The sequence below is a fragment of the Gossypium hirsutum genome, chromosome D01, assembly GCF_007990345.1.
Source record: "Gossypium hirsutum isolate 1008001.06 chromosome D01, Gossypium_hirsutum_v2.1, whole genome shotgun sequence".
Classification (NCBI taxonomy): Eukaryota; Viridiplantae; Streptophyta; class Magnoliopsida; order Malvales; family Malvaceae; genus Gossypium; species Gossypium hirsutum.
The window spans coordinates 9486527-9558615 of NC_053437.1; the positions used below are offsets into that span (position 1 = coordinate 9486527).

Below are 72089 nucleotides of genomic sequence, written 5' to 3' on the forward strand. Positions count from 1 at the left end.
TGATTTTCAGAATCTGTATTGTAAGGCCTTGAATTTGCAAAGAACTCTCTCCCACTTATCTTCTTTCTCATATACAAACATGTATATTTTTATCATCATTATCGTCACTCACTATATACTCTCAAAATGTCTTTGTTAAGAAGCTCTAATATGACATCCCTTTATGAACTTATCCGAGAAATCGATGTACTTAGCCCACAATGGTCGGAGTTGAGGGAAGGCTATGTCGAGCCAAGGCTTTGCTCTGCCATTGAAATGGATGACCCCAGCTGTCTCAGCATCAGCTAATGTTGTATTATCTTGGTACCCCAATCCCAACATGTGCCAAAATGGATCAATCACATGAACATGCCCATAGAATGCTATTAAACCAGGGGGTAACGTTCCTAGTTGCCACAAACTGAGGTCTGATTTGAAATTCTGCAGGTACAATTGAAATTAATCCCTATTTTATCTGATATATACTAAAATCAAAGTGTATATATGTATATATATTACCTCTTCAAGCCAGTGATAGTACGTGAGGCTAATATTTGTCTTCCTCCAGGCCTCGAGATCGAAAATGTTCATGCCATATGCCCATGCACATTCGTTAGGGTCAAAATTCTTTGCGATCAAAGGATGGGAGAAGTTGAGATAGCTTTTGAACCGCTTCGACATGACGAATGAGTCTTCACCCCTACATGTCTCCACTGCTCCATTAACTTTTCCATTCATATCGATGTCCCACAGAGGTGAAAGATCGGTTTGAATCACGATGTCATCGTCTAGGAAGACTACCTTGTTAAGGCTCGGAAACAACTGCAAAGAAAACGGAGCTGAGTAAAGGCCATTTACTACTTGTCACTATATCTTCCCTTTCCATCTACTTAAACTAACAAAAGTAGTTCATTTATTACCTCTGGTAAATGTATCCGAATGTGATTCATCAAGGAGTTGTACTTAGGACTGAGTGCTTGTAGTTTCGCGGCGATAACTTGAGGCTTCTCAGTGTTATTCGCTACGATTGCAGATGATCCCCTCTGAACTGTGACCTTACTCTTTGATCTTTTTCCATTGCTTCCAAAACAGGAACCTTCCCTTTTGAAAGCCAATCGAATTGATGCAAAGCCTTGACCTCAATTATAGCAGGGTCTAAAGGATGCAATGAGAACCAGGCCTGCATAGGGGAGTAAGTTTTCCTATCTGTTATAATGTGGAGCACGAATTTTTCGGGGCGTAACGCGTTTTTAACAAGGGATGCCGCGACGACCGAGGCTGCAAGCACATTATCTGAGGCAAGGACAAAGTGGAAGTAAGAGTTATCGACAAGGGCCGGGACGAGTTCGGCTGAAGGGAGTTGGAGGCGAGCGGCTGCATTGTTGGAGTGTTCATTGGCTAGCTTTAGTGCTAAGCAATGAAGCTGTTTCGGTATGCTGCTCGATGCTACATGGCGATACAAATATTCTTGGATTTTGGCTGTTCTGGTTCTTTGTTCAAGTAGAACTATCTGAAAAACAAATGCCAAATTGTACATTAGCTCCAATGATATCTTCATTAATTAACTACAATATATGTATTCAATTGAATAATACCATTTCTCTAAGCCTTAGAGCAAAGGCTTTTGCATCTGATCTGCTTTGTTTCATTTCAGACATAAACTCTTGTAATGTCTGAGGAACATCAGCTTTTCCTAGTACTTCATCTTTGCTTACTGGTTCTTCTAGGATTCGGTATATCACCTCTGGGACCTATTGCAATAAACCTCAACCTCATTACTTAAGCAAAGAACAACAATAATAAAAACAATTATTCGAAAAGAAAAGCAAATATTTTAATGAAAATAAGTTGTTAATAACTAGAATGAGAGTAGGAATTTACATTTGATTCTATCCTTCTTCCCAAGATCCTTGGTCCTATTCTTTTTCCCAAGCAACCTACCATAAATAAATAAAAAATCAGCAATTAATTAAAAAAAAAACCAAATATCTTGTCATTATTATTGCTTTACTATACTTGTATGAAGTGTTTATGTATTGGTTTTTTTCTTCTAAGGATTAGGTGGCGAAAACAAAAACTGTTAATTAACCGACAATCTACAGGAAGAAATAATATCTAAAGTACTTTCACATGCTTAATGGTGATCTATAGGAAGTGAGCATAGGCATGCATACATACATTGATATATAATATATATATATCATACACAAAGATATCCTAAATAAATATGATGGCAAATCAAGGGCACTTTTTTAAATGCAGCTATATCACTTTGTATATTGTCAACTAAGATTTTCCATCTACATCTCTCAAAATTTTTTTTCTTTCTCTCTCTCTTTGGCTATGGATAATCATAGAAATCACAATGCCGGCTTCGGCATTTTCAAAGCACATCAGATAACAAATTTTATGTTAAAAAACTCATACATCGGAGTTGCTTTAAAAGAATATTGTTTTCAAGTTTAGTGATATATTGTACATATATATATTTAAGTATAAAATTGTTGAACATGGACTGTAAAGCAACAAAGGAGCAACTTGGTGCATTTTGTTTATTTTGTTTATTTTGTTTATTTTTAATATTTGTAATCTTTTGTAATTGAAACAAGTTGGTGTGCAACTTGGTTTCATAATGATAGCTATAATTGAAACAACATAATGATAGCTAATATGCTTTCATCTTTTTAATTATTAATTGGCAAGTTGCCAAATTTAGTGGAAATTGTTAGGTAAACATTCCACTTTTGTAACTCTATATTTTGAAATGAAATGAAAATGGTATTATCATTCGGTTTCAATCAAACATATTTTTTTTTCCTTTTGCTTGTTAACCGAGAGCTTATGCTCTTGATGCTTTGTGTTTTTCTGCTTGCTGTTTGAAGAGCTTATGCTCTTAGTGTTTCATTGTTTGGTTGTTGCTGCCATTTTATCCAACAAATGGTAATCAGAGCATCCTATCTTTGAGGACCTTTGTGGTTTTGTTTTAGTTTTCAAAACAAAGTCAGTTTTGCTTCTGCAAAATCAGTTTCAGCAACATGAGCTTTGCACCTCCTCCACCACCAATTTTTGCTGGAGAAAACTACCACATTTGGATAGTTAAAATGAAAACTTACCTCCAAGCACTTGATCTGTGGAGTGCAGTTGAAAATGATGTCGAGCCACTACCATTGAGAGCAAATCCAACCATTGCTCAGATCAAGCAACATGGTGAGGAGCGAGCCAAGAAGCATAAAGCCATGGCCTGCCTACAGAATGGAGTGTCTGATGTAATTTTTACTCGCATCATGGCCTGTGACTCACCCAAACAAGCTTGGGACAAGCTGAAAGAGGAGTTCATGGGATCAGACAAGACAAGGCAGCAACAAGTAATTAATCTTAGAAGGGAGTTTGCAAATTTGAAGATGAATGAGTCAGAAACTATCAAGCAATATTCTGATAGGATTATGGCTACTGTCAATAATATTAGACTCCTTGGAGAAGATTTCAGTGACAGCAGGGTTGTTGAGAAGGTTATTACCACCTTACCTGAAAGATTTAAGTCAAAAATCTCCTCATTGGAGGACTCGAGAGATCTCACAACCATTTCTTTGTCTGAGTTGGTTAACTCACTTTATGCACTTGAGCAGAGAAGAGCAAGTAGGCAGGAGGAAAGTCCTGAAGGTGCTTTTCAAGCAAAGGTCAGAGAAGGCTCCAGCTCAAGTCAGAAAGCTAAGAAGCCTTGGTTTGAAAAGAGGGAAAGATCAAAGAAAGATGTCGGTAGAAGGAGGTTTCCACCATGCGTTCACTGCAAGAAGACTAACCATTTGGAGAAGTATTGCTGGAACAAACCAGACATCCAATGCAAGAGCTGCAAGCAGTATGGTCATCATGAAAAGATTTGTAGAAATCAAGAAAAGTCACAAACTCTGCCAGTACAAGCCAAAACTACTGAAGATCTTCAAGCTCAGGAGGAGCATGTCTTCACTGCCTCATGTTCTACAACCACAAGCAAATCCAAATGCAGTTGGCTTGTGGATAGTGGCTGCTCACATCACATGGCATCAAATGAGAGCCTGTTCAAGGATCTTGACAGGAGTTTTGCTTCAAAGGTCAGAATAGGCAATGGGAATCTGATTGAAGCTAAAGGCAGAGGTGATGTTGTGATCAACACTAGTTTAGGTAACAAGGTTATTTCAGATGTGCTTTATGTACCTGAAATAGATCAAAATCAACTTAGTGTAGGTCAGCTGGTTAAGAAAGGCTACTCTCTAGTTTTCAAGAATGATTCTTGTGTTATTAATGATATTCTTGGTAGAGAAGTTGTTTCAGCACCCATGGCAGATAGGTGTTTTATGTTGGATGTGAGCCAACTTGAGAGAAGAGCCTATACAAGTTCAGTTGACAATGCTGATCTGTGGCATAGAAGATTTGGCCATGTCAATTTCAGGTCACTCAATTTGCTGCACAAGATGAGTTTGACAGAGGACATGATTAAAGTTGATGCAAATGAGTCTGTTTGTGAAGTATGTCAGCTTGGTAAACAGGCCAGGTTGCCTTTTCCAGTAAACCAAGCATGGAGGGCTCGAGAAAGACTTGAATTGGTGCACTCAGATGTCTGTGGACCAATGAAGACTCCTTCACTGAATGGCAGTAAGTATTTTATACTGTTTATTGATGATCTGACCAGATTTTGCTGGGTTTATTTCATGAAACAAAAGTCAGAAGTGTTTGAAGTTTTTAGAAAGTTCAAGGCATTGGCAGAAAATCAAATAGGCTGCAGGATTAAGGCCTTGAGGACAGACAATGGTTCTGAATACTTGTCTGAAAGATTTCAGAAGCTATGTGAGCAGGCTGGGATTCATCATCAATTGACCACAGTGTATACTCCTCAGCAAAATGGAGTATGTGAAAGGAAGAACAGAACAGTGATGAACATGACCAGGTGTTTGTTGTTTCAAAGCAAGCTTCCAAACATTTTTTGGGCTGAAGGTGTCAACACCTCAGTGTACCTGCTCAATAGGCTGCCAACACATGCTTTAAATGATAAAACTCCTTTTGAAGCATGGTATGATATTAAACCAACAGTTTCCCATTTAAAAGTGTTTGGTTGCATGTGTTTTGTACTTGTCCCTGCAGAAAGAAGAACCAAGCTTGAGAAGAGATCAGTTCCTGGTATATTTGTTGGCTACAGTAGCTGCAAGAAGGGCTACAGAGTATTTGATCCTTCAACCAAGAAGATTTTGGTAAGCAGGGATGTCAAATTCGATGAAGGAAGGTTTTGGAGTCTAGATGGCTCTAACACAAGTCAGTTTGAAGAAGAGCAGATTGACAACAATCTGGAATTGGCAGAAAATGAAGTCAGTAATGCCAATGTAGATGATACTCCTGTGAGAGGGACCAGGTCTATTGCTGATATCTACCAAAGATGCAATGTGTCCATTGTTGAGCCTTCAAGCTATGAAGAAGCTGCAAGAAGCAAGAGCTGGAAGAAGGCTATGGAGGCTGAAATCGACATGATCCCTAAGAATGACACTTGGGATCTGGTAGACAGACCTGATCAGAAGAAGGTCATAGGTGTCAAATGGGTTTTCAGGACCAAATTCAATGCTGATGGCTCTTTGAACAAGCACAAGGCAAGGCTTGTGGTGAAATGGTACAATCAACAGTTTGGCATTGATTTTGAGGAGACATTTGCTCCAGTAGCAAGGCTGGACACCATAAAGCTCCTGTTTGCTTTGGCTGCACAGAAACAGTGGAAGGTCCATCAGCTTGATGTCAAGTCAGCTTTCCTGAATGGCTTCCTTAAAGAGGAGATTTATGTTGAACAGCCTGATGGATTTAAAGTCCAAGGAAAGGAGGACAAGGTTTACAAGCTGAAGAAGGCACTCTATGGACTAAAACAGGCTCCTCGAGCCTGGTATGACAGGATAGATGCTTACCTGTCTAAGCTCAATTTCGAGAAAAGTTTGAGTGAGCCAACTTTGTTTATAAAGAAGTCCAAAGATGAGACTTTGCTGATTGTCTCAATATATGTAGATGATCTATTAGTGACTGGAAGTAGGGTCGATTTGATTCAGGAGTTCAAGAAGAATATGCAAGACATGTTTGACATGACAGACTTGGGAATCATGACTTACTTCCTTGGTATGGAAGTAGACCAGTCTGATCAAGGCATTTTTATCAGCCAGCATGCATTTGCCTTGAAAATTCTCACTAAGTTTCATATGGAAAACAGCAAACCAGTGAGCACACCATTAGCTGTGGGAGAGAAACTAAGCAGCTTTGGAAATGAAGAAAATGTAGATGAAAAGGAGTATAGAAGCCTGATTGGATGTTTACTTTACTTGACAGCAACCAGACCTGACCTTATGCATTCAGTTCGTCTACTGTCTAGATTCATGCACAGCTGCAATACAACTCATTTGAAAGCAGCAAAGAGAATACTCAGGTATGTCAAAGGTACTTTGAAGTTTGGTGTAATGTTCAAGAAAGGAAGTGAGCTGAAATTAACTGGCTACTCAGATAGTGACTGGGGTGGATCAGTTGATGATATGAGAAGTACTTCAGGCTACTTCTTTACACTTGGTTCGGGAGTTTTCAGTTGGAGTTCAAAGAAGCAACAAACTGTTGCTCAGTCTACTGCTGAAGCCGAATACATAGCAGCAGCTGCAGCAGTTAATCAAGCCATTTGGCTTAGGAAGTTGCTATGTGATTTGAATGAAGAACAGCTCGAGCCTACTGAAATTTTGGTGGATAACCAGTCAGCAGTTGCCATCTCTAAAAATCCTGTTTTTCATGGCAAAACCAAACATTTTAAGCTCAAGTTTTACTTTGTTCGAGAAGTTGTCCAATCCAAAGAAGTGAGTCTAATACATTGCAGCTCACAAGATCAATTGGCTGACATTTTGACAAAGCCTCTTGGCACAATCAGGTTTGAATTTCTAAGGAAATCAATTGGTGTTTGTTGCCTACAGTCCAAGGAGGAGTGTTGAACATGGACTGTAAAGCAACAAAGGAGCAACTTGGTGCATTTTGTTTATTTTGTTTATTTTGTTTATTTTTAATATTTGTAATCTTTTGTAATTGAAACAAGTTGGTGTGCAACTTGGTTTCATAATGATAGCTATAATTGAAACAACATAATGATAGCTAATATGCTTTCATAATGATAACTAATATGCTTTCATCTTTTTAATTATTAATTGGCAAGTTGCCAAATTTAGTGGAAATTGTTAGGTAAACATTCCACTTTTGTAACTCTATATTTTGAAATGAAATGAAAATGGTATTATCATTCGGTTTCAATCAAACATTTTTTTTTCCCTTTTGCTTGTTAACCGAGAGCTTATGCTCTTGATGCTTTGTGTTTTTCTGCTTGCTGTTTGAAGAGCTTATGCTCTTAGTGTTTCATTGTTTGGTTGTTGCTGCCATTTTATCCAACAAAAATTCATGTTACTAGTAACATAATCCTATATGAAATTTTTTCCAGGTTTTTTTGTTTATTTATCTGATATCTGCAACATTGGAACTTGAATTTTAATAGAAGACAAGGAAAGCTTACCAATGGTGGAACACTTGGGATGATCTCCATCAATGCTATCAATAGTTGACAAAACGAAGACAAAGCGGAGAAGGAATGTGAAGAAGAGAAGTGAGTAGAAAAGCATCCGATAAGAAACCTTTCTGGAACCAACCTTCACTTTGATGAATTCTCTAACACCTTTCCCTGGAAGTACTGTTACATGTCTCAAACTTGGCGAGATATGAAGCTGCATGGTTTAATATCTTGTGTTAAAAAAAAAACCCAAAGAACCAAAACACCAAACAAAAAGAAGCCTGTGGGATGATCCTCTAACAGTTGATTAGGGAAATGGTATGGAGACGGAGGTGAAGAAGGAGGAGGGATGAAAAGAGGCAAGTAAGGAAATGGTGTAAAAAGGAAGCATTTGAAAGGGGTGTGTTTTAAATTGTAGCTGTCAGTTACCTAACCTTGCTTAACATAGAGGCTAAATATATAATATACACAAAGCCATGGGAGTAGTAAGTTTAAGAAGAAGGGGGGGGGGGTTGTTAAAAGAGAAAAAGACATGGGACTTTGTTCTTGTTGAAGTTTGGAGGTTTGGCTTGGTTTTCAAGTAGGGGAGTTGAGAGATCATCAAAAATAGAAACTTCAAAGAAAAAAAATTTTCTTTTGTTTGGTGTTACTTAGCTTTGCCTGCACATGAAGGTTTACGTTATTACTGGTTACATCCATAAATAAATGGTCAATTTCTACTATTAGTCCCTGTTTTATTAGTAAGATATGAATTTAGTTCTTGTATTATAATTTGGTCATTTTAATTCTTACACTTTTCAATTTTAAAATTTTAGTAATAACAGTTAAATTCGTTATGCCAAATTATCCTATTAGTCCCCTACTATGTGTAAGTTATGGATTTAGTTTGTATTCTCCATTTTGATCATTTTTAATTTTTACACTTTTTCGAATTTTGAAATTTCATTCATTTCTCAAACGTTGGTCATTGAATTAATTAACTAAAATAGTGTGACTTTTTTGGGTATTTTGTGGAAATAACAACTTCACATTGCATTACATATGTGATCATATGTTTTCGATATAAGATTCTAAAAATAGAATAATTTAACTTAATGAATTAATTGCTACTATATGGGTCAATATTAAATTTTCAAATTTTAAAAAAGTGTAATAACTAAAAATAATTAAATTAAGTATAAAAACGTAATTCACAACGGACTAATAATAAAATTTGACCTAAATAAATCAATTTATTAAAAAAAGGCAAAATACATTAGATTATTCTATTTTAGGTGAATAATGTGCAGGGCATGGCATCATTGCTCTTTCTACGCCAATTGGGAAATAGAGTTGCTCATTATCAGGCTAATATAAATTTAAGAAGAGATAATTTATTAATGTTTGATATGATTGTTAATATTCAATAAAGAGTTATGATATTTTGATAAAAATTTAGATTAATTTTATATTTTAAAACTTAAAACTTAAAACTTAAAATTATTTTATTTTCTGATTTAGTTTATATTTTTAGTTAAAATTTGTCAACAACATATTCATTTTGTCAAAATAATTTAATCAAAATGCCAAAAAAAAAACCTTGACGGAAAATACTGTTAATGCTAATAATTAAAATAAAATTAATTGAATTAGCTTTAAAATTTAAGATGCAATGATTAAATTTCAAATTCGACCAAACGTACAAGGATTGACAACATATTTAAGCTTTTTTTTTTTGACAGTACAGAATTTCTGAAAGGAAAATGACATTCTCTAACACCTGGGGGTATGAATCAAAGGGAGTTTGGTTGTTGGAATGAAAACTCAGCAACATCTACTTCATTTTTATTTTTTTTGGTATTAAAACATTCACTGGCCAAAATCTTGACTGAGTTTTAGTTTAGTCAGGATTTCAATGTTTTAATATTTTGGTATTTAATGTATTTTAGGAGATAAAAATAGTAAGATTTTCAAAATGAATTGGCTTGAAGGTGTGTATATTATTAATTATGGAAATGTGAGAATTAATTAAGTAGATGTATAATTAGTATGGTATTAACTTAAGTAAATGAGGTGATGATAGGAAAACGTTAATGTTTCCTTGTAACAAAACTTTGTTAATATGATGCATGAAAACTATAACATCACCTAATATCATAAGAAGAATGCTATAAATTTACATCAGCTGGTCAAACACCACCTACCACACTTTCAACTTTTATTCAACTTGTGTAGGCAGAATTTCATGAGGAAGGAAAGAAAGTTAATTATTTAATTATAAATATGAATTTAGAGTTATAATTAAATGATTATTATAAATATCAAACTTATTTTATTTAATTATAAATATATAAACAATTTAAGAATATATGATGTTTTATTTATTTATTTAAATCAACTCACGAAATAAATTTAAGCACAAATCATTCTCTAATTTGGATCACTCTGTAAAACAAAATATAAAATAGTTACACTTATGTTAAAGATAATACAAATATATCATCCTTCTTTCCTTCCTTTCTTATGAATTTATGAAATGGTAAAATGTACACTACTACTTTTGAATCATATAACTCTGTGTGTTTCTCAATAGTCATAACCATTGTCAATGTTATATTATTTTATGAAAACCATCACACGATAATAAGTTTTTTTTTTATATTATTTTCATGTAATTTAATATTTTGATTATTTTTCTCATTTAATTTGTATTATATAATTATGATGGGTTCTAATTAATCACATTCAAACAAATTTAAATTATATCATAATAGAATTACTAAATATTTTACTTATATTATTTCATTTTTTAAATTTATTATAACTTAATAATCTAAATCTAATAACACCAACATTTATCTAGTTATAATGTTTATAAACATAGAATAATTACACTATGTAAAATATGATACAAACATATACATATTTCAATATGTAACATGAAAAAAATTTACATAAATATTTAGATAGAGAATAATTTTCTATTGCTATTTCGGTAAAAAAAAAAAAAGATGTTGAATGGTTGGGACAGCTTGGAAAACTTTATCAAGAAAGAAAATGTTGCAAAGAGGGAACTCTAATTCTTGTTTGTATCCATGATACATGATTTTATAGACCGAGTAAAAATAATAATTGTTGTTAACTAATTGCCAATAACAATTGTAAACTAATTGTACTCAATTCATAAATTAATTGTCAACAAACCTTTAATAGCTATTAAGTTAGCATAGCTAACTCTATTATTTCCTTTTGCACTGGCCGAGTGTAGTAGAGACCCAAGGGGGTCATGCCTCCTCCTACTATGGTAAATTTTTAAATTAGGCCTTTTATAATTTATAAAATGTTAAATTAGTAATAGTAAAATTACACTTTAACCCCCCAAATGATAAAAATTTGAATTAACCCTTTAAAATTTATAAAAATATATGCTATTAAAATGATGAAATTGTATTTTTACTATCTTAAAAATATGCAATTTAATTCCCGCCCCTCCAAAAAAAATCTCTGGCTCCACTACTATCCTTTTGGTCCTTAAGATACTACTCATTTTCCTTCAGCTAAATCACTGACAGAATACACCCCAAGCTTCTTCCTAAAATAAGTAAATAATCCAACTGTTAAAGGTTTTGTTAAGATGCCTACTACTTGCTCAATTGTAGGATTATGATTGACTTCCAGTTTATTATCAGCAACATGTTCTCTAACAAAGTGCATTTGGAGCTCTACATATTTTCATTTGGTCTGCAACATAGGATTACCAGACATAGCAATGACACTTTTATTATCACGCCATATTATTGGTATACATGACAATTCAACAAGTTCATCAAATAAGGACTTAAGCCATATCAATTTTGAAACTATGCTAGCAACACTATTGTATTATGCTTTGGATAAGGCAACTCCAAGTTGCATCTTGGAGCTCAAGGAGGATTACCTCCTAAGAAAACAACATACCTTGATGTTGGTTGCTTGTCCTCTTAGCTACTTCCCTAGATAGCATTTATAACACCTTAAAATCTGGCCCAGAAGTTTCGACCGGATTTCGGAGGTCACATTGGCCACCAAAATGGCCCAAAGCAGAACGACGGTCAACTTATGAAAAAAAATTTCAAAGATATTTTTCCTTGGCAATTTACAAACATTAAATTTTTTTTATCAAACATTAAACATTTTTATCACTTCAAACAAGTTTAAAATCAAGTTACTAATTATATATTAATTTTTTAATCAAATCAGAGTTGTAATTCGAGAAAAACTGAAACCCCAAAATAAAATTACAGCGAAAATTTTGGTGTCTTCTTTTAATCGAAAAACCCCATAGATTATTACCTTAAAAATTGTATGCTTACAAAAAGAACAATAAGGATTTGGTGAAATTAAACCCACGCATGGCATCCAAAATTGTTAAACCAAGACCAAATAACCATAACCCATACCATAGTTTATATAATCACCTTACAAATTGATTAAAATCACCATACTAAACTTATGAACAACTTATTTATACCAAACCAACACAAAACATTCTGAGACCTTCAATGTGTCGTGTCCGAGATCAAGCTACACTGTAACAGCCCGATTCTGGGCCTAGTCGGAACAGTGGTTTCGGGACCACAAATCCGACAAGGGAAAATATGATTATTATTATATTTTTATGATCTAAAATTTCACAGAAAAATTTCGTAAAAATTTCGTTCGAAAATTTCGACGTTTGGGCACTCAATTTAGTCAAAAGGACTAAATTGTAAAAAGTACAAAAGTTGAGTTCTACATGTTAGAAGTGTCTAATTGTTATGAAATTATAAATTGGGGGTCCTTATATGGTAATTAAACCATTAGTTAATTGATGGACAAAAATAGACATAAGAAATGGGTGAAATAGATTTTTTATGGGGCATTTTAGTCATTTGGTAATAAAAAGAATAAAATGGGAAAAAGATGACAAAAATCATCATCTTCTCCATAAGTTGCTGTCAAATTTGAAGAGTCACCATAGCTAGGGTTTCTTCACTTTCTCAAGCTCATAGTAAGTGCATCCTAGCCCCGTTTTTAATGTTCTTCGCATTTTTGGAATCCTCGTAGCTCGATTTAGCTTATTCTATCAATAATTCATGTTAGGGTTCATATTTGGAAAAATACCCATAGGTGAAATGTGTTTATTTTTCTGTTTTATGGTGGAATATGAAGCTAGAAATTATGTTAAACAACTTTTGCTAAGTGATTTTAAGCAAAAACGAGTAAATCGACATAATCGGTAAAAATATTTATTGTTCATAAGTGTATGTTAGAGTGAGAATTTGATGTTTCCATAGAAGGGAAAAGTGTTCCGCATGTTGTAAAACATAAGAATAAAGTGTGAAATTTAATTTTCGAGCTTCGGACAAAAAATGTAATTATGTAAAAGTTTAGGGGCAAAATCGTAATTTTATAAAAGTTGAGACGAAGCTTGGTTTAATAAATTTGAATATTAAATAACCTCAATTTACTGTTATAGATCAAGAAAGACGAGAAATCAACCTTAATCGGGGAAAAAAGAAGATTGAGGATTAAATTGCAAAATCTTTACATTTTGCATCGAGGTAAGTTGTATGTAATTAATATATTATTATAATTATTTTCGTTATACTTTGTGACAATATACGTAAAAAGGTTGATATTATAATGTGTTTTGAACGAATTGCAAATATATTTGGAAAATAAGAATCTTTGTGAAAATGTTGTAATGCTAAAGATTTGAGTAAGTATCGATGAACACGTGTGTAGTACTGTGTGAAGGCTACTACGTGTATCAATAAGTAATGGTCACATGTGTGGCACTAAGTGAAGGCTACTATGTACACCAAGAAGCTTTGAGCACGTGTGTAGTACTGTGTGAATGCTACCACGTGTCTCGGTAAACTACGGTTATATGTGTAGTACTAAGTGAAGGCTACTATGTGAACTAAGAAGCTTGAGCACGTGTGTAGTACTGAGTGAAGGCTACTACGTGAGTCGTAAAACTTGTTCACGTGTGTAGTACTATGTGAAGGCTACTACGTGAATTGTAAAACTGATCACGTGTGTAGTACTATGTGAAGGCTACTACGTGTATCGAATGATAAAAAAATAATATGAGTAGTACTATGTAAAAAGCTCCGAATATTATTTTATATATACCGTCATGATGATGAAATACGAGGAAGTGATCGGAATGTAATAAGTTGTGAAAAGTGATTGAAGTGATGAAATTTGTGTTGTGTTATAAAATAAATGGTTATAGTGCTATGTGAACAAGAGATGTTGGAATAGAATGGATTTGGATAATAACGGTGACGTTAGTTTGAAAAATCACAAAAAATTGTAGAAATTGAGTTAGTGGTTGAATGAGATATGAAATTAAAGATTATTGAGTCTAATTTCATATAAAAGAAACAGAGCAAGCAAAAGAGTTGTATATTTTGAGATATTTGAACTTTAGTGAGACAAGGTCGGAATGATTTTGGAATCCCTTGTTCTGACTTTGGAAAATCACTAAAAATTGTAAAAGAATAATTATGAGTTATAATTTATATTATTAGAATCCTTGATGAGTCTATTTTCAAATGAAATAAACTAAATTATCATCCAAATTCTGTACAGTGAGATAATTCATTTTTAGTGAAGAGAGGTCAGAAATGTCAAGCAGTGAAACAGGGGAACCTTTAGAGAATAAACTGTACTAATTGGCTGAACCAAAAAATTATGAAACTTTTATGGTAAGAAGATATATGAGTCTAGTTTCAGGAAAAATTTACGGATCTTAATTTGGAGTTCTGTATCTCCAGATAAAAATAATTTACCGACTGTGACGCAGAAAAACAGTTTGCTGGAAGTTGACTAGATGATAGATTTATGTGTGATAGAGATTATATAATATACGATATTACCTTAGAAATTTATTTATTGATTACATACATACTTACTAAGCTGTAAGCTTACTCCTCTTTGTTTTTCCTTTGTTTTATAGTGATATTAATCAACTAGGGAAGTGGACGGAGTCAGAACATCATCCTCACTATCATCATCATCTTTTGGGTATTTTGCAACCAATACTTTGAAAAAAATGGCATGTATAGATAACTTTATGTAATGTAGTATAAATATATATAGTATTGTTCGGTTAAATATGTTGGAGTTTATTAATGGATAAATTATGTCTGAATATATATAACTGTTATTGGTTGGAAATATTGAAGTTGGTTGAAATTATTTTTTTAAAATCTGCAGGAGGTCTTATGTAAAAATAAGCAGAAATGCTGCCGAAATTTTTATAAAAAAATTAAGCATTTGAATTCTAGTAATACCTCATACTCTGTTTCGGTAAGGAACACGGGTAAGGGGTGTTACATACACGAATTACCTAAAAAGGCAAACTAAAGGGGTAAGCTACATGAGCTCAGTCCAGAACAAAAGCAAATGGTAAATGACGAAGAACTAAACAAAAGAAAATACAAAAGCGTATTTACAGACAACACACAAGAATCTCGAACTGACAGTCGGATATATGAATAATTTGCATTAACATACAAAACACAAACACAATAAACCAAACACACATGTTACTTAACACATCATATTATTCAAATTATTTCACATACATTCCAACGTTCGCACAAACAAATATATACTCAGATGCGAAATGAATGAAATAAGTAAAAGTATTCCTACCCAACCAACCAAAACACCACTCCAACCACCCTGCACACCACAATTGGGATATGGTAAGCCCATCCACTCTACATACCACAAAGGTTATGGTAGGCTCATCCACTCTACACACCACGATAGTGGATTTAAGCCACCCAAATAATAGGAATATGTATCTGAGCTGACATATATAAATATATTGTGATAATACCGCTATAATAAAATATTACAGTTAAATTACCGAATTAGACTTCCTTCTCTTCAAACATATCCTAAACCCAAATGCAGACGTAAATAATTTACAGAAACGTATAAACTTAATTTCTAATTTCCTTAACCATCATCCTTAATAAAAAACAGCTCAGACTAACCGAATCAAATCAAACATGTTCGTGAACAGTTACAACATCATGAACCACATTCTACATACCCAATTAACAAACACCACATTTAAGCATTTATGTAACTAACATAACTAAATCGAACGGACTCACATACAAAACTAAAATCATACAGTAATACTCTCTTACTAGACCTCTCTCAAAAAGTAACGGTGTCCCAAACACATTTACAAAAGCTTAAATGAGCGTTGGATTTCACAGAAACCAAAACGAGTCAATTACGAACAAAGAATAAAAATTGAAAAAACAGGGCCACACAACTGTGTGAAAGGATCCAGACCATGTGACAGGGATACATGGCCGTGTGGCTGTAACACACACCTATGTGACTGAGTTACATTGCCGTGTGGCTAGACGTGTAACTCGCTATACCGTGTGGCTAGACCGTGTAACTCACTGTGGCGTGTGACAAAATTAACATATTTAGGAAGTAAGGAACACACGATCGTGTGACTAAAACACACACCCGTGTGGCTGAGATATACGGTCATGTGGCTGAAACACATGTCCATGCGCGATTGACAAAATCCCCAAACAAAGGTCACACGACAGTATTGTCAGCCCGTGTGGCTCACCCTAGACCGCGTGACTCGAAAATAAACTTATTTCTACAATGGCACATGACTGTGTGGACCACTTATGTGGCCCCAAAAACACACCAAAATCAACTGAAATTCGTAAAATTCATCAACGATTTGATCCCTAACTATATTAGTTTTAGAAACACACTTGATTACGCGATTCCAAGCACCCAAAAATGATCAATACCCATCGTTACGTTGATCTGAATCTCAGTTACACAAAAACACCAAAAACTAAGAAAGTTTTCGATCACAATAGCATGGAAATCTTCGAAATCAAATGATCAAAACTCAAACAACCAAACTTACTCAATTCAACACTTAATTGAACGAAAAACGAAAGGCAACCGAACCTCCTAACAGATAGCAATCAACCAAAATATAAAAGTCTCAAGAAAAGAACTTGACGATCCAAATGAGAACGAAGAAAGAATGAAAACCACTTAAAAAAATCAAAATGAAAAATTTGAAGAAGAGGATAGACGTCAGAGAGATAGAAACATGAAAGAAAGAAAGTGAGTAGGGGAAAATGTGAAAACAATTTTGGGATTATTTTCCCTTTTTGTTTTTTTTCAAAATTCAACATTAAAGCAAATAAAATCTAATTAAAATAAAATTAACAACTTTGACTCATTCAGATTTTTTTAAAAAAATGGATCTAAAAATTAAAACAAAAATTCTCATTTTACACACATGAGGGTTCAAACACAAGACCCAAAGTAAATTGACTCTTTACCACTAGTCCAACAAACTCATTCTTATCTCTCAAATGCAAAAAAAATAAAAAAATAAAAAAAATAAATGTCTAACGAAATCCACATGACTCACCCTACAAACTTAAAAACTTCTAACCCCAATTTCAGGGTGTTACAACATATGAGTAAGCAACTAGGCTCATACTCTTTACTAGTCGAAATAAGATGCCATAGTTACAAGTACCCTTCAAATACCTATATGTTCTCTTTAATGCACCCACCTCCAAGTAGGTTGATTCATATACTAACTAGCTATGCTTACACCTAATATTCATAATCTTCGTGGTTTTTTTGTGCAAATAATCTTAGTGGTTGATTTGTAAGAATAGAGATTATGAATTGCATCCCAAATTGCTCAGGCAATATCACATATCACCAAATTAGGTAATATGTCTGAACTAACAACAAATAACAACTAGGATGTCGATGAATTATCTTCATTATCTTATGCAATTCTCTCAAGATTTTTGGTTCTTTGACAAGACTCATTGATTACAAACTTAGCAAGAATTGACTAAGTCCCTTCAAGATATATAACTTTAATCTACAACTTTTTACGATAAGATATACCTTTTTTTTTACAAAGGAAAGTTTGTCTGATCCAATTAAATATTGATTTGTTTATTTGTAAAGTTATAACGTCATCTAATAACACTATTGTCCTGCAATTGTTATTTGCAATTTCAAAAAACGTTTTGTTTACATAACACGATCATCTACATCATTTGATATGCAGGCTCTGATACCATATTAGAAAATCTTATTTAACATTGAAGAAATCATTTGGTTGAAAAGAAATGAAGGAAAAGGAAGTGTTGAAGAGAGGAAAAACTTTGATTCTTGTTATTCTTTGTTTATATCGAAAATACATGAGTTTATAAATGGAGTAAAATAAATCAATGTTGGTAACTAATTACAAATAACAATTGTAAAGTAACTAATTAAAATTGACAAATTAGCTTCCAATAGACTTTTAATAGCTTATTAGTTACCATAGTTGACTCTATCAGGCCAAGCGGAAAAAAAGAAAGAAAGTTGTTTGGTCCAACTTAAATGTAACTCAAACAAAGAGATGCATTGAAAGTTGTAGGCTTGTTTTGGAGGTAGCTTTTATCAAATACTAATATTCATGGAGGTTTGATTTGGGAAAATAGAATCAATGGACATAAATGTTGGATGTTAGAATAATTTGTTTTCCAATACAAAAATTGATGGTGTTGTTCTCAATATCATGTTCAGGGTTTAAGATTGCCTCATAATCTCATACTATGAAATGGAATGTTATAGTGCAATGCTTACACATTACTAGATATCATTACTATGTTTAAAAACTAGACAAGACTTGTTTCTTTTGTTTTTGATACATTACATTACAATTTTAAGGTAAAAAATGTCATTGTCAAAACTTGAACTCCAGCATTTGAGGTCGAGAGCTTCAATATCCATGGAGCCATCTACACTACTAAGCGGCTTTTTCTTCTTTTTCTTTACTTTTCTTTTCTGGCATTATTAACATACAGTTAAATTTCAATTTGGATCCTTTTATATTTTTAGATTATATAAAATGATCAATTTTCAGTTTTGGTCCCTATGTTACCTTTTTAGATTATATAAAAATTATCAAACTTTAATTTTGGTCTCTATACTACACTTAAATTTAATCTTTATAATTTAATTCTTTTACATACTTTGATGCCTCAACATTTATTTTGTCATTAATTAGTCTAAATATCTCTTCCTAATTAAAATGTTGACATTAATTTTAAGAATTCTTAACCCCTTTAAAATTTTGTGTGTGGCTACTAAGTTTTTTTTTAATTTAGTATGTGATACCAATAATTTTAATAAAATAATTTTAACAATATTGAACCTAAATTTTTAAATTAAAAAATTAAAAAATTTTAAAAATAAAAATATAAAATTAAATTCCAAATATATAGAGAATATTAAATCTTTAAAATAATTGTTTTTTAACTCTATATTTTAGCCCAAAAATATTAGCAACGCGAAGCATGAATCAAAATCGATGCTAGTTAAAAGTAAAAACCAAACCAATATATCAGATTCAAAGGCACTCAATTCCTTGTTTCTGCAGTCATTGGTTAATATGTAAGAACATCATTTTGGTGCAACATTTACATCATTTTGGTGCAACATTTCAGGTGGATGGCCAAACAATGCACTACTTAAAAATGATTCAGGTGTGCTTCCGTAGGTAAAAAATAAAGGAATGTGAGGAGAGAGTGAAAAGTAAAAAGAAAATTAGTTTCGAGTATGTTTTATAGAAAACAATAGTGAGAGGAAAGAAATTAAGAAAGGTTGACCATTTTCTATCTTAATTCATAAAAATCAATTCTTTTAAATTAAAATGATAAGAGAAAAAGTTGAGAGAGAAATACTTCTTAATACAAATTATGCATTTTTCAATTTTTTTTTTACAACTCTACCAAATAATAAAAGGAAAAAGTATTTATTTTTTTCATCTTTCCTATCAAGCACATCTATGAATATATATATATATATATTCTCCATCATTTTATTTTCTCACCCCTTCAATTTTCCATCATTCTAATTTTCTTTCCACTCTATCAAACAAAGCAGCATTCTCTCTTTTGCTAAGCTATACAGCGAAAACAAGTTGCTGAAACAATAAAATGTACAACAATTACTATTTACTGCTGGAAAAAGAAGAAAGAAAATAGGGGAAACAAAGTGAAAGAAACTTGTATTTATGATGTTGCTATAATCTCGTTCTTCATATAAATACAACTCCGAATGGTAACAAATAAACATTTTAAATTAATAGAACAGAAATGGGTTTGGGGCTATAAAGTAATGCTATCACTTACATTACATATCACCACTAAATATTGGGGATTTCATTCTGTTATTTACAAATTTAACATATAAGAAACCTAACAACATAGTATCCACAATTCAGCTTTACCCCTTGTTCTCTTTACAACCCAGAGTAATTACCAGCCTCTGTGTAGAATCAAAAGGATATATGCATACCTGAAATTAGACAGAAATGTCAAATTCAGTTCATAATCATAATAGAGACAGAGCTTCTTATCAAGTCAACACTAGAAGCATAACAAGAAACTAGGAAAGGATAGGTATAACTAATCAATATTTAGCCGAAGGAACCCCTAAGAACTGCTCCATCTCAGTTTACACAATGCTAAAACCTAAGGAACTCCCTAAACATAATTACTAACATACAACAGATGATTTAAGCTGGAAATAAAGAGATTACCTTTAAACAAGTTCATTGCCTTCATCTCCAAAATGATTGTCCATTTTGGGGCCTTCAGTTCACTGATACTATTTACAAACTTGATTTGAGCTTCCATCTTAAGCTCTCTCTATATTACAATCTCAAGCTGTGTTTCGGTGTCAGGGCTACAACTGTTATTTACAAAGCCCCTGGCTCCTATAGAGGCATATTAGGACCATTCAAACCAGTTTCTTTGATGCCAGTGTGAAGTTCAGCAACCGCAGCACCATTTTCAGTCATGAAGTCAAGAGAACCAGAGCTGCTTCTACATGAAAGCCGGCCATTTTCAGGCAGCTCAGACCTCTGATGCAACAGGCATCCATTGTTATTGCTATATACAGTTGGAATACCGTAGTCAGAGGACGAGACTTGATGAGTTATACATAAATGTCAACAAAAGCAAATTGAACAGTTGTAAGGAATGTCATTTGGTAATAAAGCATAGAAAAACAAGGGCTAAAGAAACCAAAAGCATGATACACATTAAGGAATTAATTAAATATTCCTCACGTAGATGTTAAATAAATGCATTATCTGAAAATGATGCTATGAACCAAAAAGCTCAAACATCTGGACATGAGAGCAGTGCAGGAAACAAAAGATTTGACAAGCATCATGGGAATCAGTACATAGACATAAATTGCATTCAGCACACCTTGTCTGCTGGAACTTAGGAGTTTGAACATAGTCAAAAACCGGAACCAAGTTTTTAGACCGTGCTTCAATCGTTTGGGCTGAGAAGTTTTCAATTTCTATTTCCCCACCAAAAGCATTTTCTTCAGCCATTTTGATGCCATCCATCGCCATTGACTGAAAGTATATCTGGAAAGAAAAAGAACAAGAAGAAAGTTAAATATGTTTACAAAAATGCAGTATTTAATATGCATTAGCTGGATTTACAGAACAGGAAAATCCCCCTTCCTTTCTATTTCTCACAATAACCTCTTCAACACCCAAGTATGCACAGATATAAACGGCATTAGTAGTGAAGGTGAGAAGCAATAACAAGTCCTTGAGATAGCCACCAAAGAACTATACCAAGTAAGTTACCTGGCACCTTTACACATGGGCATATCTCCACAAACAAACATCAAAGAAATTCCTAATCAAGTTTAATACCTCTGGTTTTGCCCACAGTGGCATCCGAGCTTCATGCATCTGCAGTTCAGCTTCTGAAATATACAAATTATGTTTTTCCTTGGCGTTTGCATTTGCTTTCTTTACAGTATAGGAGGGATCAAGGTATGTACTTCCCTCTTTCACTTCTTCAGGATATACTTTACCGTTATCTGTAGTCCCGTTCTCACCATATATGTCTACATTATCTTCTCGCTCCCTTCGCGTGTGTTTCTGACATATATTCCATTTCTGAATTGCGTCGACTACCAACCTTCCATCAGAATCTGCAGTTGACTCATGTGTTGTGTTTAATCCAGTAACAACAGGTGTTGAATCATGTTCAGCTGCTAGCCGTAAAGCATACTGTATCAAACATCCAGAAGGAGAGAAAACCAGAAGGTGGTATTTTGCCTTTGAAGAGCTGCTTTCAGAAAACAAAAATTTATTGTTCTTGCAGTTATGAAAAGAGGAAGCAATGGCCCCTGAAAGGGGACTCGTCCTGCCAGTTGCAGCTGCTGCAGCACCACTTACAGTGCCTCTCCAGCCATTGTTCCCATTCTTTATTCTGCTAACAACAGAAAGTGTCAGAGGGGGTCCAGATGCACAAAGACTTGTTTGAGTAGGTGTTTGTACTCCTAAATTAGGCAGCCATGGAACTTGTGGCTTAGTCATAACACCCAAACTGCTATTCTTATGGGCAAAATCAGCATCGCCAGACTGGGAACTTACAGAACCTCCCATTGGATTGATAGCAAAGAGATGGCTTGTCCCTCTCGAAGAACTAATCATAATCCAGTTGCTATCATCACTGAAACTAATATCCTGTATTACCTGAAATCTCAAAAGAAAGTAAAAAAAATTAAGAAAAACTCCAATTGCCAACAACAGATACGACTTATACTCAACATTAATGCTAGTCTTACAGCATTTGTAATACCACGCTGCAGCCGGTATAGATGTGCGTAAGATGCTGGTGCATTACATGCAGAAGAGCTTCCTTGAAGCCCAGGCATAATCTTGAACACATTGATACTGTGACCCTGAACTGAAGCTGTCACAAGAAGGGTCCCACTGGGATCAAAGCATAATGCTGAAATAGGATGCTTGTGTGCCCTAAACTGAGCGATTACAACTTTACTGGCAATATCTCTAACAATTACCTGATAAGCCCAGGGAAAGATATAAAGTGAAGTGTTAAAACTGGTTTTGCTTGTAACCTTTTTGCAGATATAATTAGCACATAAGAGAGCACCATGGAAAAGTCATTTGAGCTTAACCTTTTTGCAGATATAATTAGCACATAAGAGAGCACCATGGAAAAGTCATTTGAGCTTAATTAGAGGAAATGCAAGCCTTAGACTAAAACATATATGCTAATACATAAGATATTGAACAAAAAATTTTCTACAAGTCTAACTTCACAGAGTATTAGCAACTTGCAGATTAAAAATAAAGACTACAAATGGGACCAAATGTGCAAAAGACAACTAAAAAAGGGGGAGGGGCTGAAAAATACTAGTTTCGAATCAAACTTGGGGCGAATTATACATACCATTCCAACATTATCAACATCCACTAAATGACCATTAACAGTTCCATTGCCTTTCCAGCCAGGACCTCCAGATTGTAGATAATTGTATGAATCAGGCAGGTATCTTGACAGTTTCTTATATCCCATGTCTCCTAAGGTTACAATGCCAGAAGCAAGTTGCTTGCTTGATTCTTTTGCATAGTGTGCAACAAGGCTCCCATTTGAAGAAAAACCAGGGAAACTTGCGGAAGGTGTAAGATGTTGTGGACTGACACGTCCACAATCCGAACCTGGAACTGGACTTCCACCGTAAGCCAGCCACCTAGGACCAACAGCCAGAGGTCCATAGCCTATACCTCCAGAACCAGGGAAGCCTGAGACTATAGGATTTGTAAGAATGGTATATTCCCTCTCTAATTTTGCGGCACCAAAACAATGTATCTGCAAGCCATAAAAATATGTTCTCAAACTCTGACTAAACATAATGTGCTCAAAAATATGCATAAAGTAACATACCTGAGCTGCTTGACCTACAGCAACAATTCGAGAACTGCACCTTACAGAATAAACAGCTGATCTAAACTTTAGCAAATGTACATAAGATTGAGATCTCAAGGAATAAAACCGGATAATGGTAGGCACAACACTACCATTCCCAGAATCATGGTTGTTTGGTATGCTTCCATTATAAGCACCATCCTGTATGTGAGTATCCCTGGAGAGCGACCCATCAGCAGAAACTACCAAAAGGGGACGGCTGTCTGCAAACTTGTCATCCGGTCTCATTGCTGGAGCCGGTTTTGGTAGCATTTGCATAAATGAAACAGGACCATCACATTTGGAAACCAAGTCACGGACATTATCTGCTTCTTCAACATCCCAAACCTGGAAACCAGACAGATAACCAAGAAGAAGAACTTGTCGAATGACATCTCCCTCTCCTTCTAACTTGTCAAAGCCGGCCCAATGAACCTTTACATCATAAACACATTTGACAGAGGAATGTATTACTAGTCATATTTTATGCTCTTAACTTCAAATTACAATTAAGAAAGACAAACCTATAAGTATATCTTCTACATGCATTTAACTGCGCAAAGGAAGTATAGCTTGTCGCATTTAATTTACATATAACAACAGTCAGCATACACATTTAGAATAAACTGAAGTAAACAATTTTTCCAACTCTATAACAAGGAAATTAAAGAGAATATATATTTAGACATTAAAAGTAGAACGAAAAACAAAAGACCCTTCTTTTATTTCTTACCTGATCATAGCCAGAATCATCTTCCCTATCCACAATCGAGGATGCCACAGAAACCGCCGACCGTGCGACGGTGGAAGCACCGGAAGAAACGATCCTTAAATAGCTGGAAATGGCACGGAACGAACTCCGAGCAGACCTGGAAACGACACCTCCGCTTTGTGTTCTAGACTGCCCTTGTCCATCTCCACTGTTCCTCATAATCCCCAACACCTAATTAAAAAAACCCGAAAATCAAAACAATCCACCAACTTCTCCTTTTTACTAACCCCAAAGGTTGTTCCTTATTACTTTCTTTTAAATAGCTGGGTTTTTCGGGAAAAATGAGAAATTATGAAGAATGGATGAAAACCCAGAAAGAAAGAAACAGACTTTTAATTGAATAAATTTTCAGGGTACAAATATCTCCATTTGAAGCAAATAAAAACAATCTTCTTTATGAAAAACAAGGGACAAACAAAACAAGATAAAACAAAGTCTGAAACTAAACAAGACAAAAAGACCCGGCTTTGATTTTGATTCTCTGTTGTTTCTCTGAAAACTCAAAACTTTTATATTCTAAAAGAATTGTACAAATTAAAATTTTCGAAAAGGTATTAACTGGGGTAAAACGAAAAGAATTTTTTTCTTTTTAAATTCACAAAAATAAAAGAAATAACTTTTTTTTGGGTTTGGAAATCGAATTAATTCTTTAACAAATAGAAATGGGAAATTAAGAACATAGAAAAAAAATTGATCAGAAGAGAGTGGTTTTGAGGGGATTTTGAACGAAAATTTAGGAAACGATCCAATGAAAGATTGAAATATGACAGAGTTTTGAGAGAGATAGGAAGAAGGTTGGATACTGAAGAGATGAAGTTGTCATTTTTTTTCCCTTTGTTTCTTTTGAACTCTTAAAATTCAATTCAAAGGGTTTTTTTTTTCTTTTCTTTTTCTTTCGCTGTCAGGATTTCCTTTTTTCTGTGATTTTCTAAGGGTAAACTACTAAAATAGTTATTTTTATTTCTCTCAGGTTGTATTTTAGTCACTTATGTTTGAAATGTTACATTTTAGTCAGTTACGTTATTGTTTTATAACATTTTAGTCACTGAGCGTTAATTGTCGTTAACGGTGTAATAGTAAACTGATGTGGCATGTTAAATTATCATTTCAACGAAAATTTTTAGGTTAAATTATACAATTGGTCCTTATATTTTTTTCATTTTGAGCAATTTAATTTTTTAAAAGAGATGGAGAAAGGAGGAAAATAGATAGGAAGTAGAAGAAAATGGAAAATAAATAAATAATAAATTTAAAAGAACATAAAAGAAAAAATTACTTAAAACGAAAAAATATGGAAACCAATTGTATAATCTAACTTAAACTTTTTATTTGAAATGATAATTTAACGTGTCAGATCAGCTTACCGTTATACCATTAACGGCTCAGTGACTAAAATGTTACAACACGTTAACAGAAATGACTAAAACGTAACATTTCAAATATAAATGACTAAAATGTAACCTGAGGAAAACAAAAGTGATTATTTTGATAGTTTACCTATTTTTTTTAATATATCCTTTTGGTGTATTTGATTTGGAAAACAATGGAGTTTTCATTTTCATTATCTTGGAAAATTAAAAAAAATATTAAAATTATTTTTAGTTTTTTATATAAAAATATTAAAAATTATTTTTTAAAATAAAATAAGAATATATAAAAAAATAGAAAAATGGTTAATTATCTCTATTAAAAATGCTTTATAAAATTAAAAACTATTAAAAATAAATTAATTTTAATTGAAAATTTAACGCTGGTTTACATCTGCAAAATCAGCTTTAAAATATATCAAATCTCTAATCTTAGTATAAATATAAGAATTTTTATTTTATTCAAAAAAAAGGACCAAAAGTGTTTTTGTATTTTTTTTTTGAAAATAAAATTTTGTTTTTATTTAATAAACGTGTTGTTAATAAATATCATATTATTTTTAAATAAAAATATGAAATAGTTAATTATTTAAAAAAAAGAGAGAAACGATGCTTTTATTTTTTATTTTTACTTTTTATGCAATTAATAAACTGTAGCATTTCAAAATACATAAAAAAATATTTATTCTTTTTATTATTTATTTAAAATCTTTAGTTTCTAATTTTATTTTATTTTCTTTGGAAATATTTTTGGGAAATTTTTTGCATAATTTAATGCATAAAACCGTTTATCAAAACCGTTTAATAAAACGATTAAAGTTATATAGTTTTTAATTTTTTTAAAATAATTTTAATATATTCTAAAAGGCTGCATTATATCTTCAATTCAACCAAAAAAAAACACCATTAAGGATAAACATGATCTTTCTCTTCTTTTTTATTTCTTGAATGAAAATAAATCAAATTTTCTTTGTTCATTTTTTTTATTTTTCTTCTTAATTGAAAATTTAAGAAAATTAGAAAAAGTAAAATTCTCTCCAAGTTCAAGAGCACCTGCAAGTAGAGGTGATCATTTTGGGTTCGAGCTTAGCCTCAATAGAATTTTAGGCTTGTTTTTCAGGTTTAGGTTTGGCCCGACTCGAATAAAATTACTAAAACCCGAGCTTGATCTGACTCACCCGTATTACTTTTTTATAATATTATTTTTATATAAAAACGAATATAAAAATATAATATATCAAATACACTCAAAATATTAAAATAAACATTTTCTAATAAATTGAAAATAAATTGAAAAAAATATTTATACTTAAATAGCACTAAAATAGGTGTAACTAATAAGAAAATACTTCTAAAATAATAGCAAAATTAACAATAAAATAATAATTATATAATATTCAAACAACAACAAAATAGTAACAATATAATACCAAAATAACAGCATAACAACAACAAAACACAGAAGCAAAACAGTAGAAACAATAGCAAAACACAACAACAATTTTTTTTTTGTAAATTTGAGTCAGGTTGGGCTCAGACAAAAAAAACTTATCCAAGGCTCAACCTATTTAAAAAATGAGTCTCTCTTTTTTTAAGCTCATTTTTTGAACTTATATTTTTATTCAAACTCTCTTATTTTTTAGACAGATATTTAGGCCGGATCAGGTATATATGGTTGTGAGTATATAAAGGATTTGACTTGCTTTTATAACGGTCTACTTATTGAATGAGAGGCGAGTGTAGGAATTAGGTAGAAGCGCGAGTAGATGAAAAAAGTTTCTTACACGGTTGAAATTAATTTCCTAATCAAAGAAGTTTTGATGAGAAATTGTTGAATTGAATTGTGTTAGATTTTTTTGTTTTTTTGGAGGTTTTATCTTTCTTTTATCCCACGCTTTCTTGATTCTCACGTAGAGATATATATATATATATATATAATTTTGGGTTTCTTTTAGTTAGTCCTTTTTAAGCATAAAAAAATGCAAAAAGAAAATCAAATGTAATTAGATTATTACAATCTCTTATAAAGTGTAGAGATTGCGAGGAGATGCAACTGTGATGGGATAATTTAACAATTATTGTTATGTAATTCATTTTTGTAACACTAGAGACATGTCCTTTTGCTAGGGTTCGGTGTTAATGATTACGCATTGGCATCCAAATTGTATGTTCAGTCGTCATCTTTTTTATTCTATTATGCTCTATGTATTCCAAGTAATGAAATTTAGGGAAGTAGAAGAAAGGAATAAGCAGAGAGAATATTAGCACATTTGCTAAATAAATACCAACACTCTTAGTAGTCTGCCATTCAAATACGCATCAATCCATCGGAGCCTTTCTTACTAAGTTGTGTGCTACAACGAAATGGTGGTGTGCTGAATTGGGTCGATTTTCAGAAATGAACATTAAGCAAAATTTGTTTAAATTGTACGTAGGTTAGTTATTTTAGTTAGCTTTGTAGATATTCTTGTAAATTATAGTGTGAGTCTCATTAGGTGTAATTGGCATGTCATAGGATAGCAGTATTGCATCTCTATTTATAATTGTGTTTGTGAGGTGCTTAAAGTGCATGGGAGTATCGTTAGTGCTTTGCATGTTGGAGTTCGGTTGGTATATATTTTAGTACTCTGCACTCTCATAGTATAATTATCGGTCATTGTTAACATTTTGCACATATATAATGTGTGAGTTGAATCTGTGTATTTGACCTTGATCTTCTCTAGTGTTTACATATGGACAATATTATATTAAAATATAATTAATGATAATTGTTAATGAATCAAATGTTAAGGATATTTTTATAATGAGTTGTGAATTATGATTAATGTGATTATTGATTCATACATAAAACCAAATTGGGCTATCAATCATAATTATTGAGTTGAATATCACTTATGAATCGTGAAATGATTGTAGCATTGTAAAGCATATAAGTGCTTTGTTATGCTTAACAAATAAATCGTTGAATCGTATTAATGTAACAACCTTAATGTGCTTAGTTGAATAATTGATAAATCATTGATGAATAAAAGTCTAAAGTTTAATTAAGCTAATAGTAGTATAAGGACTAAGGAGTTTAATGAATTTGCTAAATGAATGGAGTCAATTATAAATGAAAAAAGTGAGTGTCAAACAAGGGATTAAGGCTATGAATTAATCTTATTTAGTAATTAACTTATAACCAAAGAAAAGAAATACATTTGATAGGATGGGCGCAACTTGTTTAGTTACATGTGTATATTGAATTATAGATAACTAAAATGTTTCAAGGGTGCAAAGTCTTCTTATGTCTTACTTACGATTCATGGAATCACATTAAGCATTATAAAGCTCAACATACTGTTGTTATATGTGCGCAAGTTAGTCAAGATAAGATAAGATTATAGGAAGAGTTGCATCACCTCCTACAAGTCACAACCACCATATGTAAACTTTTGTTCATTTGGTCCATCTATATTTTAGTGGTATGTACATAAGTGACCTAAGATTTAAGTTCTTTTGCATTTTGAGGCTTGTATATATATCGGCATGTCTTATATTTCTATCTTAAGTAGGAGTGGATAGTTGTCTTCATTCTATATATGTTAGGTTTTGATAAATGGGCTTATGCTCAATGAATGTAAGTTGAGGTAGGTAATGAGTTTTTCATGCTTAGATTGTAGGTTGATAAGTAGCTTTGTAGAATTCAAAAATTGTTTTGGTAGAGCTTTTTGGCATTTAGGCCTTAGAATTATGGTCAAATAAGTTAGAGTGTTTTTCAAGCAATAATAGGGTTTTCTTGAAAGTAAAGAAACCAAAATTTGACCCAACTTGTATATTTTTGCACCCAAGTCTCAAGATTTAGGGCCATGGCATGAAGACTTTAGAAGTCAGTAGCCAAATTTTGGAAAATAAGGGACCCAAGTCTTGATACTTGCCAAGTCCTAATACCTATGTTTTAAGTATCAAGACTTATAGGCCGAGTCTCCAAACCTAAGAAAATAGTATCAAGACTAAGAAAGGCAGTATAAAAACAAGAGATCTTGGTATCGAGACTTGCCATCTAAGTCTCAGTACCTATATTGCCAAGTCTCAATACCCTCTCTTAGAGGTATTGATACTTTATAGTTTCAACAAGTGTAGATATTTCGAATAGTGGGCCCAAAGTTATCAAGTATCATTATAAGTTAATCGTTTAGAGTCAAAGGTTAGTAAACTCATAGATTATCACCAACCACCAATTGTATATTGGAAATGCCTTCGAGGATTGACTGTAACACTAGGGGTTATCACCAGTTTGGGTTAGGGGTATTGCAAAACATGTTAGAGTTAGCGCAGTAAATTTTTTTTCTAAAATGGATGTTTATCATGATAGCTAAGGTAATAAATTTAATCAAATAAACTACATGTATTCTGAGGCTAGAAGAGATGCTTAGATTGCAAGAGGGCTTTAGGAGATACCTTGAACTCTTATATACTTCAAGAGTGAACTTTAGCTCAAAAACCAAACGTAGGACAAAAATCAAGACTTCCTAGAACTACGCAAAGCCCTTCCCCAACCCATAAATAGGAGGATAATGCGCTTTAGCGCACTCGAACCCACGTTCTATTATATTGACAACAATGTCCATGCCAATTGAGCTAAAACTCAATCGGCAATATTAACATTACTTTTAACTTAAAATAAATAATTAATTTGGAACAATTTAAGTCTAAATAAGACTTCCTAGTCCCATGGCCGGTGGCTCTTATGGGGAAAATAACACAAGTCGTGGCACATTAGCCTCAATTATATGAGCTTACCTCTCTTGATTTAAATAAAAAATCAAGTCACATATTTAATTAGCTTAATAATTAAGTATTCTTCGAAACAGGTATATTTTTTTAAAAATTTAATTAATTAATTCAATAGTAAGACTAAAAAAAATACCAAGAGGGGATAAATTGAGATTTCAATTTTTTTTTCAAAGAGATAAGAAAAGGTAGAAAAGTTTTGCACAATCGATTTATAGTGATTTGACTCTAATGCCTACCTCCATTACCTTAACCTCACTTGCCAAGGATTTTCCCAATTCACTAATATGAAATGTTATCTTTCAAGGATAAGCTATAACCTTTACAATCCTTATATTTTGTAAAGGCTAAAATAGAACTTTTCTCCTAGCTTTCGATGCTCAACTAAACCATCTTTAATTTTTGTAGCTCAACTAGAAACCCTCAAATTTACAATTAATGAAACGAGTAAGTCTGCGTTTACAAATTTAAGCTTGTAAAAGAATGAAGAAGACTTATGTAAAGATATTGTGATAATCATTAAATGACTATGTATAAGAGAATGGAAAAAAAAAGAACTAAAATGTATTCTCTTGATTTTGATATTTAGAGATTGCTCTCTTCTAACTTTTAGTGTTCTTGAAGTTTATTTAGATAACGAGTTTAAATAGCTTTGAGCTAGCTTTCAACTACATTCACCATAAGGAAATATTGTCTCAAATCGTTGGAGAATGATGCATAATAAAATCTTCCCAATGGGCCTATAGATTTATTTTGTTGTTGTCGAACTATTACAACTTTGATAAATAGAATAGGTGATAAAGATTAAGGCGCTAACCAAATCGTTATCTTGAGACAATATGCACAATATTTCTTGTAATAAGAACCGGTGCAAAGAGGTTATATTGCATGATGCCCTTTAAAATTCAATAAATTAGTCGTTTATTATACACATTGCTAATTTGTACAAATTAGAAGGTATGCTCTATAAAAAAAACACTTTTTCACTTAAATAATTAAAAGTTTGAAAAAAAACACTCATGAAGATTTTATAAAAGTAATAAAGGTAATTAAGGAAGAAAACTTTTATTTGACTCACTTACTTTTAAGAAAATTAATTTTTAATATTACATGTAATTTTATATATTTATTTATAATTTATTAAATAATATATTTTTATAATCTCAAAAGAATATATTTTATAAATTAAATGATGATTAATCTAATTTATAGTACAAATCAATCAATTTTGAAAACAATTAAAAAAATAAAATAACTCTTTAAAAGCTAATGAAAAAAAAAATTGATTAGTGATTGAATAAAATAAATATAAAATTAATTTATAAAATTAAAGTAATTTTAAAAAGTAAATATATAAAATAATTAATTACTCGAAAATGATAATTTCTTTTTTCATATCATACTTTCATTTTTTCTTATTTTTTTAATTAAAAAAGTTAGTTTGGAATTAATCGTCATACCAATAACATCTACCAAAATAAAAATAATTAATAAAAGTATAAAAATAAAATATATTATTACATTTTTCATAATATAATAATCTTTAATAATAAAATTATACTTAACAAAAATCATCTTAGGAAGCAAAATCGTAAGAGAAAATGTTTTTGTAGATCAAAAGGTTGCTTCATTAACAATAGTATGTAAAGTGAAAAAGGTTTTATCACGACTTTTTTAAAAAAAAATATTTGACACTTGCAAATCTTACATGTATATACAAATCAAATGCAAAAAATACAACAAATAGCTTTGTAAGGTTAAAACTACTCTCAATATCTAGAACTACCTATAGCTTTTTCTCAATCTATAGATAGGAGGATAATACGCTTTAATACACTCAAACTCAAGTCATCCTGCATTGACAATAACGCTCATACTAATCGAACTAAAACTTAATCAGTAATATTAACCTTACTTTTAACTTAAAATAAACGCCACTGAAAATAAAATGTTGTATTTTTTTAATGCTTGAATTTGGTGCCTACCTTAAAAACTTAACAAGTCATTAGGCACTGGATTAATGAGTTGTTCATTATTTTTTAAGGTCATCGTTAATAGTATTAAAATTTGATATATTTGTATTATACTTAATTAATAGTATTATTAAGCTTCAAGACTTGGTCGTGTATCTAATTTGAAACGTAGGAAGTAGTCAAATAACTAGAAATTAGAAAATTAATGTAATTTTTTTTATCACATTAGTAATTTAGTGTTGTTTTCATGTTAAACTACTATTTAAAATATTATAATTGATGATATTAAAATATATTAGGGTCAAATATCCACACCATGGTTATATTATTTTCAATAAATTTATTAGGGTGTGGGGACAAGAAAAGAAATAATTGTAACATTCCAAAACATGCCAATATGTTTGGTATACGAAGTCTCATAATCACATTTATCCTTTGACAAAAACTCCCCTTCCTTTTTATGTTGTGCCTCATATATAGGCTATTGGCAAATACAAAAATCAATCACATCATTAGCTAAACTTTACACCCCAATACCACTTGCTATATGGTCAAGGTATCATTAACTTGTAATCAAAGAATAAAATAAAGCAACTTCCATTTAATATCTCAATTATTTTGAGATGTATGGTTAGTCATCAATGGTGGTCGTGGATTTTGAGCGAAAGTTTGCATTTAAACAATCATATAAAATTAAATTAATATAAAACGTAATTGCTGAAAAATAAAATAGGATGAGACAAAGTTGATCCATAGAACAAAATACATATTGCAATTGTTAATACTAAGGCTTCCTTTGGATGCAACTGCATCTAAGTAAGTTGGCTTTTTTAAGCTAAAAAAATTTACAACTGAAATGTTAGTAAACGCAAGGCTGTTTGAAAAGCATTGTTCAGTATGTTAAAAATGCATTTCACCTCACTGGAGGCTTAATTCCAGACTGAAGCCTTTTGCTCCACGCAAAATTTAGCAACTTCAGTTGCTTTTTCTTTTCCTCTTTTACCCATATCTTCTTCCGTTCTTCATCTTCTCTTCTCAGCATATTCTATTTTGTTTCCTTTCTTTCTCTCTTTCTCATGCAAATCTACCATGAATTCTTCGCTGGGTCTTGGCTTAAGGCGATGGTCGTTCTTTGATTTCTAATATTTTTATTTTAATGAATTATGCTGATTGTCATCAAATTGAGAGAAAGTGTAGTAGCCGATGAAGATTACAGATTATCTATTGGGTTTTCAGTCATTAACTTGGAATTGTGGAATTGTGGATTATGCTGTTTCAATGAATTAGAAGATGAATTATGAAGATTACAGATTATCTATTGGGTTTTCAGTCATTAACTTGGAAGTAGACAAAGAAAAGCATGTGATTGTCCTCCCTAGGAATTTTCTACTTGATAGAATAGTAATTCTTTTTCTGCTTCAAGTTAACTGTGTTTCTTCTTTTGCCCTTTCCAGATGGATTTCCAAGAGCAATTCTTCAAGGAACGAATCAAATTTATCTATGAAGCAAGGGATGAGAAGGAAGAGAGTTTTGAGAAGATGCAACAGCAAGAGCGTGAGAAGGTCAAGCAGTCTAACCCCAATCCTTCAAATGCAGAGGAATACAGGCGCAGGTACATAATTTTGATACTTCTGTGAATTTCCTTGTGTAATTTGATTGATACTGGTAATCTTACAGTATATGACCGTTTCACATAAAAACAGATGGTTTAATCTCATAAGATGAAATGCTGCTAGATATCTCTTTTCTGTTTACCTGTTGAAGTTATGAGATATTCGTGTATTTTTCTTTTCATATCTTTTGAAAAATTATTTGTAAGGCGGATGAAATTGCAAAATTCATAAAGTTCTAGGATGAAGAGATGCAGGCTTTTGTGGCAGAGAGGGATAAGCTGATTAAAGCACACGAAAAGAAGATGGTTAGCATGAGAGAGAGGCATTGGCAGGAAGAAGTTGAGCTTGAAAAGGAGTTTGATGCTGAATTGAGCCACCTCATGGAGAAGTACACTCTAGATGGCTCAAAAGTCAACGCCGGCAATACTTGATTGTGGAATTGTAGGGGAATGCAATGGTATGTACACATGTGGTAAAAAATACTTTAATCTTTCTGTTTCCTAAGGAAACTTCTGTGATGACAGTGAAAATTTCTCCATCTTGATTTACAACTCTTAAAATAGTATGTTAAAAGATTGGAATATATGGGTAAAAAAAAGTTAAATCTAAAGTTGCATCTATGGTTGCCATATTATGCTTGTGTTGTTTGCTTAGACATGGTTCAAATAAGAACTTGGAATGAATCTACGATTTCTTTCCTATTATGTTGCAATGTTTTGGTTCAATGACATTGCTCTTTCTAGATTATGGGCTGCACCTTTCATGCAACTTGAAACCAAAGCTAATCATATGTTCTGTAAAGAAGGAAATAGAAATAATGTTATTTTTGGCTCGGTATGAGGGCTAAAAATTTTGAGGGTGTAGCTAACTGTCAAATTAATAGAAGTTTCGAAAAATATTGTTTTTTGCATGAGCACTTTTTGAGAACAACTTTGTTGTGAACAATTTGTTATGCGCCTTGGCGTAGGATCTAGCCAATTTGTTATGCATTATGATGGAGCTATCTATGAAGCTGCTGTTCAGATTATGCTGAATACATTGCTTATTGAATCTCATCAAACTCTTTGATTACTCTTAAATCCTGTTCTTAGCTGTTTTTTCATTATACTTATTATTTTACAGCAACCTTGAGAAAGAAAGAAGAGGCTTGATTCTTGCCAGTTTTTTCCCTTGATTTGGATTAACACACAAGTATGCTTTTTTTGTATGACAATTTTTTTTACATGTTTGGAAACCAAATATTCATTTGTTTGTATACTATAGTTTCATCACACTTTGATTGATTCAAATCTAAATTTTTGTGAACAAATATTGTTGTACAATATTAGTTGCATCTTCTAGTGTCTTTCTTTTTTGCAATATATAACTGCAATTGAGTATAGATTGAAAATCGAGTCTATAGCTGTGTACATTTATTTGAAGAAGCAATTTGATTGTCAAGAGTTGTTCTAAGTACTTAGGGGCAGTATAAATAAGAAAGATAGGAGAGATTAATGGAGATGTTAACTATAGGATTAAAGGTGGCGCTTGTCTATTTTTTCCTGGATTCAATCAATAAGTCTATGTTTTGAATGGTTTTCTTTTGTTGCAAAGGATGGTGCACAGGATGAATTCAGTTTTATGCTGTATTTTAAAATGCTATGCTGTATGTATGCTGATCTGCATTTTATTCTCTTGTGTTCTTTGTCTGGTGATGTTCAAATTGTTAGGGAACTTGTTACAAATACTTTTTAAAATGTCAACAACATTTTATTTCAGCGTATACCTTTTTTTTATTCTTGCTATGTCTGGTGTTTGGTATTGCAGGCAGAGCTCGAGTCTTTTAAAATGGAATATGCAAATGCACAACTGGAATGTAATGCAGCTGATGAACGTGCTAATATATTGGCTTCTAAAGTCATTGGTTTGGAAGAGAAGGTAACAAAGTTTTAATGGGTAAATGTTTTCTTCCTTCTCCAATTTCATTCTATTCATAACAGAACATATATCACTCTTGATAATAATGCTGAAAGATCAGTAAGCTGCCATGTTCGTATATGCATGGTTGTAATATATACCATATGAAGGATGTTTCTTGGACGTATAGTAGAGCTGCTACGTTTTTAAGTGCTAGTTTAACTTAAGTAGCTCTCTAGTCCTTTTTTATATTTGATTTGATCCTGTTATTTTCTTGTTTTATATGATATTATTAGCATTTGGAGTTTCTTACTTTATTCCATTGAATATATTTCTAAGGCTAAGTTTCATTTCTGAACTTCTGGTGTTAGCAGAAAAGGTTGGATCCTCCTGCATGTTCTTGTTATTTGTATTCCATAGAGATTGGATCTATAAAGTTGCTCTCTCTCTATTTGCAATGCAAAGTAAACTGCAGTGGAGCATTTCTACTATCTTCGGGTGGAGGATGCTTGTATATATCTTGGATTTTATAACATCCATATACTATAAGGGCATGGTTACATTCTAGAAATTCCTTCCATTCTTCAATTCTGGTTATAAATTATAAGTACGAGGGTTCAAGATATTTAAAAGCACTATTTTTTTATCACCTGATTTCTTGAATTGTTTTGTATGTTTGTTTTGTTTCAAGTTAGATTCATATTTGAACCTACAAGAAAGGACCTCACTTTTTCTTAGCTTTACCGATAATTCAGTCTCAAAGGATAAAATAGTGTAGTATTGCTATATGGTCTGTATAGCTGACCTTCCAATAGTTGGCAAAGGCTTACATGTTATATTAATCTGTAATCCATATATAATTCCTTGCACCAGTAATCTCAGTGAGATTGTATCTTATACTTATGTTGTTACGAAGCTGATATTACCGATTTTAAAAATGTTTCTGGCATGTGAACAGGCCTCTGAGCACTTATGGCTGAATTTAATGGTGCACCAGTCCCATCTGATTCACTCTCTTAGTAGCTTGTTATTGAACAAATGCAGGTATTGTAGCATAGCAATTTCTTGAGACACTTGAAGTTAAAAGGGGTTGCAGTTTTGGGGTTTCCGACATTAATAAGGGTTGTTGTCCACATTTTGTTTATTTGTTTGGTTTTTCTTTTTCAGTTAATCAGCATGCTTGTATTAATCCAGATGCAACAGTAGTTGGATGATGAATGATATAATTGACTCGTTCAAGCTTTTGATGGTTTTTGAACCATGAACAATAAGAAATGAATCAGATATGTTGATGAAGAATTGAACATGTGGTTTCTATTGGATTTCTTCTGAAATTAAGAGATGAATCATTTTTCATTCATCATTGCATTGCTTCATCTTTAGCTCAAATGTGAATCATTTTGCATTTTCTCTACTGATGAATATTCCAATCTATTGGACAAATACACTAGTGTGATGTTGGAAACATGGATCTAAATTTGAAGTGTATGCCTTGGGTTTCAATATAAATGAAGCAGAAATTATATATTTAAATTTGATTTATTATATAAATGGTAAGAATGAAATGAAAAGTATAAAAATATTTTGAAAATATGAATGTTACATTTTAAAAAATATTTTATCCAATTTCTGTTGAAATAATGTTTTGATTGATTGTAGGTTAAACAGGGATTTAACAATTGCTAATGTTATAAAGTCATATTTTGACATCTTTAATCTTATATTATAACTCCAATGTTAAACTAAATCAAACTTAAAGTTTAAGTTAATTTTTATCACCCCCAATGTCTTATAATATTGTTCAAATTAGTAAAACATTTTAAAGGATTTAGTATGTAGGCAAAATTTCATACAAACATAGATAACGGAAGTAGTCCAATTGAGTAACACTGTTAAACCCTCTTGTTAAATTGAGCTGTTCAGCAACTTATGTGCTAGGAATTAGTAAAAACTAGCAGTAGCATATTTATGTAATTGTAATAATTCATTTTTAATTATTTATTATTGAAAATAAATATAATTGTAATAATTTTTAATCATTTATTATTTTTTGTAATTGTTAAATAATTTTAAAAACTTCTATTATATATCATTTTTAATCTAATGTCCTTAAAAGTCATTTTCTATTTTCACCTCACCGCTACAGCTGCGTTTGAATCCAAACACACACTCCACCGCTGTTTCTAATCTCACTGCTACAGTACCCAATCTCACCGCTGCAGTAACTAATCTCACCGCCACCGCTGTTTTTAACCTCACCGGAGCTAAACACACCACCCATCCAAACTAAGCTTAAGAGTACGTTTGGTTCGCTGTAATGGAATAAAGGCGTAATAGCAAATCAATTGTTTGGTTGAATGTAATGGAATAGAGGCGTAATAGTATTCTTGTGTTTGGTTGAATGGAATAGAGGTGTAATAGCATAATGAAAAAACTAAAATGACTAGAATACCCTTAGCATAAATTTGTTTGGGTAAATGATTATTGTTATTGTTATTTAAATTTTAAGAAGATTATTAATATCAATAATAAATAATTTAATCATATTTTAACATAATTATTATTAAACATATTTTAATTAAAATATATGATTTAATAAAATTTAAAATAATTATAACTAATAAATTTTCTTATATGAATTTGTATAATTTAAAATAATTATTATTAACTATAATTTCATAATATATAATTTTGATAAAATTCTTGATAATAAATTTTCTTATATGAATTTATATAATTTAAAATAATTAATATTAAATATAATTTAATAATGATATATAATTTCATATAATTCTTAATAATAAATGTTCTTATATGAATTTACTAAAATCATTATATAACTTGAGAATTATATTCTGTATAAACATAATTAACTTATAATAAAAAAAGGTTAGATGAAAATGAAATTCTACATCATAATCCATATGTTATATAATTTTACAACATCAAAAAGTTTGAACATTGATTTTTAATGGTCAGAAAGAAATCTTCTGACCTATTCCAATCGCGCAGCAAAAGGTAAACTAAAGAAAACGAGCATTTGAGTTGGATGATCTGGAATTTTACTCAAAGCTCGATATCGCTCATCGTCGGTTAAACCTTTAGTTTCCCATAAGGTTGAATATAAATTTTTAGCTTTCTCTTGGATGATCTGGAATTCTTCAGACTTCTGCTGAACGACCACATCGGAGGTAATACTCCTACTGATTTGATTGCCAATGGCCCGCATGTTTTCGGCCAATAAAGTGGCAGCCTCATTAAATGAAGAAGACATATTATCACGAGCATCAGATTTCTTCTTTCTCTTGTTTGAAGATGAGGAACCCCCTTGGTCTCTATCTCGTCGCGGCTCCACAGCAGAAACATCCATGTCATCCAAAAAGACGTCAGCTGCGCAGTCATAGAATGAGTTTCTCTCTTCATCCATATCTGTAGTAGGTACAGCCTCAACATTTATTTCTTCAAGAACACCAGCAGCTGTTTGAGCATCTTTCCCAATCGCTTGATCTCTTGCGTATATGGCAGTAAGCTGGTTGTAGTAAGGGAAAGTACGATGTTTGAATTGAGCGGCTTCTTTGTGACTATAAAAAAAATGAGGAAATCATATTAGTTATAAGTTTGGTAAAAATAAGATAGTAAAGACTTGAAATAATTCTTACCTTTAAATAGGAGTCCCAAACTGCATCTTCAGCAACAACGAGCTACCTATGCTTGTCCCAACCAAAACCGCTATTGTTTTGGCCATTAAGCATGTCATAGACGATTGACCACTCCCTTTCTAGTAACCTAATCCTCGATTCAATATTAGGTTTCGCCTTCAACATTGCATTTGGTAAAGCCTTTTGTAGCATTCTTTCTAACTCGTTTAAATAACCGACTTTGAACCCGGTATCAACATTAAATGTTCCAATATTGTGCAAGTCCACCATGCAGGAAACCAATGTTGCATCTTCTTCTGGAACCCATTTTCTTTTGGTTCCTCGAGAAGCTTGAGAAGAAGCATTTGATTCTGGAACACCTGACATAATTATCTTAAGAAAAAACAAATTATATTAATTACTATTAATATCATGAATCAAAAGGTGAACACTTTATAAAATTATAATCAAGTTCAATATCATGAATCAAAAGCTCAATTCTAAAATTATAACACATGCTGAATGAAAAGAAGTTAAATTATAATTGAACAAGTTTAGTACAATACAAAAAATCAATTCAAACACCACAAAAGTTTCACAAACTAGATGCATAAAATAACATAAGAAAATATATTCAAACTCATTTTGTCCCTAAACCTAACTAATTTCTAGATGCTTGCCATTCATTGAACATTTGGTTGGCTAGTTCCATCATCCAAGTAGCCCAAGCATCCGATGGATGAATATTTGCGATATTCGGTTCATCGTCATCCACCACATTACTAGGCAATCCTTCTCCCACCTCCACTTCAATAGGATCAATACTCATATGGGTTCGAATAAAATTATGGAGCAAACAACATGCAATAATAATTCTATTGTGCACCATTACAGGATAGAATGATGGACTCCTAAGTATTCCCCATCTAAGTTTTAATAACCCAAAGCATCTTTCAATAACATTACGTGCTGAGGCATGTTTCATATTAAAAAACTCTTGCGGAGAACTTGGTTGATAACCCTGACGCCATTCATTCAAATGATATCGTTGTCCTCTAAAAGGTGCAAGAAATCCCTCACAATTTGTGTACCCAGCATCAACTAGATAATAACAACCTATGAAATAATTTTTTTTAAAATGATTAATTCAGCACAAAAAAGTTTGATCTTAATGAATAATTCAAAGTCCTCTAACTATCCACTTTACCATGAGGAACGTTTAGTCCATGTCTTCTACTAATGGCATCTCGAAGAACCCGTCCATCAGCAACTGAACCTTCCCAACCAGGAAGAACATAAACAAATTGCATATCAGGTGCACAAACACCTAGCATATTTGTTGCTATGTCACCTTTTCGCGTTCGATATCTAGGTTTATCAACTGTTAGGACCCTAATCTTGATGTGGGTTCCATCAAGAGCACCTAAGCAATTCTATATCACATGATATAAAACCTTAAGTTAGAATACTAATTTAAATCTAAATCAACTAATGTTGTACAAGCTATATATAAAACTCAGTCCAATACCTTAAACCATTTCCACCTTGTGTCAGAAGAATCGGCTGTAATTGCCTCTGGCTTTTTAAATAACACATCTTGTAAGTGTATGACAGCATTTAAAACACTATGAAATGCTCTGCTAACAGTTTCCCCGGACCTTCTAAAGTGATGCTTGATAACTCGATTTTTCAGGTGATGGGAGATGATATGTAAAAACATTGCTACTTGCTCATCAACAATCATGTTTCTTGATGACTTCAATCCCCCTATCGATTCTAACATCTCACATAGTTTAAAAAAGGCAGTTCTATTCATCCTAACTTGTTCAACACAGGTCTCGTCACTAGCATATACAAGCTTTTTCACATAATCCCGTTTTGCATAAAAATCTAAGGTATAAGACCTAATCATTGGTCTATAAGTATGTAGGCTAAGGCTGGCACCCATTCTAAATAAGAACCAAATCACAATTCTACAGATTTCCAACCATATTGTCAATGGAATACCAATTCTTTTATGCCTCACACTTTGTGCAATTAAAGGCAGACGAGCCATTACTGCAACATATTAAAATTAGAACACAGTATCAAAGAATTGAAGTTGCAATTACACATTATCAAATAAAAATAAACAATACAACTTTAGAACACACGAAGCAAAAAAGTATCTATTAAATGATATCGTTGCAACTTTAATTTCGTTTCTTTATCAATCACCCAAACAATAATTATATAAAAATGATATATAACTGTTTTTTGTAAATTTAATCTCATTTACATCTACAAATAATTATATAAAAATAAAATTACAATGAATTCGAATTAAACAAAAAAAAATTTAATATTATTATCAAGTTTAAAAATTAACGTTAGCATTTTAATCGGTTAAAGTATCTAGGCTAATATTGATTGGTTTATTAAAGCATGTTCAAAGTTTGAACATTGATTAGTATGAAATGAAGGCATTAAAAGTTTATTAAAGCATGTTCACTAGCTGCATGATTTCACAAGTTCCCTACATTATAATGCTACTAACAAAGGTTTGGACAATTACAGCTTCATTAGTCAGAACAACATAGATTTGGACAATGATGACTTCATTTGACTGTTGTTGACAATCAACTTAGACGAATTCTCAAAAAGAGAAAAAAAAGGTATTAATTTGATTCAATATGAGTTAGTTTCAGATGCTTGCTTATTTTACAAGTCAAATGAAATGTGAGAAAGTTAAAAGCAATATATTTTAAGTAATCACTACTAATTAAGATATGTTTTGTATAAATTTAATGGAACAAATCAATTTTAAAAAACATATTAATCTATGATAATCTGTGTATAGAAAATTAAAAACAACAACAAAAGTAGGATGCATTTTGACTAGATATAAATATCATTTTCTCGACTCCAGGTGGCCAATCAAACTTGGTTGACAAGCATCTTGTGCAAACAAGCCTCCATTCCTTCTCTCTATACAGTTATCCAAGGAAGAAATATATACCCGATTGCATATATTATTTCACTTGAACCAACATTTTCTTACTTAGATATGACCTCAGTCAAAGCTTCCTATATGCTGAAATTAAATTATTACTACAGAATATTAAGCAAAATTTTCTTCAGCATCCATCATGGTCTACAAGAGAAAAGGAGAAGGCACTTAATAGTTACTATAAACAATACTTGGCTTTGCAATATTAATTTTAGTCTTCTTTTTTCTACCTAGTTGCATTTAACTTTGAGGAATAACAATAAATTCTAATGCTAATCGCGCAAAAGGTTCCTAAGGACAGACACTAGTAATAGATGGTCAGATTATCGGCCAAATCCGGGGTCTGAAAGAAACCTAAAATCACCAACACTTTGTACTATCTGCAAATGTTTTCCATCAAAACGACTTACAAACAGTTCTCAAGTATTGTGATTTAACATTGAGTTCAAAGATCTTAAAATGTATACATTATGACTGCCCTTTGAAGCTCATCTGTCATACATCAAACTACCTAATCATCAGCTTTCAAAATCAGAACAGAATAAAATCTAAAGAGCTCATCATTCAGCTTAGACCGGAAACATGAACACTAAGCTAAGGTAGCAATAGTCCAACTTTTAAAGGAGGCAGAGAATAAGGTAAATGTCTCTGTTTCTCCTCACAGGTCATGAAAACAAATTTTATTTCCTACATATATATAAGACAAGCAGGATACACCTCTCGATAATGATAAGAGTAGTCTGTCAATCAAACGTAAGAAGCCACTGCAAACAATTGTATAGCTTTTGAGTTCAAAAACTATAAATACAAACATGCAATCGGGGGAAACTAACCTGTAATGAGCAAATCGGGGAAGAGAGCGATGAAGAAGTGCTGGAGCAAAGAACCTGTAATGATCAACAACCAAACAAATAATGAAAAAAAAAACCATAACCAGCAAGAAACGAAATGCCGATTTACCAAGAACTGAAACAATCGCATGCAGAGAGGAAAGAAATAGGTTACTCAGAGGCGGAGATTACTCACTTGCCGATTCAAAGCGTCCGGAGATCTGAGACCATCGAGTCAGAGAAAGATGCAAAGATGAAATCGGGAGCGGTTGGAGGTTTGGTTCGCTGGCACCTTCTGTTGATGTTGGGAGGGAGAGGGTCGGCTGGAGCTTGATTTCGCCAAGGGGAGGGTAAAACAAACACCGATTACCTAATCTTTGCTTTTGCAAGGGATTAGAAATCGGCGCTGAAGCAGACAATATGCCGAACCCGTCCGCAACGGATTACGCCCGTATTAGGGCAATACAGCGAACCAAATGGCGTATTGAGTGGGGCCACCGAATCGGGGTGTAATGGCTAATCCATTACACCCAACCAAACAAATTGTAAAAGTCTCAAATTTGGGTGAGTTTGGATGGGCAGTGCGTTTATCTGCTGTTAGTGTAAAAACAGCGGTGGCGGTGAGATTAAATACTATAGCGATACTGTAGCGTGAGATTAAAAATAAACTAGACGCACTGCACCGCAGCCAATCGCCATCCAAACCCACCACTTATTTTAATTAACAATGTTAAAATCTCATTCATTCCAAGAAACCAAATGAGATAATTAATAAGTTGATAATCATAACAAGTCGATCATGTTATTGATCTAATATTAAGTTGATTGATGGTAGATTCAATGTTTGATCTTATGTTTATAAATTTTTGTGTAAAAAAAACACCGTAATAATTTTAATTAAAAATAGATAAAAGTGATTATTTTTTGAAATAAAATTATTTATAAAATTTTATTTTAAATTTTTTTTATCACAAGTCGATACTTTCCTTGCTTAAGACGAACCGACAAATCAACTCCTGACACATTCCCAAGATCCAATGCATGAAGCAGCTTTCAGTAGCCCATCTTTCGCATGTGCCATCCAGGAACTCGCACGTGCCACTTCTCCTCTGCCCCCCTCTGCTTTTCCTTTGCTAAGATTCCTCCACCTAAAACAAATAAATCAATTCAAAAAAGAAAAAAAAAGAGAAAGAAAAAGAAACTCCCACCATCAAAATCTTAAAAACCCCTAAAAATTAGGGGTTTTCGCTAAAAAAATTGGGAATTTCTTCCATTTTTCATGAATTAATCATCCTAGATTTAGGTTTCTAGGAAGTTTGAGAAGAATTTTCTTTTTCTTTTTGTTTGTTCAAGCTGAAAAATGGAGTCGATTTTAGCTCGAGCATTGGAGTACACTTTGAAGTACTGGCTTAAATCTTTCTCAAGATATCAGTTCAAATTACAAGGCCGTACAGTTCAACTTTCCAATTTAGGTATATCTTTTGATCTTTGGATCTAAATTTTGGCTTCCATTTCAGTTTTTTTTCTTTTTAAATTATGTTTGGATTTGATAGATATAAACGGCGATGTTCTACATGCGAGTATGGGATTGCCGCCTGCTTTGAATGTGGCGACTGCAAAAGTTGGAAAATTGGAGATCATTGTGAGTTTCTTCTTTTTTTTTGGGGGGGGATTTGAATTGGAAAACTGATGATTACTTAGGTTAATTTCTAGTTTTAAGTTATTGAGGCTTTTAGATGCAAGGTTAGGGAACTGATTATATTTCATCTTAGATTGGGCTTTTTTTAAAAAAAAAATTGTGTATGGGGACAATTCAGTGTGAAGTTAAGAGGTTTTTAATAGTTTATTTGCTCGTAGCTAATATGAAATGTGGAGTATTATTATTTGCTGGTACTTAGTTTTGGATACTGTTATACATATATTTTTCTTTATTCTTAAATGGAAATTCATCTATACTTGCTTGAGTTGACCTATATGGGAAGGGGAATTTGGTCTTGAGACAGTAGAAATGTAAGGTTGACATTGTCCACATTTTTCATTTGTTTTGCCTCAGCATATTGTGATCTTAATTTCTTGAACTTATAAATTTTCCCTAAATTTTTTCATGATAGCTCCCTTATGTCAGTAATGTGCAAATCGAGCCAATTGTAGTTCAAATTGATAGGCTTGATTTGGTTCTGGAGGAAAATTCTGATGTTGATTCTCCTAGGAGCTCAAGCGGGTAATGCAGATTTACCTTCAATGTTATGTTTCAAAACTAAGATCACATTCGTAAATTTGTAGTTTGGCATGTTGTACTGTTCTTAAAAGCAACTTGTATCTACTTCTGTGCTTACAGCATGCAATCGTCCACCAGCTCAGGGAAGGGTAGTGGTTATGGGTTTGCTGACAAGGTTAGACACTTTCTTTGGTAAGGTTGTAGATTACTGTTTGCCTTGGAATGTCAAACAATTTATGGATTTAAATGCTAAAAGGTTAGCACATTTGTAGTGCCTACTTTGTCTTCAAGTTGCCATTTCCCTATTATAGTTTTGAACTACAATTAAATCTTGATCTTACATCAAGTAAGTGAAAATAAAATTCCAGTAACTAAATTTACAAAATTCCTCAATTTGGTTGAATTACTAGTTTGTGCATGTCATTAGCAACATGGAAGAAGGTTTAGATACAAAATACGTACTTCATGTTTTGTCCTTTTATTATTTTCAGATTGCAGATGGAATGACCATTCAGGTTCAGACAGTCAATCTTCTACTTGAAACTCGTGGCGGTACTCGTGCCAAAGGGGGGGCAGCTTGGTAAAATCTTTTGTTTTCAGTTTTTATGCTAATTCTTGGTCAGAAACTGTCTGATTTATTGCATGGTAGTTGACATATGCATACTGTCTATTTATTTGTACTTGTCTTCTTTTGTGTCTGTCATTTGTACTGATGGTTATAATAGAAATTAATTTTAATTTGTAGAACTATGCTCATTAAAAGAAGAAATTATCCTACAATAAGAGTGCCCCTTTTTCTTAGAAGTTTACTTGTACATTATGTTTATGCATTTCATTTAACTGTACATGATCATTTTATAAGTAAAAGAATCCTCTGATTGTGTTACAAAATATAGTTTTTAAACTTCTTATTGAAGTGCATTTAGCTCTGATATTGTCTCTAGATTTTTGGAAGTCTCTAAATATCAGATTCTTGTTAGGGTTCAGTGCATTTTTCATTACAAGCGATCTTATCTTCAGTGGAAGAGGAAAATTTATGAACATTTTACATCTTTGCATGATATATTGTTTATTCTGTATCTATTTTGGGGAAACCAGTTCATCATTTAGTTCCTTATTGGTGAACTTGATGGGGGATTTCAATATTTGTACTTTTTATATATAAATTACTAAAATACCTTTCTTATTTTTTCCCTTTTTGTGCACTTCAAGTGGTTAATTTGTTCAAATAACAAATTTCTTTGATTGTCAGTGGAACTTGTATGGATCTCTTACCCTGTTGCATTTCTTACTCATGTTATGCATTTTTTCAGGGCACCACCCATGGCATCTATCACAATGCGCAACATTTTACTATATACTACTAATGAAAATTGGCAGGTAAATTGCATATTATTGTGTCGTAATCTCTCTAACAGTTTTCTTATGTATGAATGCATATTTAAAAATTTTTGTTTTTTCAGGCTGTAAATCTTAAGGAAGCACGAGATTTCTCCTCAAATAAAAATTTCATATATGTTTTCAAGGTAACATAGTATAGACTTGTGATTCCCTCTCTTCCTCCATAATCCATCTATATATGTGTGCATAGGGGTATGTATATTCCTTACTGCAATGCTTTATGTTAAATGTTTTATCCATTTGTGCCTTAGTTTTCTGTCGTGAGTATATTTAAGTTATTTTTTTCATCGCAGTGCCTAATGATACTAAATTCTTTTCTTCCAGAAACTAGAATGGGAATCTCTATCTATTGATCTCCTGCCTCATCCTGATATGTTCAGTGATGCTAATTTAGCACGTTCTCAAGTGGGATCAACACAAAGAGATGATGATGGCGCAAAGCGTGTTTTCTTTGGTGGAGAACGTTTTCTCGAAGGCATATCTGGAGAGGCTTATGTAATCAGATCATGCATTTCCAATTGATTTTGGTGAACTTTATGTTATTTTAAACTGTTGTGTGGTGGCAGAGTGTTTTCTGGTTTTCAGGATGTCTTTAAAGCTTTTATTTTTTTCTCCCTTTAGATCACAGTACAGAGGACAGAATTAAATGCTGCACTAGGCCTTGAGGTTCAGTTACATGTTACAGAGGCGGTTTGTCCTGCATTAAGTGAACCAGGTAATAAGGTAGCCAGTTTTCTAACTGCTTGTTTCATCATTTGAATTAAATATATGGTACTAACAAAGCATGAAATTATGGGACAACTACGTAAGCAGGGCTCCGAGCTCTTCTCCGCTTCTTGACTGGATTGTATGTATGTCTAAATAGAGGAGACGTTGATCTAAATGCTCAGCAGGTTTTACGTTTTATCTACTATCATTCACTTGATACTTCTCTGTCTTCTTATTAACTTGTTATGGGTAACTTATACTGAGTTTTTCCTCTCTGAACTGGCAGCGATCTGTTGAATCAGCAGGACGGTCTCTAGTTTCTGTTGTTGTGGACCACATATTTCTTTGTATCAAGGACAATGGTTTGTTTACTTTTTGGTGATTTTGTTTTACTCACATGGACACAGCCATATTTTGATAACCAGTTGTTATGTATTTAGAGCAGCATATAACACTCTTAGACCTAAATGGAAGTTGAAGCTAAAACTGAGTAGAGTAGATGGGTAGAAATGTGAGGAGTCAGACTGTAGTGTGAACCACATTATCCGCTTGTTGAGAGGAAAAATTTTCGTCAATTTATTGCAAACAGGGTAGTGCAAGCTATTTACTCTTTCACCTGCCCTCTTCTATTCTAGCATACTGCTAATTATTTATTATAACTTTTCCCAAAACTGTTCGAATTTGCTTGCAGAGTTCCAACTTGAACTTTTGATGCAGTCGCTCCTCTTTTCTCGGGTATTTTCCTATGAAACTTGGATCTTTTTAACATGATACCAACTTATTTTCCTGATTAAATTCTGGTTTTATAGATGCATCTTATTTTAATTTTCTGACAGAGAATTCTTGCATGATTATAACTTTTCAGATTTTTATGACTTGGAGAAAATGAACAATTAAACATCATATTCTATAAAGCCTTAATTAGAAGGCACCACACTGTCTTTTCATGTAAAAATTTGAAATATAAATGATACAATATTATCATGTTTTGAGATAATATTTTCGCTTTTGATTGAAAGCTTATTAATTTGTTCTAAAAACAATCCTAGATCTTTGACACAATCTACTGATCTGTATTAGTAACTTCTAATAGCTCCTTAGTATACCTGGCTATAAGCATTACTTGTCTTTTACTTTGCATTACCTGCTCTCCAAACTTCTTCATTTTATTTGAAAATGGTATGAACATTGTGATATTTGCTTCCATGCACTTCCTATCCGTGGCCCGTGACACTAGACTCTTGTTATGGAGTCATGTTATGCGGGATGTAGGCAATCTTATGTTAGAATGTTCTGTTCCTGCAGTCCAGTGTCTCTGATGGGGAAAATTCTCGTCATTTGTCTAAGGTTATGGTCGGTGGGCTGTTTTTAAGGTAAATTTTGTCATGTTTCACTTTTCCAATGAATTGTCTGTGATGGTTTCAGACTAGCTATGATCTCCTATTATTGCTTCTGTATTTGGGGGTTTAACCATCTTTGTGGGTTTCCTTATCTTTTTGGTATAATCACCTGATAACTTGATTAATTTTTATTTTAGGACAAGTTAGTCTTACTTTTATGATTAGCAGTTATAGCTTCTGAAAAACTGGAAATTTTAGCTACAAATGCCATTTATTATCTTTATGGTACTTACCTATAGTCATTTGAAGTTTTTTCTTCTTGAAGTTCTACTATACCATTTACTATCAAGTCAAGTTCAATTCTTGTTTTCATTTTTTTTTCTGCGGAAATGATTTTTGTACTTCAATTTTTTCTTAAGCTTAGTTCAAAACTAATACATGAATGTGTGTATGAATGACCTGGTGTAATCTTTTTCTTGCTTGTTCATCTTCATTTTGGAAGTATTACTGTTTATGTCGAATTTAACATGTGGGTGGCATGATGCAGGGATACATTTTCGCGGCCTCCCTGTACGTTAGTGCAACCATCTATGGAGGCTGTTACTGATTCTTGTCTTCGTATTCCTAACTTTGGTATCAGTTATTATTTTATGTTACATAGAAATTTTCATCATGTGAATGTATATATAATCTGTTTATAGTTTAGATTACTAGAATTTATGTTTCTGTTTGCGGTATTGAATATCAGGTAAGGATTTTTGTCCTCCGATATATCCTCTGGCTGAGCAGCAATGGCAGTTAACTGTGGGTGTTCCTTTGATAGCCCTCCACTCTCTTCAAGTCAAACCCTCTCCACTCCCCCCATCTTTTGCTTCGCAAACTGTAATTGATTGCCAGCCTCTTATGGTATGATTTCATAAGTTTGATACACAATTAATTTTGCCAATTATATTAACTTTCATTACTTAATATCTTTTTAAAATTCATCATTCAGATACATCTTCAGGAAGAATCTTGTTTGAGGATATCTTCCTTCTTAGCCGATGGAATAGTTGTCAATCCTGGTTCTATTTTACCAGATTCTTCTGTAAATTCCCTTGTGTTCACTCTCAAGGAGTTAGATATTAGTGTTCCTTTGGACATAGGCAAAATGGATAATCCTGGTGGTGGAGATAACCATATCAGGCCAAAGTCATTTGCTGGAGCTAGGCTTCATTTTGAAAAGGTGTTTTTCTCTGAGTCACCATCTCTAAAACTCAAGCTCCTGAACCTGGAGAAAGATCCTGCTTGTTTCTGTCTATGGGATGGTCAACCTATTGATGCTAGCATGAAGAAATGGACTGCTGGAGCTTCACAACTAAGTTTGTCTTTGGAAACAACTGCTGGCTTAACTGGAGTTCAAAGTTCTCTTCACTGGTCTTCAGGCTTGTGGAAGTGTGTTGAGCTGAAAGAAGCTTCTATTGAGTTAGCTATGGTATCTGCTGATGGGAGCCCCTTAACAGTTGTGCCTCCTCCAGGTGGTGTCGTTAGAATAGGGGTTGCTTGTGAACAATTTATGTCTAATACATCAGTTGAGCAGTTGTTTTTTGTCTTGGATCTCTATGGGTATATTGGTAGAGTTAGTGAAAAGATTGCAGTGGCTGGAAAGAATAAAAGACCAAATAGAAACATGGATGATACTTTGGGTGGAAGACTGATGGAGAAAGTTCCTAGTGATACTGCTGTAAGTTTAGCAGTAAACGTCCTTCAGCTTAGATTTCTCGAATCATACTCATTGGATATCCAGGGCACGCCTTTAGTTCAGTTTATTGGAAATAATCTTTTCCTTAAAGTCTCTCACAGAACTCTTGGTGGTGCTATGGCTGTTTCATCTACTTTGTGTTGGGAGATTGTTCAGGTGGACTGCGTAGAGACAGAGGGAAACGTTGTCCACAATAATGGAATGCTGGTAGACTCAGTTGAAAATGGTTCTCTTGTAACTGGGAATGGATTTTCTCCGTTAAGAGCTGTTTTTTGGGTACACAACAAGCAGAAGTGCCTATCAAGTGGAAAAGCTTCAGTAATTCCATTTCTTGACATAAGCATTGTGCATGTCATTCCTTTTGATGAGAGGGACAAAGAGTGTCATAGTTTAAGTGTGTCAGCTTGTATATCAGGTGTGCGCTTAGGTGGAGGAATGAATTATACTGAAGCTTTGCTACATCGATTTGGAATTATTGGGCCTGATGGTGGTCCCAGCATGGAGCTTTCTAAGGGCTTAGAGAACTTGTCATCTGGGCCACTGTCAAAACTTTTAAAACCTTCAGCTTTTGTTGATAATGATCTTGTTGATGGTATGGGACTTAATCTGTTGTGATTTTTTGTTTTGTTAGTTACTCTCTTATAAATGACTGTAGAGTTTCCCTTTTGGATTTTACTCTTGTAGTTTAACTGTAATGTCTTAAATTTTGTCCAGGTGGAACCTTGGGAGGGGAGAAAGATGATAAGTTTTTGCAGCTGGGAATGCCAGATGATGTGGATGTATCCATTGAGTTACAAGACTGGTTATTTGCTCTTGAAGGTGTGCAAGAAATGGCTGAAAGTTGGTGGTTCGAGAAAGAAGTCCTGGACAGAGAGCAGAGGTGTTGGCACATGACTTTCCGAAGTTTGCAAGTAAAAGCAAAAGGTAGTCCGAAGGATTTCCCAGATGGAAAAGGGATTTCAAATGGAATCCGGAGATATCCTGTTGAGTTGGTCACGGTAAGAATCTTTTTACTATGTGAGCAAAACTGAGCTGTTTTTGCTATTTCTCTGCATTTTGTTTTGAGTGTTAGAAGGATGTATAATGGTCTAGGTGTGTCTAGGGTAGGTTTTTTCCTATGGTTGGGAGGTTATTGGAGGGTCTGGCCCTTGAAGTTGTCCTCTGATGATAAGATGGGTGAAAGGGTTTTATTTACTTTTTATTTATTTCTTATCTCTGTTGGTTTTAGAAGGTTAATACTTAGTAGCCAAGCAACGCATAGTTTGTATATACTTTGTAGAATCTGGTGATCATCCTCATTTCTCAGGCACATTAGCACTAGAATTTTGATTTGGAATTGTCACAAGACGAGGGAATTAGAAATCTGAAATTCTGGTTTAGTTAGTTTCTACTTTTGTGTCAACCCAAAGACAGAAGCACCTTTGCCCCCTAGCAGTTGACCTTATTTCATGTGAATGTCAATTCTTGCTTTTAGTTATTACTTTCTAAAAGTGAAAATTGCTTGTAGGTCTGTGTGGAAGGCTTGGAGACCTTCAAGCCTCAGGCACAGAGGAGCCTATCACCTGCAAATGGCTTCAAAGAAAGTTTTGAGATATTAGGAGGGATAAATCTTGAAGTTCATATGCTGATATCAGAAGATAATGTTGAGAATGAAACAGTCAACTGGGTGGTGGAAAACATGAAATTTTCTGTCAAACAACCGGTAATGACATCTTACTTTTGAAGAAGTTGATTACAGCCAATAATGGTCAATCAATCTTAATTAAGGTTTCTCTCTTCCTGTAGATTGAGGCCATTGTTACCAAGGAAGAACTTCAGCACCTTGCTTTCTTATGCAAGTCTGAGGTTGATTCAATGGGTCGTATAGCTGCAGGAGTCTTGCGGCTGCTCAAGCTGGAAAACTTGCTCGGCAAGGATGCCATAGATAAACTTAGCAACCTAGGTAAGTGTGATTTGGTAAAGTTATTTTATTCAAGTTAAAAAGTAACATACCGCCGGACCTTTTGAATGAGCTGTAAGTTTTAATGATGTAGGAATTGAGAGATTTGACAAGATTTTCTCATCGGATAAGCTCAACCGAGGGAACAGTGCTGGAAGTATTGGGCAGTCTCCATTATCAAAAGTGATTAATGAAGAACAGCGCTCAACTATCGCTTTGCTCGAGGAGGCAGTTTTGGATTCACAAGCCAAGTGTGCCACGCTCGTTACTGAATTATCTAATGCAGAGTCTTCTGAGGAGAATCTTACGGATATTAAAGAACTGAGACAGAAACTAGATAGAATGCAGATTTTGGTGGCGCAATTGCAAGGTCAGATGTGAAATAGGAATTTTCTTCTCATTCTTTGTTGTAAAACTTTGGGTACCATCATATAGTTTACTCAATTCTTTCTGTATATAGGAACACATATATAAATACATGCGTGAGGTTAGTTAAGCATAGAAGAAGGCTTATTTATAGGTGTAATCAGAAATTTTGTATCCTAAAGATTGATATTTTTTCTTATAAACGTTTAAACAAGCATATCTTGTGATTGAAGGCAGCTGCAATGCCTCGACTTTTTGCTGAAATCTGATTGGGTAGCTGATTATAGTAGGTTGCACACAAACAAACAAAAATATTTCGATATTTTTCCTAAATCTTGAGCTCTAAAATTCAATCCCTAAATACTAAAATTCCAAACCCTAAACCCTTAATTATAATTTAATTAATTAACTACAAAATTAGGATAATTAGTCTAAAAATATTGTTGTTGCACCGGTGATATATAATCTTGATATTAATTAACAATCATTTAAAAAAAAATTGTGAAGTTTAATTTATATAATGATTCCTAAAAACTAACATTTTCTAGCATAATGCTAATAAAATTTAAACTCATAACAATTATCCAAAGCCTGAGATTTGTAGAGGTTTTTATTGGAAGAAGTTTTGAAAGTGTTCTATTTCGAGAGTAGATGAACTTTTTAATACATTTGAATTTGTCTTTTGAGGAGATTTTGTGTCTTGACTCTGCTCATAAAAGAAGTTTGCAAAATGTCATTCATGCCTTTTAAAGATAAAGAGTGGAAGCGCCTCACTTATAAAGAAAATTAGAGAATTTGTATTGGTTGGATTTGAACTTATAACACATAGATTATAGGTTGTTTATAGGTAGGCATAGAATCATTTGTGCATAAAATTTTGTGGAGACAATTATGGACTTGTAAAGGGATTTGTTGACTCTTGGTTAACCATATTTTGAAAACTTCTTCTAAAATAAATTGAAATAACTCAATAAACTTTATTAATTTATAATATAAAATTTAAGAGATTGATATTTGAAAAATATGATTTTGAATTTTTTTTCAAGTTACAATATCGTTGATAAAAAAAATATAAAGGTGAATTATAGAATTGAACACTAAATTAAGGCTAAAATTATATTTTGATTATCAAACTTTCAAAAGTTACGTAATAGTCATTAACGTCATTGAGTTGTTATATTTTAATCACTAACCCATTAATTTCCTCTTCCGTTTAACGAAATACTAATGTGGTAGGATAATTAAAGGGATTAATAAGTAATTTGGTTACATAAGTGTAACTAAAACATTAATTTGTTTTTCTAGATTTTTTTTATAAATAATCTTATAAATTTTAAAAATTTGAGAATTTAGTTACTAAAATTATAAAAAAGAATTTAAAAATAAAAATAATAAAAGGTGGAAGAAGAAGTCAGTTTATAAATTATTGGACTAAATTTATAAAATGTTGGATAGTCCCACCAGGTGAAGAAGAAATCAGTTGACTTGAAAATTCAATATTAAACAGGACCAAATTAATTTAGGTTTAATTTACATCGCTTTTCTCACTTTGGTTAACGTAATGGCTATAATATTACGACGTCATGTGTCAGATGATAATATTATCATGACATCGTCATCCAAAAAATTTAAAAAATCTTTACAAATTGTGAAAAAAATTAAAAAAATTAAAAAATTAAAATTTGAGAAGGCAAAACAGGTATATATGCAATTAGCACTTAGAGCATGTTTGGTTGGGTGTATTGGCTAATCGGTGGGCCCCACTTAAGCCTCCTTTATTCCATTGTTTGGTTCATGGTAATGCTATTACGGGTGTAATACATTCCTGACCTAATCGGTGAAATCCACCGATATGTAATACATCCCCAAAGCTCAGTTTAGGTGCTGCTTCGTTTACCCTACCTGTTTTACCCTCCCGATTGGCTTCCCCATTGCGTCTCCTCTTCCTTCCTTCTGCCTTCTACCGATTTGCTCAAGTTTCAACCGATTTGCTCCCTCTGTCTCTCAACCTTTTCTTTTCTTTTCTTTTTATTTACAACCAGTCAATGTCAGCTCGTCCATCGACCGCTTCGACAAAGAACAGAAGTGGAACAGTGAATTTTGTTTTTTAATTTCATTTTCCCTTCTGAATTATATTTCAGATTAAAACCTCGAAAACTTCAAGGATTTGATTTCAAATTCGAGATCATTCAATGGTTGCCCCTTTTCTTTCTACTCCTTTTCAACCCTACGTTTATCAGGTAATATTTTATTTTTTCGCAAAACTCTTTTTACTCTTGTATCGGTTTTCTGTTTGTTTCATGATAAATTTAAGGTAAAACTGAGGAGACTCAACCTTGTTTCTTTGCAACTGGCTTGCATTTCAATGGAATTTAGGTTATGTTATGCCATTTGATCTGTTATGTTTAACTCGCATCGTTGAGAAATAATGATTGAGGTTCCTTTAAATAGACTTGACTTTGATTTCACTGTTGAAGTTGATTCGTTTGTAATAATTTTTTATATCACGTTGTTTATTCCTAAGACTTCAGTGATCAAACTGTGAAAGTAGCTAGTATAAGTGTTGAATTCGGTGAACAACAAATATTTTGTTAGCTTTAGTGGAAATTAGAATGTTAATCTTGTGTAGTCTAAATGCCTCAGCATGTGTGTGTAAATGTATCTTATATATATATATATATATATATCCATAATAGTCTCTTTTTGGTATAAAGTTGTGTAGAGTCAGCAAGATGCTGTGATCCCATTTCAAATATTGGGTGGTGAGGCTCAAATACTTCAGGTACTTCCATGTTCCAAGCTTTTATCTAGAATATTTCATTGAATTTATGCCTATGAGACCCCATGTCTAGGTTTTGAAACCTTTACTTATTTCAATCTTGGTATCGGTTCTTTCTTTTAGAAGATAATGTTGAAGCCTCAAGAAGAGGTTATTGCGAAACCTGGTAGGTGGTTGCTTTGCTCTCTGTTATATTCCTTAGTTTTGTTACTGCTACTCTAGTTTTATGCTTTATATGAAGCAGGGTCTTAAAATTACCGTGATAGACGTTCATTGAAGTTTAAATTGGGTGAGTCTTTCAAGATGGTATATAACTGTGCTATTGGTTGCTTGGAGTTCAGATCTGTGTCCTACAATGTTATGACAATTTTATATTGCCAAGAATGTATTGTAGTACAAGTATAGTGGGCAGAGGTGTCAGAAGTTCAATAAAACCAAGAAGATATTTTACTAACAATTTAAACCATTTCTCTCTATCATACTGTTCTTCTTTATAGACACAATCATGATACTTCTATGAATTGGATTGTCTGCTAAAGGCGGACAGCTTAGTCAATAAGATGATTCTCTTGCTACATTCTGTTAGTTGTTGTTTGTTATCTTGTTATCTTGTAGACTTTAAGTGCCCGTAACCCTTTTTCTTTTTGGTTTCTTGTTTGCTTTCAGTACGTAAATGCAATGGCTTAGAATGCTTTAAAGAACAATTCTAGGACATATGCTTCCCTGATCACTAATAATCACCTTGATTCTATCTTCCAAGTATCCTTTTACACGCACCTGAGTCTGAATCCCAGTATATAAGAGTCAAAGGTCCAGGATACTTTGACCTGGACAAAGTATAAGATACTGGATCTGGTTTACATCAATGGTACATAGATGTATAATACATGAAAAATCCTCTAATACATGAGAAATCTTAGAAAAACATTAAACATACGTTGACTGCTTTGCCAGCTACTGTCAAGATCAGCAACAGCAAAGCAACTGAAATGGAGATGGTTGTTCAGTTACAATTTTTGCTGTGTATTCAAGTCTTGCTTGCTGCTTTCTTTTCATTTCTTTTTGCTTCGATTTTTCATTGGTTTTGCTTTGCAAATCTGTTGATACTTGCTGCCAAATTTCCAACATAGAGTAACAAAAAGGTTCTTCTTTGGATTTCATAAAAGTATCCATAGGAGGACATGGTGGGCACCCGAATTCAGATATTAAGATTCATACTTTAATTCTTTTTTGACAGTTGACTTGTTATTGCTTGGTTTTAATTCATAGGATCAGTGATGGACATCATTCAGCTTCATTGTTTAGTTTCTGGCATTGGTGCTTATGACATAGGCAGAGTAAGTAGAGATTTGATCATCTTGTATCTCTATACTCACTGCATTTTCATTCAATGGTCTATTGACTCATTGATATACATTTCATGTTTCGTTTAAAAGCTAGTGATTGATCACCTGATTTCTGATTTTTATTAATGTTAATCAGAAATATTGTTTTTTTCTTATAACATAGCCAATACACCCCTAATCAGTGGCCCCACCTAATCCCCCCTTATTCCTATGTTTGGTTCATGGTATTGCTAATACCATTGTAATCCATTACTGACTTAATCGGTGAAATTCACCGATTTGTAATCCATCCCTTTTGCCCAGATTAGGCGCCGCTTCAGTAAACCATCCCTGTTTTACCCTCCCATCAGCTTCCCCTTTGTTTCTCTTCTGTTCCTTCTAGCCTCTGCCGATTTGCTCCCTCCGTTTCTTTTCTTTTCTGCCCTCTGTTTATTTTCTTTTCTTTTCTTCCAATTTGCTCCCTTCGTTTCTTTTCTTTTCTTTTCTGCCCTCTGTTTATTTTCTTTTCTTTTCTGTCGATTTGCTCCCTTTGTTTCTTTTCTTTTCTTTTCTGCCGATTTGCCAGTTTCTGCTGATTTCTGAGTTACTGCAACTGAAAGGTAGGTTTATAACTCTCTATCAACCTTGTTACTGTCTTTTGTTTTTTCTGCATGTTAGCAGATTTGAATCACTGCCTTGTTAGTGCCCTTTTCTCATTAATCGGTAACTGCATGTAATCGGTTTCCCCTTTTCTCATTACAAGTTCTTTTTCATCTCACTGTGTCCTGATTTTCTCATTTACAGGTTAGTTTTCCATGGTTATTTTGTTTGTATTGCATGTCCAATTGAAATGTAGTTTTCCCCGATTGCATGTATACTCTTCTGCATAGGACAGCATTCCGTTCCGGAGAAACAATTTTTGGATTAGGCTTAAGAATTGATGATTGTTGTTTGTTGATAAGGTGCCTTGGCTTAAGAATTGATGACTGTTGTCTGTTGTTGGTTAGGCTTAAGAAATGCATACTATTGTTTGTTGATAGTGTTGTTTGCTTTAATATGGATGGATGGGGCTATTGAATTGTAGTGTTATTATGCATATTGTTGATACTGTTGTCTGTTGTTTGTTGATGTGTTTTGTGTTGTTGGTTAGGCTTAAGAAAAGCATACTGTGGTAAGAATGATAGAAATTTGTAAGAATGATAGAAGGATTATTCTCAGGCACACCTCAAATACATCTTACACCAGTTAAATGTCTCATATCAGTTATATAAGTAATGTCGCACTTTACCAGTCCATACCTCAACAAAAAATTAACTTTGGAGTGTAACCAGATTTTCTTACACATCATATCATACCTATCAAAAAGAATTCCAGGCTGGTGATAAACATATTTATTTTCTTTGGAAATCTTATATTCCCTTCTTTTATGATGTAGGTAAACCACAAATTTGAATTTAGAGAATCAATTAATTGCTGCTTGCAAATAAAAGTACCATTTTAAATGGAAAATAGATTCATGAAGTATGCAGTTCATGGAAACAATATGACACAGAAAGTAACTGTTATTAGGAAAAGTATCTAGCGAGTGAATAGGGAATATGAGAGATCTTGCAGATTATCCTTTACCTGCCTTCTTGCTTTGGTGAGTGCAATGGAGTCTCCATTCTGATCTTACCTAAACCTGATAATCCAGAATAAACTTGGGTAATACCATGTTATTAGGATGTTGAAATTTGAAAACCACTTGCATCAGTATCTTGATAACATAGAAAACAAGTAATTAATCAAAGTTGAGATACCTTCATTAGTGATGCACTAGCAGGTTAATTAGAGCCTAAATGGGTAAGGTAACTGTAATTCCTTCTATAATAATGAGAAATGCATACATTATCTGTTAATGTATTTTTTTTATTTATGAAATTTACCTTTTTCGATCTTTTTTACTGAAAAGTATGAAGGGAGCAGGTTTGTTAATCATCTTTAAAACTGACTTGACTACTTCAACTTTGAATGCTTTGAAATGTTTGCTCACTGATAAATGAATGGAGACAGACTAATTTCGTGAATGATCCTCTATTCTCTAAATTATGTTTTAATATATATAAATATTGAATGTGTGTTAATACGACTAGTTTGAAATGAATTAACACCCAAGTACATTTCCTGCTAATTTGATCTCCAAGTTGGTGTGGAATTATGAAACTAAGAGAGTTTTTTTCCTATATGTTGCTTTTACATTTCACTCTTTTTGAAATATGTATGTGTAGCGTATGTTTGGATATATGTATGAAGATACTGATACTTCAATATCTTTCAAGTATTCCATTTTTTCTAAAATAATTAAACATACACATGGTCAGTTACATAGATATCAAAGACCTTATGATTTCAATCTTGTAGGTAAAGTACTTGTACATTACAAATTCATGGACATAATATTGTTATAAAAAGGAGCAATATATAATTTGGTACTTGTGTTTTTTCTTTTTTAATCTATTATTTGTATTTGATAAATATTTTGATACTTAAAGATAATGGTGTACCAATTTTTGTATTAATATAAAAAAATGTGAGTACTACATGGATCAAAAAATGATGAGATCGTTATAATTTAAAAAGGACATCAAACTTTAGTACCAATTCTTGTATTAATATCAATTATGATCTTTATTTAACGATTTTGATACTTTCAAAGATCTCGTTCAAATTTAAACATTATTAAAATAAATTGTGCTAACTCTAAGCTCAAATAAAAATTTGCATGAAGGAATGGTATATTCATGGTACCTAAAAAGATGGGGAAGTAACCAAGAGAACCACAAATGATGAAAGAGCAAAATAATAGCAATAAATGAAGACATGTGGGCATTGGCCTAGAATGGTACCCCCAAATTAATTGATGAAAAAAGAATTAAAAGAAATTTTTATCATAAATTTAATGACACAAAATTATAAGCAGATGCTGAAAATTAAACCATGGGTTCCCACAAACATCTATGTTTGTTGTATTAATCAATTCCTTTACCTACATTGTGGACTTTAGCTTTTTCTTCCCTTAATTTCAGCTTTTATTGCAGTTTGTACCAATTTTTTCATTCCAAAACCAATATAGCTCTTTGCCTCTTAATTCTCTAGCCCCTAACATGGACTACGTACATATATATATACATAAAACCTAGTTGCTCTCATTTTTAATTTGTTTGTCTCTCAATTATTTTTATAAAATTTATATTTGATACATTGATTGTATATAAGATTATTTCATCTAACCTTTTCTTAATATAAGTTAATTATGTTTATCCAGAATATAATTCTCAAGTTATATTTTGATTTGAGTAATTTTATGAAATTATATATCATTATTAAATTAAATTTAATATTAATTATTTTAAATTGTATAAATTCATATAAGAAAATTTATTATCAAGAATTTTATGAAATTATATATTATTAAATTATACAAATTCATATAAGATAATTTATTAGTTATAATTATTTTAAATTTTTATTAAATCATATATTTTAATTAAAATATATTTAATTTTAATTATTTAAAATTATCTTTTATAGTATAATATATTATGATTTGAGTAAATTCATATAAGAATATTAATTATTAAGAATTTTATTAAATTATATATTTTAATTATAATATATTTAATAATAATTATGTTAATTTATATTTTATAGTATCATATATTATGATTTGAGTAAATTCATATAAGAATATTGATTATTAAGAATTTTATTAAATTATATATTTTAATTATAATATATTTAATAATTATGTTAATTTATATTTCATAGTATCATATATTATGATTTGAGTAAATTCATATAAGAATATTGATTATTAAAAATTTTATTAAATTATATATTTTAATTAAAATATATTTAATTATAATTATGTTTAAATATGATTAAAATATTTATTACTGATAATAATAATCTTATTAAAATTTAAATAACAATAACAATAATCATTTACCAAAACAATTTTATGCTAAGGGTATTCTAGTCATTTTAGTTTTTTCCATTATGCTATTACACCTCTATTCCATTCAACCAAACACAAGATTACTATTACGCCTCTATTCCATTACATTCAACCAAACAGTGGATTAGCTATTACACCTCTAATCCAATACACCTCTAATCCCAATACACCTCTAATCCAATACACCTCTAATCCAATACAGCGAACCAAACGCACCCTTAGTGTTAGTACAAAACTCCGATGAGGAAAATCTCGAATACACGAACAGAACTCGAACAGAAAAGAAGAAACATGATAAGGCTCCAAGGCGTGTATCAAGCCACTATCTTTAAGGTTATATTCCCCCCACCTATCTTCGATGTGCAAATGAGTTCCAAGCAAATTAACCTCGAGGATACAATGAAGCCAATGGCTATTTGCGTTTTGCACTGACGAGAATAGTCTACTATGCACTGAGCAATGTATAACAAAAACTCAATTTTTACAAAAGATTTCTGCAGTAATACTTTATAAAATAATCTAATAATATTAGAAAATGAATGAAGGAAAGAAAGAATATTAAAAATTTTTTGGTGTGTTTTCCAAATGAAATTCCATTCCTATTTATAGGAATTTTCAGGTCTCTTTATAGAGACATCTTTCATCAATATGTGTCTTTCTGAATAATAATGTCTTTAAAATAAACACATAATTATTCATTTAATATTATAACTATTCAAATAATATTATTTAAATAGTTATAATTCTTTTTCAAAAAATCAAATAATATAATCTTTTGATTAATTACACCCATTCATTTATAGCTATTGGAACACTATAAATATTTGAAAATGTTCCAACAATCTCCCCCCATTTTCAAAATATTTTAGATTTTGATATTCTTGGAAATCAATTTGCATAGATGAAGGTATCTTACGATTGAACCTTCACTTACTGAATATATGTTAAAGTTAATCGAAATTTCATGGTAGACTAAGCTTTGAACCAACTATTCCATTTGATTAGCCGAACACATCTCACACAATGATTTCAACATTGGTCAATGCATAATATCTAGGGACACTATTATGGCCATGTGTCCATGTCCTCTTTTCATGAGTGCTGTTAGAGCCAAGTCCTTGAGCTCCTAGAAGCGGCCACACTTCCACTTACATTGTAGATCCCATCAAGAGTGTTCACGTAATTATAACACTCTAACATATTTATGTTATGGTTCCATTAAGAGTACATTACTCATCCTTCCCTTATCATTACGGGTACCTAGCACTTTAATCTTAGGATGGATTTATTTATAGTGCTAACAGTCACATGCTAATGATGTACTTTGTCTCATTGAACTCAAGACTTGACTTTATACCAAGCGTTGAGTCTAGTTTCCACCATGGGTGACTCTAATTAATGAGCTTGAGTCTCATCCCTTTTGAGGTCCTTTTTACTGCATCTCTAGCAAGACTTTTTCTCAAAGGATCTGCCAAATTTTCACTTGACCTCACATAATTAATAGTGATCACTTTATCAGAGATTAATTATCGGACATAACTATGTCTCAATCCAATGTGCCTAGACTTTCCATTATATACTTGGCTATATGCCTTTGCTAGAGTAGCCTCACTATCACAACTAATAGAAATAGATGAAATTGGCTTAGGCCATAAATGTACATCATAAAGTAATTTTCTTAACCATTCTGCTTCTTTAGATGCAGCGGCTAATACAATAAATTCTGTTGCCATGATGGAATCAGTAATACATGTTTGTTTCTTGGAACCCCAAGAAATGGCTCTTCCACCAAGAATGAAGATCCATCCACTAGTAGATGCATGATCTTCCAAACTTGTAATCCAACTAGCATTTGAATACCCCTCCAAAACTAAGGATATCCATTATAACACAATCCATAGTTAATAGTTTTTTTAAGTACCTAAGTACTCTATTCAAAGCTTGCCAATGCAAACTACTTGGATTACTTGTGTACCTACTTAATTTTCCAGTAGCATATGCAATATCTGGTCTTGTACAAGCCATTATGTACATAAGACAACCAATAAGACTTGCATATTTCAATTGATCAATTTTCCTACCAGCATTAGATACTAATTTTATTTGAGGATCCATGGGTGTAGATGCTGGTATACAGTTGAAAAGATTAAACATTTTAAGCACATTTTCAATGTAATGTGATTGTGATAAAGCTATAGTGCTTTCATCTCGGGTTATTTTAATTCTAAGAATAACATCTACTACACCCATATCCTTCATAGCAAAGTTGCTTGACAAGAATTGCTTTGTGTTTTCTATTTGTTCCAAATCTGTGCCAAAAAATGAGCATGTCATCTACATATAAGCAAATTATGACACCTTTTCCATTTTCAAATTTGCTATATATGACACCTTTTCCGTTTTCAAATTTGCTGTATATACACTTATCAGATTCATTTATTTTATAGCCATTAGCTAAAACAACCTTGTCAAACTTTTGGTGCCATTGTTTTGGTGCTTGTTTAAGCCCATACAAATATTTAACAAGCTTACATACCTTATGCTCTTGTCTTGGAACAACAAATCCTTCTGGTTGCTTCATGTACACTTCCTTTTCCAATTCACCATTTAAAAATGCAGTTTTAATATCCATTTGGTGAACAACCAAATTATATATAAAGGTAAGTGTTATTAAGAGTCTAATTGTAGCAATTCTTACTACTGGAGCATAGGTATCAAAGTAATCAATACCTTGTTTTTGTGTAAAACCTTTGGCTACCAACATTGCTTTAAATTTATCAATGGTTCCATCGACCTTCATTTTCTTTTTGAAGATCCATTTATAACCTATTGGTTTGGAACCTGGTGGAAGATCAATTAAGATCCAAGTTTGATTTTCCATTTTGAATCCATCTCATCATTTATTACTTCTTTCCAAAAAGCAGAGTCTTGAGATTTCATTACCTCTTCAAATGTAATAGGATCAGATTCTGTATTATAACAATAAGGTATCTTATTGCATATACTTTAACCTTTTCCTTCTAGAAGAAACATAATGAAATCTGGTCCAAAATCTTTGACCTTTTTAATCCTCTTACTTCTTCTTAATTCTTGACAAGATTCATCATTATTATCAATTTGTTCCAATGAAATCTCATTCTCATTTGAAGAATGAATCAATTATTGTGGCTGTAATTGTCTTGATATATAATTAACTCTATTTTCATAAAAAATAGCATCTTTTGATTCAATAACAATATTAATTGAAACTGAATCATTTGGTTCAATTACCATGAACCTATATGCCTTGCTATTATGTGCATAACCTATAAATAGCTCTACAACCCCAAACTTTCAAATAATTAAGGTTTGGTTTCCTTTTCTTCCATTTTTCATAGAGGGTTATTTTAGTTTCCTTAATAGGAACTCTATTCAATATGTGACAAACTGTTAGAACAACTTCCCCCTAAAAACCTTGTCTAAGATCTGAATATGATAACATTGAATTGACCATTTTAGTTAAGACTCTATTTTTCCTTTCAGCTACACCATTTTGTTGTGGTGTGTATGGGGCTGAAACTTGATAGACAATTCCAGTGGATTCAAAATAACTTGGATTATAATATTCTCCACCTCTATCAGATCTTAAGCACTTGATAAATGATTCACACTGAAGTTCAACTTCAGATTTATGAACTTTAAATTTATCAAACGCTTCATCTTTTGAATGCAATAAATATACATAACAATATCTAGAACAATCATAAATAAAAGTAACAAAATATTTCTTTCCACCTAATGTAGGAGTATTATGCATGTCACATAAATCACTATGTATCAAATCAAGCAATTTTGTTTTCTTTTTAACCTTAGGGAAAGGGTTTCTTGTAATTTTAGTCAACATACATGTATTGCATTATCCAATATTATTATTAAAAATAGGAATTAAATCTAACTTATACATGTCATTCAATTTTCTATAATTCAAATGACCTAATCTATATTGCCACAAACAAAAAGATTCAACCATATAAGCAGAAATAGTATTTTTATTCTTATTAATAATATTGAGTTTGAAAATACTCTCATACATATACCCTTTCCCCACAAAAATTCCTCCATTAGACAAAAGAAACTTATCTGCCTCAAAAACAAGTTTGAAACCAAACTTATTCAACAGATTTCTAGACACTAAATTTTTCCTAACTTCTGGTACATAATATACATCAGTTAAGGTTAAAACCTTTTCAGAAGTGAATTGTAGTTCAACAGACCCTTTGCATTTGATTGTTGCGGTGAAAGAATTTTCCATGTACAAGACATTGTCATTTTCACATTGTGTGAACTTTGTGAACATAGTTTTGTCTTTGCACACATGTTTGGTTGCTCCGGTGTCAATCCACCATGTATTATCATCTTGTGCCGTATTAATTTCAGATACCATTACAACAAACTTTTCGTTATTATCAGCCTTAGAAGATGATTTCTTCTTTAAAAATCGACATTCATTCTTGAAATGTCCCTGCTTTCCACAATGATAGCATGAGCCTTTTTGTTTCTTTTTGAACTTAGGTGCTTTATCAGTCTGTTTGAACTTTCTCTTGAGTGGTTTAGTAGTCTGTACTTCCTCCGTAACATGCACTTTGGCATTTTCAGAATTTAGGTTCTGATCTTGTTTTCGATATTCTTCTTCAATACGAAGATGATTTGCCAAAGCCTCAAGAGATATTTCCTCTTTCTTATGTTTTAAACTTCTTTTAAAGTCTTTCCAAGATAGAGGAAGTTTGTCTATTATAGAGGATACAACAATCATTTCATCTATTTTCATATCATATTGCTTGAATTGATTCATCATCTTTTCAATACCACGGAATTGTTCCATAACAGAACGACCATCAACCATTTGATAATTATTGAAACAACTGACAAGAAATTTCTTACTTGTAACATCTTTGGTCATGTATCTTGTCTCCAATTTGTCCCATAATTCTTTAGCGGTGACCTCGTTTTGGCAGGTGTCAAACAAACCAACCATCAGATAAACCATTCAATATGTGGCCCATGCACATGTAGTCAGCTTTGTCCCATTTTTGTCTTTCTTGGGTTGCAGTAATAGATTCGTTTTCATTCTCTTTAGGTCTTGAAGTATCCAAACATAAGCAATCTTCAAAGTTGATAATAAGAAGGGCATCTTTTTCTGCCATCGTCGAAAATTGCCACCATCAAACCGATCAAGTTTGACAAAGTTGGAAGCCAACTCTCTTAGTGTTCCACTTTCATGTGTTGTGGTAGTCATCATGAATTATATAACCTTAAAATTGTTAGTACAAAACTTTGTTGAGGAAAATCTTGAACACAATAATGGAACTCGAATAGAAAAAGATGAAATTGGACAAGGCTCCAAGGCGTGTATCAAGCCACTATCTTTAAGGTTATATTCCCCCCACCTATCTTCGGTGTGCAAATGAGTTCCAAGCAAATTAACCTCGAGGATACAATGAATCCAATGGCTATTTGCGTTTTGCACTGACGAGAATAGTCTACTACGCATTGAGCAATGTATAACAAAAACTCAATTTCTACAAAGGATTTCTGCAGTAATACTTTATAGAATAATCTAATAATATTAGAAAATGAAGGAAGGAAAGAAGGAATATTAGAATTTGTTGGTGTGTTTTCCAAATGAAATCCCATTCCTATTTATAGGATTTTCAGGTCTCTTCATAGAGACTTCTTTCACCAATAGATGTCTTTCTGAATAATAATGTCTTTAAAATAAGCACATAATTATTCATTTAATATTATAACTATTCAAATAATATTATTTAAATAGTTATAATTATTTTTCAAAAAATCAAATAATATAATCTTTTGATTAATTACACTCATTCATTTATAGCTATTAGACACTATAAATATTTGAAAATGTTCCAACACTTAACAACTTCAAACATATCCAAAATGTAAAGTTTACAAATTAAGCCATGACACCTATGTTTTCATAACATTCAACTAAATACATCTATCATGTTCTTATTGTACATGACATAACTAATACCTAAATTTTAAATTCATACTCTCTTCAAGGCTTAACTAATGATGACATGAGTTGAGAATGTTATGCGGTCGTTGAAAGCACAAAAAATATCCTATCCCTAATAAATAATGAAAAAGAATAGTAAAATAGAAGTAGGGTCAAATCCTCAGGGACTGGACTTGCAAAATATCTTGTTCCGTGAAATCCTAGGCAGAATCTTGCCCAAGAAAACTTGCGTGCCTGAAAAAAAAATAAAATAAAATAAAAACAGAATTAAATGTTTGGATTTGAAAACGAAAAATAAAATAAAAACAAATTTAAGAATATTGAATCGAAAATTAGAGAAATTAAAAATAGAATTGAGAGAAAGGAAATTCTTATGGGAGATTCCAGCCTCCAGTTGTCTCGTTCTGCCTTGGGTTCAATCCTCGGCTTTTAGATGATCCTTCCCAAACTGAATAAGCCAGTTATAGTGGAAGAGGATGCCTACGACCACCAGCTCCAATGAGTTAGACTTACGATGTGGTGGAACCTGACTCTAGCCAACAATCGCTTCTGTGGGATCGTCTTATGCTAGATCAACGCTTCTCAATGGCGAATCCCACGCCATTTTGTCTCTTGGGCTCGCCAACCTCTGACGCAGTAAGCTAACGAACCGACTGTGCAACCTTCCCAAAACATACAAAGCGGCCAGCTTTGCATACGTTGAAAAGCTTACTTTTTTAGGGACATGGACGGAAGCGTCAGCCCCGTAGTGCGGAGAAATGATGAATACTCAGCGAGGAGGCTAAGTACGGATTCTAAGCCTCATGAACCCTTTTGGGGATTTTTGACAACCTTCGGCTAGATGAGTTTAGTGGCTCATGGTTCTGGTAGAAAAGAAAATAAATAAATAAAAATAAAGATTTTATTAAAAAGAAATATGAGAAGAACAAAAGCCTAAACTTTTGGGGAGAGAGTGTTTCAGAAAAATATATAGGATCCCCTTTTGAGTCACTTCACCCCCTATTTATAGTGTTAGGGGAGATAGTCTAATCCTACTTAAATTCCTAAAAGATAAATACATTTAATTGAAGATAAATAAAGATAAAATAAAATCCTAAAAATAATCCTTAATAATTATCTCAATATTAATTATCCTAATATAATTAAAATAGAGTTTAATAGAATAAAATCTCTTCTTTTTGCATTTCAACCCTTGTGTCCTCCATGTTTGCACTTTTGGCACCAACTTTTCCTTGTGTCGCACATTGGCCCATTTTATCTTTAAATTCACGCTTTTGGCCCTTAATTTTGTTTTTGCCTCAAATTTAGTCCCTATGAGATAAAAGATCATAAATAGCTCAAATTAGCAAGATCATACTCAGAATAAATACATAATTAATGCATAAAAATACGTTATTCTAGAGTGTTATCAAATCCCCCCTGCTTAGCCCATGTTTGCCCTCAAGTATGATTCCTATCTACTGTGAAAGTTAGATTCTGCCATAAAAGAAATACAACTCCAAAGTTTTATAAAAATCAGTCAAAAATGCCTATGAAAAATAAAGAGAACCCTAAGCTTGCTTTAAGTAAAACAGAAAAAGTTTTCCAATTAATACACAGAAAAATTAGAATCAACCTGAATTATTTAATGAAAATTAGGTAAATTACCAAACCTACCAAGACACTCTATTTGTTTCCTCCTTTAGTCCCCAAATTATTTTTTTCTTTTTTTTTCTCTTTTTTTTATGCTTTAGGAATATACTGAACCTTTTGACACGAAGGGAGATGACAGCCAAGCACCCCACCCCGGTTACTCAGCCAAGCAAACTCCTAATTTATTATAATTTTTCTTAAGAACACATCAAACCTTTTGACGCGAAGAGAGATGACAGCCAAGCACCCCACCCCGGTTACTCAGCGCAACATGTTCTTAAAAATTAATTCCGGTTAGCGGAGTTTTACCTAACACGTCACACAACCTTTTGACGCGAAATAGGATGACAACCCAAGCACCCTACCCCGTTTACTTAGTCAGTCACGTTTTTAAGTTGCACTCATAACCACAGAAACATTAAATGACATTTTAATAATAACTTTTTTATGAGGACTTTAGAGAAAAAAATCAAGTGTCAAAAATAAGTTTCAATAATTACCTTAATAGTCATCAATATATTTTAGCATGCAAAAATATTAAGTGTCTACTTTGTATTTAAACTTGATCAATTTTACGAAAAGCAAGGTAAAGTTAACTTTATGAATCACAATTATTTTTAGTCTGATAAGAATAAAACAGTGGAGATGGCATCAATTATGGAAAATCCGTAATTTTCTCAGAAAACAAGAATCATGCTTGTAGGTCAAACTGTAGGCAATTCTTGGTAAAAATCTTGGGCATGAAAAGAGGTAGAAGATTCTAAAAAAATAAATATGGACAAAATAAAGCCTCAAGCAGCAACACCAGCCAAAAATAATCACAACAATAGCGACAATAACCAAAATCACAGCAGAAAATGATAGTAATAACGAAGAGTACCTCCCCTTACTGAAAGCACATTGTCCTCAATGTGGACGAAAAGAAATAAATAGGTAGAAAAGTTTAGAAAAACTCCCCGTGTTGTTACTGTCGATTTCAAATGATGGCAATGAGCTCGGTCAGTTGCTGGCCAAAGGTTTCAAGTCGGGCCTCAATGCGCTCTAAGTGTTGCTCAACGATTTTCTTCGCATTTTCGCTCTATTTTATCTAAGCAAAAGAAGAAAAATTTATTTAATATCTAAATAAGTAAAATAAAATAAAATAAAGTAATAAATAGAGTAAAAATAAAAATAAAAATAAAAATTGGGTTGCCTCCCAACAAACGCTTGTTTAACGTCATTAGCTCGACACCGTTATTGGTTCTATGGTGGTTCCAAATGGATTTTCTTAACCGTGTGGGCTTGAAAATTCTTATAAAATGGCTTCAACCGCTGACCATTGACTATGAATCGCCTTCTAGATTTTTCACTCTCTATTTCAACTACTCTATGTGTGAACACTTTAGTAACAATAAAAAGTCTCTGCCATCGTGATCGAAGCTTACCTGGGAATAACTTTAGCACGGAGTTATAAAGTAAAACTTTTTTCCTACCGAAAATGCTTCTGAGCTATTCTCTTATCGTGAAACAACTTTGTCTTGTCTTTATAAATGTGAGCATTCTCGTAGGCATCATTGCGAATTTCTTCTAACTCTTGGATGTCTAATTTCCTTGCCTGTTCTGCGGGTTCTAACTCCAACTCTGGTGCCTATATAACAGAAGGTAACAATTTAGTATTTGGAGATAATAATTCATTAACAAATTCAATTTCATCAAGTTCAGAATTATCTCTATAAATTGACTCAAAATTCTCTTCCACCAAAGAGTCAATTATGTCAATATGATTTACGCTCAAGATTTCGCTTGGATGGCTAATGGCGTTGTAGACATTAAACTTTACGATCTCCTCATCAAACTCCATCGTGAGAGTTCCACTTCGAACATCAATTTTAGTACTTGCTGTACTAAGGAACGGTCGACCCAACAGGAGATCTGAAGATCTAGGAGTGCTATCGTTCTCCATTTTGATCACATAAAAATCTGCAGGGAAAATAAGCTCGTTAACTTTTACCAGAACATCCTCAAGGACTCCTTCTGGATGCACAACAGACCTGTCCGCCAATTGAATTATAACACATGTTTTTGTCAAAAAACCTGCATTAAGTGACTCATAAATAGAATACGGCATTACATTTATAGAAGCCCCTAGATCACACATTGCCTTCTTAATTCCCAGATGGCCTATTTTGCATGGTATTGCAAACATGCCCCTATCCTTGCATTTTACTGGCATTTTCCGCTGTAACACTGCAGATACATTCTCACCAACATTCACCCTTTCATTACCTGTTAATTTTCGCTTATTGGTGCAAAGCTCTTTAAGAAATTTAGCATACCGCGGTATTTGCTTAATGGCATCCAACAGCGGAATGTTGATCTCGACATTCCTAAATGTTTCGAGGATTTCCTTGTCCTCTTTACCTCTTCGACACTGGTTGAATCATTCTAGAGATAGAGGTTGAATTTTAGGCAATGGAGGCTTCAGTCGGACCTGTTCGTCTTTCTCAGGTTTTTCTTGGGCGATTTCTTGGGCAAGATTCCTATCAGGAATTGGTTCCAGTACCTTTCCGCTTAGCAACATCACTGCATTTGCATTTTGTCTAGGGTTTGGTTCTGTTTGTGACGGTAGCTTCCCTTGAGAGGTTAATTTCTCGATCGATGTGGTCAACTCTCTGATGGACGCCTCGATTTTCTGTTGGAAATCCTTCATCTCTTTTTGGAAATTAAGATTTTGCTGTTGAAAATCAAGAACATTAGCTGCTAACTTATTGACCATGGTTTCTAGAAAATTACCTGAACCTTGTGGTTATTGCGGAAACCGATTTTGGTATGGCTAGTTGTTTCGTGGATTGGCCCCATAACTTAAGTTAGGATGGTCCCTCCACCCTGGGTTGTAGGTATTAGCGTAGGGGTCGTACTGCCTTTGTGGCGGCCCAGGGAAATTTCCCACAGAATCCAGATGGGTCGTGGTATCATTATACAAACTGAGACATGCATCAGTTGCATGATCAGGTGTAGCACATATTCATCATAACCGAGCTGTCTTCACTTTTTCTGCAATAAGAGAGTTCATCATATTAGTAAGTCTATCAACTTTATCCTCTAAGGTTGAATTACTTAGCTGGTGAACCCTTCTAGGGGGTTCAGTGTTAGCTCGAAACTGCTGAGAATTTGCAGCCATCGTGGAGATCAAGTCTCTCATTTGTTGGGGAGCCATGTTGACCAATGCTCCTCCACTAGCAGCGTCTATCATATTCATCTCCATGGGCTTCAAACCTTTGTAAAAGTATTGGATGAGAGATTGCTCCGTTATACCATGTTGTGGGCAGCTAGCACACAACTTCTTAAACCGCTCCCAATAATCGTAAAGGGATTTAGCTTCTTTTTGCCTTATTCCAACGATCTCTCTTCTTAGCTCAGCTGCTCG

General features: G+C 32.7%; 5 protein-coding genes across 17 annotated transcripts in view; 3 read left to right on the forward strand and 2 right to left on the reverse strand.

Annotated features, from left to right (window-relative positions):
* The window catches only part of LOC107932627 (uncharacterized), a 3562-nt gene extending 1954 nt beyond the window's left edge, over positions 1-1608 (forward strand). The window contains exons 2-4 of the mRNA XM_016864686.2: positions 1-426; positions 548-822; positions 1072-1608. The exon at positions 1-426 is cut by the window's left edge and continues 462 nt beyond it. The gene's annotated coding sequence lies outside the window, so the exon portion shown is untranslated. The remainder of the gene's footprint in view (positions 427-547; positions 823-1071) is intronic.
* Positions 1-7895, reverse strand: part of LOC107932626 (probable galacturonosyltransferase 12) — a 7925-nt gene extending 30 nt beyond the window's left edge. Inside the window, 7 exon segments of the mRNA XM_041086972.1 lie at positions 1-420; positions 499-801; positions 900-1021; positions 1024-1489; positions 1575-1730; positions 1861-1916; positions 7520-7895. The exon segment at positions 1-420 is cut by the window's left edge and continues 30 nt beyond it. Of these exon segments, the coding sequence (XP_040942906.1) occupies positions 136-420; positions 499-801; positions 900-1021; positions 1024-1489; positions 1575-1730; positions 1861-1916; positions 7520-7733 (1602 nt within the window). The 5' untranslated portion in view covers positions 7734-7895 and the 3' untranslated portion in view covers positions 1-135.
* Positions 7896-19596: 11701 nt separating this feature from the next.
* On the reverse strand, positions 19597-25031 carry LOC107932628 (autophagy-related protein 18f). Its single transcript, XM_016864688.2, has 8 exons — positions 24098-25031; positions 23344-23799; positions 22849-23268; positions 22220-22456; positions 21297-22127; positions 20833-20999; positions 20157-20508; positions 19597-19912 (listed from the first exon to the last, which is right to left on the reverse strand). Exons 1-7 carry the CDS (start codon positions 24293-24295, stop codon positions 20334-20336), a joined length of 2484 nt encoding a protein of 827 aa, XP_016720177.1. The 5' UTR covers positions 24296-25031; the 3' UTR covers positions 19597-19912; positions 20157-20333.
* Positions 25032-33149: 8118 nt separating this feature from the next.
* LOC121213819 (protein SUPPRESSOR OF GENE SILENCING 3) lies at positions 33150-37057 on the forward strand. Of its 12 annotated transcripts, none has more exons than XR_005909265.1 (5): positions 33160-33611; positions 33704-33861; positions 34109-34319; positions 35669-35797; positions 36717-37057. XR_005909265.1 is itself a non-coding variant. In XM_041086974.1 (4 exons), the coding sequence occupies exons 1-3, from the start codon at positions 33540-33542 to the stop codon at positions 34291-34293; spliced, it is 411 nt and encodes a 136-aa protein (XP_040942908.1). In that variant the 5' UTR covers positions 33150-33539; the 3' UTR covers positions 34294-34319; positions 34985-35662. The 12 variants fall into 12 exon arrangements, 2 of the variants coding, with proteins under 2 accessions (XP_040942908.1, XP_040942907.1); XR_005909264.1 differs by having other exon boundaries at positions 33162-33611; positions 35669-35779; XR_005909263.1 differs by having other exon boundaries at positions 33165-33611; positions 34102-34319; positions 35669-35779.
* A 7179-nt stretch (positions 37058-44236) lies between these two features.
* On the forward strand, positions 44237-53145 carry LOC107906724 (uncharacterized). 2 transcript variants are annotated; one of them, XM_016833810.2, is made up of 20 exons: positions 44237-44687; positions 44769-44857; positions 45327-45436; positions 45554-45608; positions 45925-46013; positions 46747-46813; positions 46897-46959; positions 47159-47329; positions 47456-47549; positions 47648-47727; positions 47829-47904; positions 48234-48277; positions 48848-48915; positions 49430-49515; positions 49631-49788; positions 49877-51215; positions 51338-51621; positions 52131-52325; positions 52409-52565; positions 52657-53145. In XM_016833810.2, exons 1-20 carry the CDS (start codon positions 44576-44578, stop codon positions 52941-52943), a joined length of 3624 nt encoding a protein of 1207 aa, XP_016689299.2. In that variant the 5' UTR covers positions 44237-44575; the 3' UTR covers positions 52944-53145. The 2 variants fall into 2 exon arrangements, with proteins under 2 accessions (XP_016689299.2, XP_016689301.2); XM_016833812.2 differs by lacking the exons at positions 44237-44687; positions 44769-44857; positions 45327-45436 and having other exon boundaries at positions 45576-45625.
* Positions 53146-72089: the final 18944 nt, after the last annotated feature.

Coding starts and splice junctions, on each gene's coding strand:
- LOC121213819 (XM_041086974.1), top strand. CDS start 33,540: ATGAATTATGAAGATTACAGATTATCTATTGGGTTTTCAGTCATTAAC. Junction 33,608..33,703: donor TTGGAAGTAGACAAAGAAAA/GCATGTGATTGT, acceptor TGCCCTTTCCAG/ATGGATTTCCAAGAGCAATT. Junction 33,862..34,108: donor GCAGAGGAATACAGGCGCAG/GTACATAATTTT, acceptor TCTAGGATGAAG/AGATGCAGGCTTTTGTGGCA.
- LOC107906724 (XM_016833810.2), top strand. CDS start 44,576: ATGGAGTCGATTTTAGCTCGAGCATTGGAGTACACTTTGAAGTACTGG. Junction 45,437..45,553: donor TCTCCTAGGAGCTCAAGCGG/GTAATGCAGATT, acceptor CTGTGCTTACAG/CATGCAATCGTCCACCAGCT. Junction 52,566..52,656: donor AGATAAACTTAGCAACCTAG/GTAAGTGTGATT, acceptor TTAATGATGTAG/GAATTGAGAGATTTGACAAG.
- LOC107932628 (XM_016864688.2), bottom strand. CDS start 24,295: ATGAGGAACAGTGGAGATGGACAAGGGCAGTCTAGAACACAAAGCGGA. Junction 21,000..21,296: donor CACTGTGGGCAAAACCAGAG/GTATTAAACTTG, acceptor TTTTCTTTCCAG/ATATACTTTCAGTCAATGGC. Junction 20,509..20,832: donor CCTAAGTTCCAGCAGACAAG/GTGTGCTGAATG, acceptor AACTGTATATAG/CAATAACAATGGATGCCTGT.